This window comes from Apodemus sylvaticus, chromosome 4 (genome assembly GCF_947179515.1).
Source record: "Apodemus sylvaticus chromosome 4, mApoSyl1.1, whole genome shotgun sequence".
Lineage (NCBI taxonomy): Eukaryota > Metazoa > Chordata > Mammalia > Rodentia > Muridae > Apodemus > Apodemus sylvaticus.
The window spans coordinates 107373750-107445838 of record NC_067475.1 but is presented as its reverse complement, the minus strand read 5'-3'; the positions used below and the strand labels follow the sequence as shown (position 1 = coordinate 107445838).

At 38.7% G+C, this 72089-nt stretch overlaps 2 long non-coding RNA genes across 2 annotated transcripts; both read right to left on the bottom strand.

Moving 5' to 3' along the window:
• Window positions 1-24923: 24923 nt before the first annotated feature.
• On the bottom strand, window positions 24924-37493 carry LOC127683309 (uncharacterized). Its single transcript, XR_007977516.1, has 3 exons — window positions 36996-37493; window positions 36568-36613; window positions 24924-26019 (listed from the first exon to the last, which is right to left on the bottom strand). It is a non-coding gene; the product is annotated as an uncharacterized LOC127683309 (long non-coding RNA).
• Window positions 37494-37547: 54 nt separating this feature from the next.
• LOC127683308 (uncharacterized) lies at window positions 37548-43295 on the bottom strand. The gene is made up of 3 exons (XR_007977515.1): window positions 43216-43295; window positions 42299-42400; window positions 37548-38887 (listed from the first exon to the last, which is right to left on the bottom strand). It is a non-coding gene; the product is annotated as an uncharacterized LOC127683308 (long non-coding RNA).
• Between the last annotated feature and the right edge of the window lie 28794 nt (window positions 43296-72089).

Here is a 72089-nt window from a genome sequence, read left to right as displayed (position 1 = left end):
TATATAAAAGTTAAATCAAGAGCAGGTAAACTATCTGAATAAGCCCATATCGCACAAGGAAATAGAAAAGGTCATTTTTTTATTATATATTTTTATTTTCTATATTCTTTGCTTACAGTCTAAATGATTTCCCCTTTCCCAGTTCCCCCCTCCCTATATGTCCCATAAACCTTCTTCTCTCCACCCATTCTCCAATCACCTCTCTCCTTTTTCTCTGTCCTGATACTCCCCTCCAATGCTAGATCAAGCCTTTCCAGGATCAGGACCCTCTCCTTACTTCTTCATGGGAGTCATTTGTTATGCTAATTGTGCCTGGGGTATTCAGAGCTTCTGGGCTAATTAATATCCACTTATCAGAGAAAGCATTCCATGTGTATTCTTTTGTGATTGGGTTACCTCACTTAGGTCATTAAAAACCTCCCAACCAAAAAAAAGCCCAGGGCCAGATGAATTTAGTGCAGAATTCTACCAGACCCTCAAAGAAGACCTGATGCTAATTTCTCTCAAACTATTAAAAAAAATAGAAAGAGAAGGAATACTACCTAACTTGTTCTATGAAAGCACAATTACTCTGATAGCTAAACCACATAAGGACTCAACCAAAAAAGAAAACTTCAGACAAATCTCGCTTATGAGTAGCAATGCAAAAATACTTAATAAAATTCTTGCAAACCGAATCCAAGAACACATCAAAACCATGATTCACCATGATCAAGTAGGCTTCATCCCAGGGTTGCAAGCTTGGGTTAATATATAAAAATCCATTAAGGTAATCTACTATATAAACAAACTCAAAGAAAAAAAATCACATGATCATCTTCTTAGTTGCACAAAAAGCATTTGACAAAATACAACATCCCCTCATGTTAAAAGTATTGAAGAGATCAGGAATTCAAGGCCCATACCTATATACAATAAAAGCAACTTACTGCAAACCAGCAGCCAATATCAAATTAAATGGAGACATACTTGAAGCATTCCCACTGAAATCAGGGACAAGACAAGGATGCCCACTCTCTCTATATCCATTCAATAAGAAAAAAGGGGAGATACAAATTGAAATCAAGAAGAAATAAAGGTATCACTATTTGCAGATGATATGATAGTATACACAAGCAATCGCAAAAATTCTACCAGAAAACTTCTCCAGCTGATTTATAAATACCTTCAGCAAAGTGGTAGGATACAAAATTAATTCAAATAAATCAGTAGCCTTTATTTTTACAAATGAGAAACAGGTTGAGAAAGAAATTAGGGAAACAACTCTCTACCCAATAGCCACAAATAATACAAAATATCTTGGGGTAACTCTAACCAAACAAGTGAAAGACCTGTATGACAATAATTTCAAGTCTCTCAAGAAATAAATTGGAGACCTCAGAAAATGGAGAGATCACCCTTGCTCTGGATTGGTAGAATCCATATCTACCATAATTGGTAGAATTAACATAGAAAAATGGTCATCTTACCAAAGGCAATCAATAGATTTAGTGCTATTTCTATCAAAATCCAAACACAATTCTTTAAGGACGTAGAAAGAGCAATTCTCAAATTCATGTGGAAAGGCAAAAATCCCAGAATAGCAAAAACAATTCTTAACAATAAAATAGCATCAGGGGGAATCATCATCCCTAACCTCAAGCTTTAGTACAGAGCAATAGTGATAAAAACTGCATGGTATTGGTACAGAGACATGTTAATCAATCGAATAGAATTGAAGACCCAGAAATAAAAACACACACTTATGAACACTTGATCTTTGACAAAAAAGCCAAACATATAGAATGGAAAAAAGAAAGTATCTTCAATAAATGGTGCTGGTATAACTGGTTATCTGTATGTAGAAAAATGAAAATAGACTGATATTTGTCACCCTGCACAAAGCTCAAGTCTGGGTGGATCAAGCACCTCAACATAAAATATACTGAATCTAATATATGAGAAAGTGGGAAAGATCCTTGAACTCATTGGTACACGGGGAAACTTCCTAAATAGAACTTAAATGGCTCATGCTCTAAGATCAAGAACTGATAAATGGGGCCTCATGAAACTGGAAAGCTTTTGTAAGTCAAAGGACATAGTCAATAAGACAAATTGGCAACCTACAGATTGGGGAAAAATCTTCACTAACTCCACATATGATAAAGAGCTAATATCCAAAATATATAAAGTACTCAAGAACCTAACCACCAGAACTCAAGCTAACCACCAAAGCACCAAACAACCCAATCAAAACAGTGGGGTATAGAATTAAACAGATTTCACAATTAAAGAATCTTGAATGGCTGAGAAGCACCCAAAGAAATGTTCAAAGTCCTTAGTGATCAGAGAAATACAAATCAAAGTGATCCTCAGATTCCACCTTACATCAATCAGAAATGCTAAGATAAAAACTACAGGTGTCAATACATGTTGAAGAGAATGTGGAGAAATCACTCCATTGCTGGTGGGATAGCAAACTGGTACAACCACTCTGAAAATAAATCTGGAGGTTCCTCAGAAAATTGGAAATATATCTACCTGAAGATCCCACTATACTACTCTTGGGAATATACGCAAAAGATGCCCCACCATTACACAGGAGCAGGTAGGTGTTCCACTATGTTCATAGTGGACTTATTTGTGATAGCCAGAAACAACCTAGATGTTCCACAACAAAAGAATGGATACAGAAAATATGGTTCATTTACACTATGAACTACTACTCAGCTGTTAAGAATGAGGACATCCTGAGTTTTGCAGGCAAATGGATGGAACTAGAAAATATCATCTTGAGTGAGGGATCTCCAACCCTAAAGGACATGCATGGTATGTACTCACTAATAAGTGGATGTTAGCCTAAATAAATAAATAAATAAATAAAAATATATAGAGTACCCAAGATACAGTCCACAGAACTCAGAAATGTCAAAAAGGACAACAAACAGAAGTGCCTAAGTGAGGATGCTTCAGTCCCACTTGGGAGGGAGAACTAAGCAATAACAAGTAGAGAGGGAGGGAGGGACCTGGGGGCAATAGTGAATGGGGGGTTGGCGGGTAGTTGAGGAGAGAGGGGAACTTGATCTGGCATTGGGTGAGGGAAAAGGACTGAAGCACTGAGGGCCAGCAGAAAGAAGAGAAACAGGAAACCTGGGGAGATAGGAGATTGGGGGGACACTCCAGAATGCACCAGAGACCTTGGAGGTGATAGACTCTCAGGACTCAAAGGGAGGGACCATACTTGAAATGGCCAACAGTATGGAGAGGGAACTTATAGAGCCCACCTCCAGCAGGAAGACAGGGCATTAAATGAGGGAGAAGGGGGCCATCCTACAATCACAACTTTGACCCATTGTTCCTGTCTGAAAGAATTACAGGGATGGAAATGGAGAGGACCCTGAGGAAAAGAAGGTCCAGTGACAGGCCCAAAGTGGGATCCAGCTCAAGGGGAGGTCCCAAGTCCTGATACTATTACTGAGGCTATGGAACACTCACAAAAAGGGACCTATTATGACCACACTCCTACAGTCCAGAAGACACAAAAAGCATCAGAAAGAGTCAGATCCAGATATTTTACCGAACCAATGGACAGAAGTAGTTGACCACTGTTGTTGAATTAGGGAAGGATGAAAAAGGCTGAAGAGAAGTGTAATCCTGTAGAAGGACCAGCAGTCTCAATTAATCTGGACCCCTGAGATCTCTTAAACACTGGACCACTAACCATATACCAGCTGATATGAGGCCCTCAACACATATACAGCAGAGGACTGCTGAGTCTGTGTTCATTCAGGCATGATGCACCTATCCCTTAAGAGACTGGAGGCCCCAGGGAGTTTAGAGGTCAGGTGGGACGGGGTTTGGGGACATCCACTTGGAGACAGGGGTATGGGGAGGAGGTATGGGTTGTCTAACAATTGGAGGGTGGACAGGGCTGTGGTCAATGAAATATGGAGTGCAAAATAATTAATTAAGAAAAAGACTTCAGGTGTACAGAGTGCTGCCTGAGGGAACAGAATCAATTAAAATATGAACCAATCTCCCTTTACTTATGAAAGCCAGATCTTTGTCTCTAATCCAGTTAGAAGACAAGTTGAAATCCCAAGGATTTTACTCCAGGCTAATTCTTCTTTGCCACTGGTTCCTCAAGCCACCATCTCCTTAGTAGGGAGCAGGAGCATGACTTGAATTAGAAAGTCCTATTTAGAAATTTGTGTTTGTTAGTTTTTTAGTTCAAGTTCATGTAATATGTTTTTTTTTTAATATTGAAATGCTTACTAGGGGAAGGAATGTCAGAGCCGTGTGCTCTGGCAATTTCGATCCGTGGAACCCTGTGTGCACTATGTGCAGGATTTGTAAGCACAGGGAGAGGAATGATGAGCTCTTCTGTGGAAGGCAGCATGGCTGGACACACCCCTCTACATCTCTCTCAAAGTCATGTTCCTTAATTTTTGGTTTAAGTGAGGCTCAAAATATGCTTGAGACTATTATAAGGGACTTCTTATCCATATTCAAGGCATTTTTTCTTTTTAAACAATTTGTTATTGTTCTGATTCTCATTTTCATTGTGCTGAATAAACAAGGATTTTCAATCTGCCTCCACTGAAACCAGAAGAGAGAAATTTTTCCAATGCTGGAATAGCTTTATACTTTCAGAGTTTAGTGTTTAAATTTCAAAGGCCAATATGTGTATGTCTGTTTCCTTATATAACATAGCGATCCAAGAATGCTTTCTTTAACATGTTATATATTATCTCAACACATATATCATTTAAGAGCTTTCTAGAGAAGACAGAAAGAAGATGCATTGTTTTGTTCTTTAGTTGCAAGCTAAAATACTTCCTACAATGAACAGATCTGAGGGCATTTCAAGACAATTACAAACTTGGGCAGTCCACAACCACTAAGTTAGCACTAAAGGAGACATTTATATACAGGAGGAGGGACAGATTCATTCATTGAATCATTGTAAAAAAAACATTTATGAGAAGCATGGATGAATGGATGAGATCTAGGAAGAAGTATGTCATGCTTATCACAATAACAAATAAATCCCTAACCAAACTAGGATCCCACATTGGGCCTGTGGCTGGACCTTCTTTTCCTCAGGGTCCTCTCTATTTCCATCCCTGTAATTCTTTCAGACAGGAACAATTATGGGTCAAAGTTGTGATTGTGGGATGGCTCCCTTCTCCCCCATTTAATGCCCTGTCTTCCTGTTGGAAGTGGACTCGATAAGATCCCTCTCCCTACTGTTGGCCATTTCAACTACAGTCTCTCCCTTTGTGTCCTGAGAGTTATCACCTCCAAGGTCTCTGGTGCATTCTGGAGTGTCCCCTCCCCCACTATCTCCCAAGGTTGCCTGTTTCTCTTCTTTCTGCTGGCCCTCTGTGCTTCAGTTCTTTTCCCTCACCCAATACCAGATCAGGTTCCCTTCCCCCCTCAACTGCCTCCAAACCCCTATCCACTTTCATGAGGCAGGGAGGAGTGAAGCCCACTAAGAGGGTCAGGAAACACACACACACACACACACACACACACACATATATATATATATATATGTATATATATATATATACATATATATATATATATACATATATGTATTTATATACATACATATGAAATACCACAATGAAACAAATACTTTGTACCTTAACTTAAAAAAAACAATAATCTAAATAAGCAAAACACCATGTAATGAATGGGAAAAAAACAGTGTCAAAATAGATTAAAAAAACAAACCTACTGCAATATGTTCAAGACAAGAGATCCACTTTAGATTTTTAAAAAGTCAATGACAAAGCTAGCTAAGTAAATAGAATTGGGACACGATATGAATGTGAAGTTTATGTTGATAAGTATTTTCTATTTGTTCTTTATAAAGAGGAATCATATACATTATTCTCTACTTTATATATATCATATATGCAAGGGAAAATGGATATGTACAAAACAGCAATCTATAATCTCTGTTCCTAGAAGTAAACATATTATCTTAATAAATATGTGTAGCTCTTTCAAGAACTCACATTTCAAGTGAATATGCACTTCATAACAACTCTATAAGCAATGATCTGGCCTCTACCCAGGAAACTTAAGGCATTTTATTTGAGTGATTCTTCCACAGCCACTGGCATTTCATGAAGTGCTTTCCCCCAGAGTTCATCCCATGTATTGTTCAGACTTCCTGCTGAGGAGAAATACATCTGGCAGTTATACCTTGTCTCTAGCCATGGTGAGCTCTGATTTCTTTGCGAACCCTGGAGAGTACAGTCTATACATGGACTCTTCCTTTGAAAATCATGTGGAACCCTGAGAAAGGTCATTTCCAAGTCAACTTTCTGCCCTATTCCTATAATCTTGTCCTAAAGGCTATATTAAAACATTGCTTTAGCTAAGTCCGTCATTGCAGCTGGTACCCGATTAAAGAACTCTACTTCAGCTTTACTTCTTACCCTGGTGGCTGCAGAAACTAAGAAGGAGTCTGGAGAAGAAATTCTTGAAGTTCAGCACCCTGCAGGTGACTTGGCAGAGATGTCTGCTAAGAGCAGGAGATTATGTTATCTGCAGCCTTCCTTTCTTCCTTCTGCTTCCGACTGAGCAGACCCAGAAATATGAAACTGAAGGGAAAGAGTTCATTTTTCTTCGGGGAAAGTCTTCCTGTTCAGGGAGAAGGATGAAAAGTGGAAGGCAGGCCTCCCAGACTAACTTCAGTGTCTACCCGAGAAAATTCTAGGAATGCCTCTGCCCTTAAGGAAGTGAAAATGGAATAAAAGGAGGAAAAATCACATCAAGAAATAATTTCTTAGAAAGTACAGAAAACATAGGACTCGGAGACATCGGGTTCATCAAATGGGAGTTACATGTTTTTAGGAGGGAAGGAAGAAAGTGAGTTAGGAGAGAATTCATGACTACACTAGCGATGTTAGTAAACATGGCAGTTTGTGCTAAGGAATATGGAGGTGAGGCGACAGAAGGCAGGCAGGCTGTAGCCCTCTTCCTCCTGTTCCTGAGGTATGGCTGCCACCTGGTGGCCGGTATCAACTCCAATCTTGATCACTGTTTAAGAAAGTTCTTATTTGGGGGAGGATATTCAGGGAGAGTGAAGTTGCTGCTTCTCTGATGATCTCTAGTTTGCATTGCCATGCAAGGCAGTCTCTCTGGATTTGACGCAATAGAGAGAGAACAGAAATTTATGTTAAAAGAATTGCATTCCCTGTTTTAAAGGTCACAGGTCTTTAGAAAGATCACTTTTTTATAATATTTATTTGAATACTCAGATAATAGTTAGCTCTATGTGGAAAATTAAGCACTCAGATTTTTAAAAAATGTTTTCAATTGTCAGAATTTCACCCACTTCACCTGTGAATTATGATGATAAATGTTTTCTCAAAAGTACTGAATAGTAAAAGTGTCTGTAGTGATTTGACTGTCCCATTATCTGGAGAAACCATACATGGCAGGACAGACAAAGTGACAGACAGAAAAACAATAAAATGGAACTTCTTGTAACCTAAGGGGTTTTTTTGTCGTTTTATCAAAATGTTAATACAACTACAGATTTATAGACTTCATATGTATAGATTTTAATTGGCCATCTCCTTTTTCTCCTTTCCAATGTTTATCCTGTTGGAGAAAACTGGATTGTCATTATTAAATGATCCTTTTTGGAATATTAAACAACCCAAATATAACACTTTTGGAAAGTACATAAAATGTCTGCTAACAGTGGAATTGAGCTGCATAGAAGTGCGTCTTAAAACCACAAGTTTTAAGTTTCTGATAGTTTTCGTTTAAGTTTCTGCTAACAGGTTCTCAAGTGAGGACCTAATGACAAAGTATTCTTCCTGAACCCTGGTCACTGAATACAGCACAGAGCAAAAACAAGAAAAACTGACACATAGCTTCAATGTGACCCTTGTCATCTTTATGTCATAAATGTGCCCTTTCTTTTTTTATTTTATTTTTTAATTTATTTTCTATATTCTTTGTTTACATTCTAAAAGCCTTCCCCTTTCACAGTGCGCCTCCCCCCATATGTTCCATAAGTCCTCTTCTCTCAATCCATTCTCCTGTCTTTCCCCCTCCCTTTTCTCTGTCCTGGTACTCCCCTACAATGCTGGATCAAGCCTTTCCAGGATTAGGGCCCTCTTCTTCCTTCTTCATGGGAATCATTTGATATGCTAATTGTATCTTCAGAATTCAGAGCTTCAGGGCTAATTAATATCTACTTATCAATGATTGCATTCCATGTGTATTCTTTTGTGATTGTGTTACCCTGCTTAGGATGATATTTTCCAGTTCCATCCATTTGCCTAAAAATTCATGAATTCATTGTTTTTAATTGCGGAATAGTACTCCATTGTGTATATATACCACATTTTCTGTATCCATTCCTCCATTGAGGGATATCTGGGTTCTTTCCAGTTTCTGGCTATTATAAATAAGGCTGCTACAAACATAGTGGAGCATGTGTCCTTATTGCATGCTGGGGAATCCTCTGGGTATATGCCCAGGAGAAGTATAGCAGGGTCCTCCGGAAGTGGCATGCCCAGTTTTCTTAGGAACAGCCAGACTGATTTCCATAGTGGTTGTACCATCTTACAATCCCACCAGCAGTGAAGGAGTGTTCCTCCTTTCTTCACACATATCCTTGCCAATACCTGCTGTCTCCTGAGTTTTTAACCTTAGCCATTCTGACTGGTGTGAGGTGAAATCTCAGGGTTGTTTTGATCTGCATTTCCCTAATGGCTAATGATGTTGAACATTTCTTAAGGTGCTTCTCGGCCATCAGAATTTCTTCAGGCAAAAATTCTTTGTTTAGGTCTGTACCCCATTTTTAATAGGGTTATTTGTTTCCCTGGCTGTACCCCATTTTTAATAGGGTTATTTGGTTTCCTGGGGTCTAACTTCTTGAGTTCTTTGTATATATTGGATATTAGTCCTCTATCGGATGTATGGTTGGTGAAGATCTTTTCCCAATTTTTTGGTTGCCGTTTGTCCTTTTGACCTGTCCTTTGTCTTGCAGAAACTTTGTAATTTTATGAGATCCCATTTGTCAATTCTTGATCTTAGAACATAAGCTATTGGTGTTCTGTTCGGGAACTTTTCCCCTGTGCCTATGTCCTCAAGGGTCATCCCCAGTTTCTTTTCTATTACTTTCAGTGTGTCTGGTTTTATGTGGAGGTCCTTGATCCACTTGGAGTTGAGCTTAGTACAAGGAGATAAGAATGGATCAATTCGCATTCTCCTGCATGCTGACCTCCAGTCGAACCATCACCATTTGTTGAAAAGGCTATCGTTTTTTCCACTGGATGTTTTCTGCTCCTTTGTCGAAGATCAAGTGACCGTAGGTATGTGGATTCATTTCTGCGTCTTCAATTCTATTCCATTGGTCCACTTGCCTGTCCCTGTGCCAATACCATGCAGTTTTTAACACTATTGCTCTGTAGTATTGCTTGATGTCTGGGATACTAATTCCCCCAGGAGTTCTTTTACTGTGGAGAATAGTTTTAACTATCCTGGGTTTTTTGTTATTCCAGATAAATTTGAGAATTGCTTTTTCTAACTCTGTGAAGAACTGAGTTGGGATTTTGATGGGGATTGCATTGAATCTGTAGATTGTTTTTGGCAAGATGGCCATTTTAACTATATTAACCCTGCCAATCCATGAGCATGGAAGATTTTTCCATTTTCTGAGGTTTTCTTCAATTTCCTTCTTCAGTGACCTGAAGTTCTTGTTGTATAGATCTTTCACTTGTTTGGTTAGAGTCACACCAAGATACTTCATATTGTTTGTGGCTATTGTGAAGGGTGTTATTTCCCTAACTTCTTTCTCAGCCTGCTTATCCTTTGAGTATAGGAAGGCAACTGATTTGCTTGAGTTGATTTTATAACCTGCCACTTTGCTGAAGTTGTATATCAGCTGTAGTTCTCTGGTGGAGTTTTTTGGGTCACTTAAGTATACTATCATGTCATCTGCAAATAGTGATAATTTTACTTCTTCCTTTCCAATTTGTATTCCTTTGACCTCCTTATTTCATTTCACATTCTGTTTTACATCTCAGCTGAAGAGGTCATTATAGTCACTCTCCCCCAGATAAATGAAGGACATTTGTAATTGTCAAAAGGAAAAGAGAACACTGTTAAATATCAACAAAGAACCCATCTCCAGATATCCACATCATAACCACTCTAACTATTTCTTGAGTACTAGACAGATCATATAAGATAGAATGCTGGGACATAGGGAAAGAGCTAACAAGTACTTGTGCACAGAATATTGCTAGAATGCATGATTCAGAGCACTTGGAGACATTTGGCATAGACTTTAAAGGAACATATCTTCATGAAATTATCTCTGAGTGAGATCCTCAGCGGTATTGTATCAAAGCTTGAAATCAGGACTCCAAGATCCTAAATGATCAAAGTAGTCTGAAACTTAACCATGTGACAATATGTTCTTTATAAGAAGGCAAGAAAATCCAAATACTCAAGAATGAAACACAAAATGCTCAATATGCACTCAAAAATAACTGGACATGTCAAGGAACAGGCAATGTGATCCATATACAACTAAGTGGAAGTGAATCTAAGGGTTTGGGGTGTGGTTTTTGGTGTAGGACACTTACCCAGCATGAACAAGGCCTTGAGATTTATCCTCGGTACTGAAAAATAATTCCAAAAAACAGTTACAGTAAGAATAAAATAATACAGAAAAGGAATCAAAACAATTTCACATACATACTTCATTTTAGTATATAAAGCAATAGATTTGTGACCCTGTATCACTCAACCAGTCATAATAGTTAAGAAAAGTGAGACACAAAGTAGGTGAGCTGCCAAAATATTTCACCTTAATAGTTTCTAATGCTCAAACTTCCACATGATTCTCTTACATTTTTAATGTTTTTAACAAGATGTAGCATGAACATTAACCATAATTCAAGGAGGCATCTATGGGAGATAGGTGGTTTATGACTCTGTTTTAGCTCATTCATCAGGCACGTGTTCAAGTATAAGATTATACATCTATGTATGTGTGTCTATGTCTACATAGCCACATAGATTGCATAGATTGTACAATCAGATGGAAGTTGCTTTTGTTATCATAAAGCACAGTTTATAATCATGTGCTCAAATACATCCTTAGCTATTGCAAAATTTACTTTGGACAAGCATAAGTGTGGAGGTATCTGCCTGTTATCCTAACATTCAGAGGCAGAGGAAAGAAAAGCACAAGCTAGAGACCAGTCTAGGCCACAAAGCAAGACTCTTTGAAAAACATACAAACAAACAAAAACAAACTCAGTAGACTTTCCTGATCTACTTCTCACTAGTTGCAGCAATCAACTCACAATAAATTAAAGGCTTAAATTCAAACACTGGAAGAAATTGGAAATATCCAAAAATATTAAAACGAGCAGACTTTTTAGATAAGAACCAAAAAGCACAGGAAAGAAAACAAACAAACAAAAAAATTGACAACTGGAATTATATCAAAGCACAAAGCCTGGAGGGAAAAGGAACCAAGCAATAGGGGGCAGAAGCAACCAACAGAATGGAAAGACTATCTGTAATGTCTACAATATGAGTGTTGACATCCAGAACACAAAGTCAGCTCCAAAATCCAAGTAGCAAACATCCCAACAAACAAGCCTCAAACCAAACCAAACAAAAAGCACAACCACCCAAGGCATGGTCATTAATCTTCAAAGGAAGTATACATTTCTCTAAAGAAGATATATAACAGGTACATGAGAAATATCCAACCTCACTAGTTATCAGAGAAGAGCAAGGAAAGACATTCTCACCCCAGTAAGAACAGCAATTGTCTAGGAAACTAAAGACAGGAAGAGCTACTGGAGTGTGAGTGAAGGGGATGCCTGACCATCATTGATTGGGATGATAAAAAGGCATCCACTACAGAAAGTATAAAGAATATGGCTCAAAAATTAATAATTGAACTGCTCTGTGATCCAGCCATTGTATCACTGAACACACAGACACACATACAGAGATAAGCACATACTGACACACACAGACACACACACAAACACACAGAGACACAGGCACAGACACACACACATAGACACACACACAAGCATACACAGACACACTGAGAGACACAGATGCACACACATACAGATGTAGACACACACACATAATCAGACACACAGACATACAGGTATGTATAGAGAGAAGGAAGTAGTTAGTGGATTAACTAAAACAGTCAAGCATATCTAAAAATACCTACGAAAATCCTTTCATCAGTAAGCTAATTTCAACATGCAACTAAAACAATCGGGAGTTCAGAATTATTCTACATGGGTGGATAGTGCTTTTTGTCAAAAGTCTTATTTAATAAAAGTCATAGTGCAAGGAATGGGATAGCTCCCTAGTAATTTGTGGTCCCACATTCAGCCTTGCCACTGGGGTATAGGAACTCTATGGGGAAGACTAAATGACATTCCACTGGTGTGTGGGAATGCTGCTTGGTGGGTAAAATGGGAGATGCTAGATTGCATTTACTCTATGTCCACTGTCCCCACTGTGGGTGATGGGCTCCTGAGAAGTGCCAATGAACCGCTCAATGGGTGGAAGAATGCAGCCTTAGGTGGGGCCCTCAGCCCAAGTGAGAAAGGGCATAGGCTAAGGATGAAACTTGAATTCCCTAAATTCTGGACAGTTATTGATGGAAACTACATGGAGGAGCTGAGAACTGGGGGGCTGCCCCCAGGACTGCGAAGATGGGGAACTCTGGCTTAGTGGTGATTGTCTTGGAGCACAGAGGGGCCTTCTAGAGGAAAGCCACTTAGACTGTGTGGCTCTGTAGATGAAGCTTCCTCCATGCTTCCCACAGAGGATGGTTCATCATGGAAAATGGGTGCATACTACCTCCTCAGCATAGACCAGAAATTAAATTCCTTTTGCAGGAAGGAATGTCTGGGAAGGGAAGCTTTTGGCTAAAATGTTAAGGCCTATCTAGATATCTCATTAACATGGCAAACTCTGTTCTGGGATATGTCACCATTGGTCACATCCCTATGTGGAGTGTGGCCACATGTTCTGACTCTCTCCTTACAACCAGGTGGGATTTCAATAAAAGTCCCTCCTCCCTAACAACACTAACTTGTGAAGCAATCCAAGCTCTATATTCTGTCAGTTTTGCCATAGAAGATATGTCTCTTGCTAGGTATGACCCAATACAGCTCCTTATCTTTAATTTCTCCACTGTTATGCCTTCACATGCTGAATTTTAAATGAGGTGGATGCACTCGCCAGTATGATTAAAAATGGCAGAGTCAGAGCCCAACAAATCCCAGGGAAAGAACCTGATATTCTTGTCCCCTGCGTTTTCCTCTCTGATATTAATGGCTACTGAAAAATTGCTCTTATTTTGCTATCAGCTTAATAGAATTCCCAGGACTAAGTGACAACCATTATCCTGACCAAAAAAAAAAAAAAAAAAAAAAAAAGAAGAAAAAGAAAAGAAAAAGAAAAAGAAAAGGGCCTCCGCCCTCCCTCTGTTACGATGGCTGCTTACAAACTATTTTCAAAAAAGATCATAGTTGGAGCCTCTCAATATTTACCAATGGAAGAAAGAGGGAAGCTGCTGCAATAATATACCCCTGAGGAAGAGCCCTCTATTCTCCTATTTAGAAAGCTGTCCCACAGTAGTTATTGGTCAGGGCAGCTGATAGAACTGAGTAAGCTATAAATAAAAGGGACATATGTTCTGGGGGCAATTGGAGGAGAGCAGGGTTAGATATGATCAGACTTTGTATTATACATGTACGAAATCCTCAAGGATAAAGAAAATATAAAAAAGTTTATATGCCCCAATGAAACCTATTTATAAAATCCATCACTGACTTTTTTTTTATTCGATATAATTTATTTACATTTCAAATGACTTCACCTTTTCTAGCCCCCCACTCCCCGAAAGTCCCGTAAGCCCCCTTCTCTTCCCCTGTCCTCCCACCCACCCCTTCCCACTTCCCTGTTCTGGTTTTGCTGAGTACTGTTTCACTGAGTCTTTCCAGAACTAGGGGCCACTCCTCCTTTCTTCTTGTACCTCATTTGATGTGTGGATTATGTTTTGGGTATTCCAGTTTTCTAGGTTAATATCCACTTAATAGTGAGTGCATGCCATGATTCACCTTTTGAGTCTGGGTTACCTCACTTAGTATGATATTCTCTAGCTCCATCCATTTGCCTAAGAATTTCATGAATTCATTGTTTCTAATGGCTGAATAGTACTCCATTGTGTAGATATACCACATTTTTTGCATCCACTCTTCTGTTGAGGGATACCTGGGTTCTTTCCAGCATCTGGCAATTATAAATAGGGCTGCTATGAACATAGTAGAACATGTATCCTTATTACATGGTGGGGAGTCTTCTGGGTATATGCCCAGGAGTGGTATAGCAGGATCTTCTGGAAGTGAGGTGCCCAGTTTTCAGAGGAACCGCCAGACTGCTTTCCAGAGTGGTTGTACCAATTTGCAACCCCACCAGCAGTGGAGGAGTGTTCCTCTTTCTCCACACCCTCTCCAACACCTGCTGTCTCCTGAATTTTTAATCTTAGCCATTCTGACTGGTGTAAGATGAAATCATAGGGTTGTTTTGATTTGCATTTCCCTAATGACTAATGAAGTTGAGCATTTTTTAAGATGCTTCTCTGCCATCCGAAGTTCTTCAGGTGAGAATTCTTTGTTTAACTCTGTACCCCATTTTTTAATAGGGTTGTTTGGTTTTCTGGAGTCTAACTTCTTGAGTTCTTTATATATATATTGGATATTAGCCCTCTATCTGATGTAGGATTGGTGAAGATCTTTTCCCAATTTGTTGGTTGCCGATTTGTCCTCTTGATGGTGTCCTTTGCCTTACAGAAACTTTGTAATTTTATGAGGTCCCATTTGTCAATTCTTGCTCTAAGAGCATATGCTATTGGTGTTCTGTTCAGAAACTTTCTCCCTGTACCGATGTCCTCAAGGGTCTTCCCCAGTTTCTTTTCTATTAGCTTCAGAGTGTCTGGCTTTATGTGGAGGTCCTTGATCCATTTGTATTTGAGCTTAGTACAAGGAGACAAGGATGGATCAATTCGCATTCTTCTGCATGCTGACCTCCAGTTGAACCAGCACCATTTGTTGAAAAGGCTATCTTTTTTCCATTGGATGTTTTCAGCCTCTTTGACTGACTTTTTTTTAATTGAAAAAGGAAGTAAAAACATTTTATGATAAAATTTAAGATTTACATGGAAAATATTTCTGACAAAATTGAAAATAATATACGGAAAACGATGTCAAAACTGACAATTTTCGATCTTTGCCCCTGTGGCTGTGTAGACAGGTGCAGACAGGTATGCAGGGATCACCCGCATATAAGAGCTCTTGGGACAAGACCTGCCAGGGCGCCATCTGCAGTCAGGAACTGGTTGGCTCCACCACAGCCTTCTGTGCACCTAGACTGCTAGGGGATATCTGCTCTGCATTGAGTCCTGTGATTAGATGTGATGCCAACGTCTTTTCTCCTGCGACTGAATGGGCTGTTATAGCCAGGAACACAGAAAAATCCCAAGTGTAAGATCACTTGGGACTTCGTCTGCCAGGGCCCGACCTGCATCCAGGAGCTGGGCAGCCCCACAGCAATCTGTGCCAGGGGAAAGCCGGTCACACAGGGGTGCTGAGATAGGCTTACAGGCACATAGCAGGGACAAGCACCGGCCAGTGACAGCAAGACCAATTAACACCAGAGATAACCAGATGGGAAAAGGCAAATGTAGGAACATTACTAACAGAAATCAAGGCACTATGGCACCATCTGAACCCAATTCTCCCACAACAGCAAGTTCTGTATACCCCAACACACCAGAAAAGCAAGATTTGGTTTTAAAATCACAGCTCATGATGCTGATGGAGGGCTTCAAGAAGGACATAAATAACTCCCTCAAAGAAATACAGGAGAACACAAGTAAACAGGGAGAAGCCCTTGAACAACTAAGGGAAAACACAACAAAACAGGTGAAGGAATTGATCAAAGCCATCCAGGATCTAGCCATCCATGGAGGAAGAAACAATAAAGAAAGTTGTTTCCACAAAGGGAAACAACTCGGGACATAGAAAACCTAGGAAAGAAGTCAGGAGTCAAGGATCCAACCATCAACAACAGAATACAAGAGATAGAAGAGAGAATCTCAGATTCAGAAGATACCATAGAAAGCATTGATACAACAGTCAAAGAAAATGAAAAATGCAAAAAGCTCCTGACCCAAAACATTCGGGCAATCCAGGAAAAAAAAAAATGAGAAGACCAAACCAAAGGATTATAGGTATAGAAGAGAGTGAAGATTTCCAACTTAAAGGGCCAGTAAATGTCTTCAACAAAATTATAGAAGAAAACTATAGAACTAAAGAAAGAGATGCCCATGAATGTACAAGAAGCCTATAAAACTCCAAATAGATTGGACCAGAAAAGAAATTCCTCCTGTTACATAATAAGTAAAACACCAAGTATACTAAACAAAGAGAAAATATTAAAAGCAGTTATGGGAAAAGGTCAAGTAGTATATAAAGTTAGACCTATCAGAATTACACCAGACTGCTCACCAGAGACTATGAAAGCCAGAAGAGCCTGGGTAGATGTCAAACAGACCCTAAGGGAACACAAATGCCAACTCAGACTGCTATACCCAGCAAATCTCTCAATTACCATAGATGGAGAAACCAAGGTATTCCACGATAAAAACAAATTTACACAGTATCTTTCCACAAATCCAGCCCTTCAAAGGATAATGAATGGAAAACACCAACAAAAAGAGGGAAACTACACACTAGAAAAAGCAAGAAATTAATCTTCTTTCAACAAACTCAATAGAAGATACACACACAAACATAAATTTTACATCAAAAATAGCAGGAAGCAACAATCACTATTCATTAATATCTCTTAATATTAATAGACTCAATTCCCCAATAAAAAGACAGAGACAAACAGACTGGATACATAAACAGGACTCAACATTTTGCTGCATACAGAAAACACATCTCATTGTCAATGACAAATACTACCTCAGAGTAAAAGACTGGAAAACAGTTTTCCAAACAAATGGCCCCAGGAAACAAGCTGGAGTAGCCATTCTAATCCAATAAAATAGACTTTCAACCAAAAGTCATCAAAAAGAAACAGAAGGACACTTTATACTCATCAAATGAAAAATCTACCAGGAAGAACTCTCAATTCTGATCATCTATTCTCCAAATACAAGGACACCCTCATTCATAAAAGAAACTTTATTACAGCTTAAAGCACACATCACACCCCACACATTAATTGTGGGTGACTTCAACACCCCACTCTCCTCAATGGACTGGTCATGGAAACACAAACTAAACAGAGACACAGTAAAACTAACAGAAGTTTTGGACCAAATGGATTAAAAGATGTCTATAGAACATTTCATCCTAAATCAAAACAATACACCTTCTTCTCAGCACCTCATGGTACCTTCTCCAAAATTGACTATATAATTGGTCAAAAAACAGACTTCAACAGATATAAGAAGGTTGAACTAATCCAATGCCTCCTTTCAGATCATGGAGTAAGGGTGGTCTTCAATAGCAACAAAAACAACAGAAAGCCCACATACACATGGAAGCTGAACAATGCTCTACTCAATGATAACTTGGTCAAGGAAAAAATAAGGAAAGAAATCAAAACCTTTTTAGAATTTAATGAAAATGAAGGCAAAACATACCCAAATTTATGGGATGCAATGAAAGCAGTGTTAAGAGGAAAACCCCCAGATCTTAGTGTCTCAAAAAAAGCTGGAGAGAGCATACACAAGCAGCTTAATAGCATACCTGAAAGCTTTAGAACAGAAAAAAGCTAATATACTCAAGAGGAGTAGAAGGCAGGAAATCACAAACTCACGGTTGAAATCAACCAAGTTGAAACAAAAAGAACTATACAAAGAATCAACAAAACCAGGAGCTGGTTCTTTGAAAAAATCAACAAGATAGATAAACCTTTATCAAGACTAACCAGAAGGCACAGAGACAGTATCCAAATTAACAAAATCAGAAATGAAAAGGGAAATAACAACGGAAACTGAGGAAATTCATAAAGTCATCAGATCGTACTACAAAAGCCACACAACTGGATAATCTGGATGAAAGGGACAATATTTTTGACAGATACCAACTACCAAAGTTTAATTAGGATCAAAGAGATCATCTAAACAGTCCCATAACCCCTAAAAAAATAGAAGTGGTTATTGACAGTCTCCCAAACAACAACAACAACAACAACAAAGCACAGGACCAGATGGTTTTATTGCAGAATTCTCTCAGACCTTCAAAGAAGACCTAACACCAATACTCTTCAAACTATTCCACAAAATAGAAACAGAAGGAACCCCATCCAATTCATTCTATGAAGCCACAATTTCGCTGATACCAAAACCACACGAAGATCCAACAAAAAAGAGAACTTTAGACCAATTTCCCTTATGAATATCAATGCAAAAATACACAATAAAATTCTTGCCAACGGAATCCAAGAACACAGCTAAATGATCATTCACCATGATAAAGAAGGCTTTGTCCCAGGGATGGTTCAATATGCCCCAATCCATCAATGCAATCCAGCTTCGGTGTGAATGCAGAGTCCTGGCAGGTTGTGTCCCAAGTGATCCTTTACTCTGGTGATCCCTGCCTACCTATCTGTTACACAGTCACAGGAGCAAAGATGGCAGCCGAGACCTAATCTCTTGTAGTTGTATTTGGGTATGTAGCTCTGTGGTCCCATCAACTCTGGGTGCAGGCTGTGCTGACTGTCTCCTCCATGCCAATGGGTGTATAACTGGCTTCCTGCTCCACTTGGAGATGGTGCGCTGTGGCAGGGGATGTTCCAGATTGGGAGGCAGAAACCGAATGGCTCCTGCCAGAGGCCTCCTCCAGAAAGGATCCTTAGATCTGCAGGGCAGGTCACACCTGTGTTGGCTGCCTCCACCATGCTGGCTGCTCTGTTCATTTTATTAGATGCTGAAAAAGCTTTTGACAAAATTTAGCATCCTTTCATGTTAAAAGTCTTGGAAAGAACACGAATTCAAGGCCCATACCTAAACATAGTAAAAGCAATATACAGCAAACCAGTAGCCAGCCTCAAACTAAATGTAGAGAAACTTGAAGCAATCCCATTAAAATCAAAGACTAGACAAGGCTTCCCTCTCCATATTTATTCAACATAGTACTTGAAGTTCTAGCTAGAGCAATTAGACAACAAAAGGAGGTCAAAGGGATACAAATTGGAAATGAAGAAGCCAAATTATCACTATTTGCAGATGATATGATAGTATACTTAAGCGACCCAAAAAACTCCACCAGAGAACTACAGCTGATAAACAAGTTCAGCAAAGTGGCTGGTTATAAAATTAACGCTAGCAGATCAGTAGCCTTCCTATACTCAAAGGATAAACAGGCTAAGAAAGAAATTAAAGAAATGACACCCTTCACAAGAGCCACACAAAAAATATAAAGTATCTTGGCGTGACTCTAACCAAATAAGTGAAAGATCTGTATGACAGGAACTTCAAGTCACTGAAGGAAGAAATCAAAGAAGATATCAGAAGATGGAAAAATCTTCCATGCTCTTGGATTGGGAGGGTTAATATAGTAAAAAATGGCCATCTTGCCAAAAGCAATATACAATTTAATGCAATCCCCATCAAAATCCCAACTCAATTCTTCATAGAGTTAGAAAGAGCAAATCTCAAATTAATCTGGAACAACAAAAAACCCAGGTGAGTGAAAACTATTCTCAACAGTAAAAGAACTTCTTGGGGATTCAGTATCCCCAATCTCAAGCAGTACTACAGAGCAATAGTGTTAAAAACTGCATGGTATTGGTACAGTGACAGACAGGTAGATCAATGGAATAGAATTGAAGACCCAGAAATGAACTGACACACCTATGGTAACTTGATCTTTGACAAAGGAGCTGCAACCATTCAGTGGAAAACAGAGTGTTCAACAAATGGTATTGGTTCGACTGGAGGTCAGCATGCAGAGGAATGCAAATTGATCCATTCTTATTTCCTTGTACTAAGTTCAAGTCCAAGTGGATCAAGGACCTCCATATAAAACCAGACACACTGAAACTAATAGAAAAGAAACTGGGGAAGAGCCTTTAGTACATAGGCACAGGGGAAAAATTTCCTGAACAGAACACCAATAGCTTATGCTCTAAGATCAACAATTGACAAATGGGACCTCATAAAATTACAAAGTTTCTGTAAGGCACAGGGCACCAACAAATTGAGAAAAGATTTTTTACCAACCCTATATCTGACAGAAGGCTAATATCCAAGATATACAAAGAATTCAAGAAGGTAGACTCCAGAGAGCCAAATATCCCTATTAAAAATGGGGTACAGAGCTAAACAAAGAATTTTCACCTGAGGGATATTGAATGGCTGAGAAGTACCTAAAAAAATGTTCAACATCCTTAGTCATCAAGAAAATGCAAATCAAAACAACCCTGAGATTTCACCTCACACCAGTCAGAATGGCTAAGATCAAAAACTCAGGAGACAGCAGGTGCTAGTGACGATGCGAAGAAAGAGGAACACTCCTCCACTGCTGGTGGGATTGCAAGCTGGTACAACCACTCCGGAAATCAGTTTAGCAGTTCTTCAGAAAATTGGGCATGATCCTACTGGAGGACCTTGTTATACCACTCCTGGGCATATACCCAGAGGATTCCCCAGCATGCAATATGGACACATGATTCACTATGTTCATAGCAGCCCTATATGTAATAGTCAGAAGCTGGAAAAAAGCCCAGATGTCCCTCACTGGAGGAATGGATACAGAAAATGTGGTATATTTACACAATGGAATACTACTCAGCTCTCAAAAACAATGAATTCATGAAAATCTTAAGCAAATAGGTGAACCAGGTGAATATCATCCTATGTGAGGTAATCCAATCACAAAAGAACACACATGGTATGCACTCACTGATAAGCGGATATTAGCCCAGAAGCTTGGAATACCCAAGAAACAATTCACATATCAACTAATGCCCAAGAAGAAGGAACGAGAGTTCCCTGGTCCTGGAAAGGCTCAATGCAGCAGTGTAGGGGAATACCAAGACATGGAACCAGGAAGGGGTTGATTGGGGAACAGGAGGAAGGAAGAGGGCTTATGGGACTTTTTGGGGAGGGGGCATCCAGGACAGGAGAAATCATTTTAAATATAAATAAAGAATATATCTAATTAAAAAATTAAAAAAAGAAAAGAAAAAATTGTCAATTTTCGTAGAAAATTAAAGAGTAAAATCATAGACATAAAGAACATTGCTAAATTAATTGAAAATGGAAGTAGAAATATTTTATGATAGAACTGAAAATTTACATGGTAAATATTTCTGATAAAACTGTAGAAAAATATTGAATAACATGTTAAAATGGAAGATTATCACGGAAAATTGCTCATATAAAATGGTAGGCATAAAAATATTTCTAAGTTGATTGAAAGTGGAATTAAAAATATTTTCTGATAAAAGAAAGATCGACACGGAAAATATTTCTGATAAAATTGAAGAAATATATAGAAAAATATGTTAAAATTGAAGATTATCATAGAAAAAATACAGATAAAATGGTAGACATAAAAATATTACTAAGCTAATTGGAAGAGGAATTACAAACATTTTCTGATAAAAATGAAGATCTACATGGAAAATATTTCTGATAAAATTGAAGAAATATATAGAAAAACATGTTAAAATTGAAGATTATCATGGAAAAGAATACAGACAAGATGGTAGACATAAAAACATTACTAAATTAATTGGAAGAGGAATTACAAACATTTTTTGATAAAATTGAAGATTTACATGAAAATACTTCTGTTAGTCTATGCCTTTATTGGGGAATTGAGTCTGTTGATGTTAACAGATATTAAGAAATAGTGATTGGTGCATCCTGTTATTTTTGGTGTTATTTTTATGTTTGTGTGGTTACTGTCTTTTGGGTTCGTTGGAAGAAGATTGCTGCTTTTTCTAGGGTGTAGTTTCCCTCCTTGTGTTGGTGTTTTCCATCTATTATCCTTTATAGGGCTAGATTTGTGGGAAGATATTGTGTAAAATTGGTTTTATCATGGAATATCTTGCTTTCTTCATCTAGGGTGATTGAGAGTTTTGCTGGGTATAGTATTCTGGACTCGCATTTGTGTTCTCTTTGGGTCTGTATGAGATCAGTCCAGGATCTTAGTTTTCATTGTCTCCAGTGAGACTTGTGGTGAATTCTGATAGGTCTGCCTTTATAAGTTACTTGACCCTTTTCCCTTACTGTTTTTAATATTCTTTCTTTGCTTAGTGCATTTGGTATTTTGATTATTATGTGACAGGAGGAATTTCTGTTCTGGTCCAGTCTGTTTGGAGTTCTGTAGGCTTCTTGTATGTTCATGGGCATCTCTTTCTTTAGGTCAGGGAAGTTTTCTTCTTTAATTTTGTTGAAGATATTTACTGGCTCTTTGAGTTGGAAATCTTTGCACTTTTCTATACCTATAATCCTTAGGTTTGGTCTTCTCATTGTGTCCTGGATTTCCTGGATGTTTTGGGTTACAAACCTTTTGCATTTTGCATTTTTTTAGACTGTAGAGTCAATGCGTTCTATGGTATCTTCAGCATGATAGATTCTTCTGTCTTGTATTCTGTTGTTGATGCTTATTGCATCTATGACTCCTGATTTCTTTCCAAGGTTTTCTACCCACAGAGTTGTCTCTATTTGTGATTTCTTCATTGTTTCTGTTTCCATTTTTAGATCCTGGATGGTTTTGTTCAGTTCCTTCACTTGTTTGTTTGTGTTTTCCTGTAATTCTTAAGGGATTTTTTTTGTGTTTCCTCTTTAAGGGATTCCACCTATTGACCCATATTCTCCTGTATTTCTTTGAGCGAGTTATTTGTGTCCTTAAAGTCCTCTATCAGCATCATGAGATACAATTTTAAATACAACTCTTTTTTTATTTATTTGATATATTTTTTATTTACATTTCAAATGAGTTCCCCCCTTCTGGCTCCCTACTCACCAAAAGTCCCATAAGCCCTCTTCCCTCCCCCTATTCCCCCATCCACCCCTTCCCACTTCCCTGTTCTGGTATTCCCCTATACTGCTGCACTGAGTATTTCCAGAACCAGGGGCCACTCCTCATTCTTCTTGGACATCATTTAATATGTGGATTATGTCTTGGGTATTCCAAGTTTCTAGGCTAATATCCACTTATCAGTGAGTGCATACTATGATTGATCTTTTGAGACTGGGTTGCCTCACTTAGAATGATGTTCTCCAGCTCCATCCATTTGTCTAAGAATTTCATGAATTCATTGTTTCTAATGTCTGAATAGTACTCCATTGTGTAAATATACCACATTTTTTTGTATTAATTCCTCCTTTGAGGGACACACAGGTTCTTTCCAACTTCTGGCTATTGCAAATAGGGCTGCTATGAACATAGTGGAGCATGTGTCCTTATCGCATGCTGGGGAATCCTCTGGGTATATGCCCAGGAGTGGTATAGCAGGATCTTCTGGAAGTGTCATGCCCAGATTTCTGAGAACCGCCAGACTGATTTCCGAAGTGGTTGTATCATCTTGCAATCCCACCAGCAGTGGAGGAGTGTTCCTCTTTCTCCATATCCTTTCCAGCACCTGGTGTCTCCTGAGTTTTTAATCTTAGCCATTCTGACTGCTATGAGGTGAAATCTCAGGGTTGTTTTGATTTACATTTCCCTAATAACTAATGATGTAGAACATTTCTTAAGATGCTTCTCAGCCATTCGAACGTCTTCATGTGAAAATTCTTTGTTTAGCTCTGTTCCCTCACTTTTTAATAGGGTTATTTGGTTCTCTGGGGTCTACCTTCATGAGTTCTTTGTATATATTAGATATTAGCCCTCTGTCGGATTTAGGGTTGGTGAAGATCCTTTCTGTTGGTTGACGTTTTGTCCTTTTGAAAGTGTCCTTTGCATTAAAGGAACTAGATACCAAATATCAAAATTAAATCAGGAACAAATAGATCATCTAAACAGACCCATAAATCCAACTCTTACTTTTCTGGTGTGATGGGTTATCCATGATTTGCTGTGGTGGGAGAACTGTATTGTGATGTTTCTGCAGCCTTGCTTTCTGTTGGTAGGGTTCTTGTGCTTGCCTTTCACCATTTGATTATCTCTGGTATTAGTTGGTCTTGCTGTCTTTGTCTGGAGCTTGTTTCTCCTGTGGACCTATAAGCCTGTGTCTGTATTCCTGGGAGACCAACTCTCTTCTGGCAGGGTCTGTGCAGAAAAGTTTGTGGAGGCACCTGGCTCCCTGATGCAAATGGTGACAAGAAGTCTCCTGTCCCAGCAACTAGTTGACCTCTTTGACATTTTATTAGTCATTTAGTTATCCTGAATCTTGATTCCTTTCCCTTATAAAGTAAATAGAATAGTGAGAATATATTACAAAGAATATTTTATTTTATTTTTAATTTTCTATATTCTTTGTTTATATTCCAAATGATTTTCCCTTTCCCGGTTCCCCCCTCCCCATAAGTCCCATAAGCCCTCTTCCCTCCACCCATTCTCCAATCAACCACCTCCTTCTTCTCTGTCCTGGTACTCCCCTACAATGTCGGATCAAGCCTTTCCAGGACCAGGGACCTCTCCTTCCTTCTTCATGGGAATCATTTGATATGTGAATTGTGTCTTGGGTATTCAGAGCTTCTGGGCTAATATCCACTTATCAGTGAGTGCATTGCACGTGTCTTCTTTTGTGATTGGGTTACCTCACTTAGGATGATATTTTATAGTTCCAACCATTGCCTAAGAATTTCATGAATTCATTGTTTTTAATTGCTGAGTAGTATTCCATTGTATAAATATACCACATTTTCTGTATCCATTCCTCCACTGAGAGACATCTGGGTTCTTTCCAGTTTCTGGCTATTACAAATAAGGCTGCTATGAACATAGTGGAGCGTGTGTCTTTATTACATGCTGGGGAATCCTCTGGATATATGCCCAGGAGTGGTATAGCAGGGTCCTCCGGATGTGTCATACCCAATTTTCTGAGGAACTGCCAGACTGATTTCCAGAGTGGTTGCAAAGAATCTTAAGAGAATTTAAATCACAAACTTTATTCAAAAAATACTTGACACAGAGTCAAAACTAAATATGTGAACACTGATTTAGTAGAATAGATACATTTCTTAATTAACTCTTTTTGTTGAAAACTGTGAGTTGTCAATGCCAGGAATCTTCGTCTATCTTTTTAATTTAAAAATTAACTTGTTTCCTCATATATTACATCCTGACCATATGTTCCCTCCCTTTGTCCCTCCACTCCTACATTCTTCATCCCCTCCAACCTCTACCCTCCCCCCATGCACTGCTCCTTTGTTTTTCCTTCAGAAAAAGGAAAGTCTCCCAGGATATCAACCAAACATGGCATATTACTTTGCAAAATATCAGGAACCTCCCCTTATCTTAAGGCTGCATGAGGCAACCCAGTGGGAAGAAAGGGTCTCAAAAGCAAGCAAAAGTGTCAGATACTGCACCTGGTCCAACTTTTAAGAGTCACACAAGAACATCATGACACAAAACTATAATATATATGCAGAGGGCCTATGAGAGTCTCGTGAAGGCTCCTTGATGGTTCAGTCTCAGCTCCTATGATTCTAAGTTTCTTGTTTTGGAGGGTTTTCTTGGGGTGTCCTTGACCACCTTGGCTCCTACAATCTGTCCTCTCCTTCTTCAGGGTATTCTTCAAACTCCTCCTAATGTTTGACTGTCAATCTCTGTAGCTATTCCATCAGTTTCTGGATGAAGCCTCACTGGTGACAATTGGGCCAGCCATCAATCTATCAGTAAAGCAGAATATCATTAGGTCTCCTTCATTGACTTTTTTGCCAGTCATTTTTGGTTTTCTCCTAGGTCTCTGGGACATCCAGCCTCTGTTTCTAGTCCTCCAGACAATGAGACAGAGAAAGGGACTCTGAAAAAAAGCACCATGATATTATCTTCATTAGAAGATACAATGTGCATCACAAATGACTCCATTCACTTTTAAGCTAAAAACATTAAATGTTCCCAAGGCAGTGGCTTTTCCAGTTTCAGGCAAGAGGAGAGTTATCCTTTTCATGAAAGAAAGAAGTGTCTGTTACTTTAAGTGGAGATCATAGGATACACCGACGCAGTACGTAGATAGAATGCATCTTGGCATTTCAGTTTCGTGTAAATTCTGAGGTTTTGAAAATATCCATGTTGTCACATAAATCCTCATGTTAAGTTCTTGTCAGTACAATCAGTACTGAATAGCAAGAATAATATATAAACAGTCTTGCACATTTATTGAACACTTAGAATTTCCCAATGGCTGTAGCTACTGCCTACAAAATAATGTTCAAGATATTTTAATAAGCTTAGTGGGGGGTACTCATTCACAATAGAGGGTGATTTTCAGACATTAATCTTTCAATAAAGAAAATGATCATAGAGGTTGACGGCATTCTTATCTACATAGCCACACTCTGACATAGACCATCAGTACATTACTTCCCCACAAACCTGTTTCTTCCACCCTAGGATTGAATCTGTTTTTAGGAAGAATCGGTCTTTGAATTGGACAGATTCCCTATACTCACACTGTGTGCAGTTGAGAAAGCATTTTAGCTAGTCTGTGACTTACTTTCTTGAAAGAGGGAAACATGCTACCTTCTGGGAAAGACTGCAGAAGATCCAGCAGTATGAGGAATAAGTAACGTGCCAGATGTTAAAGCTGCCCCTTCTTCCTAGTGACAGGGGGTGAAACATTTGGAAATCATGCCTCATGTAATGTTAAAGGTCCTGTATGATATTTTATTCACTCCTTGTCTTCACATAAATGAGAGGAAAGGACAAATTGGTCTTTGTTCATTCTTTCTCAAACAGACAAAAAATTCACACCTGAACACGTTTGAATATTCCTTCCTTTGTATCCTTCAACCCTCTATCTTGGTTGAGTTGATCATTGTATTTTTTGGACTTCAGTGGGCTTATATGTTCCAGTTGTTGGGGTTATTGGGTTTAAGTTTTACCAGCTCCGTTGTTGGTCTTGCCATGCCTGGGTGGTCCTGGTGAGCAGGTGCATCCAGGATAGTGTTTGGGAGAGATGTGTGAACCATAAAATATATATGGTCACTGAGACCATATTGCATGTAGGTGTCACTTTGGAAGCCCTGGGGTATGTTTTACACACACTGTAATATAAAATATCATACAAATGCTCTCTACACAGTCTAGATTACTGAAGTATTTTTTAATTGTAGATGTGAACTTAGAATGTTTACAGATGCTGGTGAACTCCAATGCATTCAGCATTCAGTCTATGTAACTTCTTTCTACTATGTTGAGCACAGAGTATTAGGCTGCCCGATAATACAGTAGCATTAAGAAAACATTGATTATGATAGGAAATTTACTTTGGACCATTAGAGACCTGGAAGATACATCAATGTGTGTACATGCAGAGACGTGTATACACACACTCAGAAGAAGAAATTTTAGAACAAGATGATTTTTCTTATGCTTGAGAGATCCTATTTTACTTATGTTTCATAGCATTTCCATTTTCTAATGCATGCACAGTATGCTAAATTATTCCTAACTATACACAGAGAATCAGCAAATGCTTAAGTACATAGGAAATATCATAGTATACATATTATTCTCCTATGCTTAATGTACAATTTCAGAACCATTACTGCCTTACTGTGGTAGAGCAAAATATCTGGATGTTACAAATGAATAAAGAAATAAATTGGGGACCTGGCAAGATGGCCAGAAGGACTGTGTTAACTTGAAGATCCCACATGGAGGAAGGAAGAAACTGATTCTTTCAGATTTCTCTTTATCTTCAAACCCACACACATGTACACACACACATACACACACACACACACACATACACACAGAAATGTGCACATACACAGACATATGTGTGTGCACACACATCCTGCAAATTATAATGAGTATATTTCTATAATACACATGTGTGTCTTGTTATATACTACACACACATACACAAAATATGTGAAATAGATGAAAAACTTTAAACTTCATCATATAAATAAAAATTAAATATCTAGCTAAGAAAATGTTCAATGGTAGATCACTTGCCTAGCGTGGTATTAGGCCATAGATTCAATTGTCAGAAGAGTTAAAAAAAATGTTGGAAGTAAATAGGATCAAAATGTACTAAATACTCATATGGAATTCTCAAAGAATAAATATAAATATATTTTAAAAATAAAATTTGGATGGAGAGATGGCTTAGCCATGAAGGGCACTTGGTAGTCTTGCAGAAGACCTAGATTTGGTTCCTAGAATCTATAAGGCAGCTCATAATTGTTTGTAACTCCAACTCTAGGTAATCAAAAACATTCTTCTGGGCTCTCCAGTTGTCAGTCACAAATGTGCTGCACATACTTAAATGCATGCAAAACACTCATATACATAAAATAAAAATGTAAGTATTAAAAATGTAAAAATAAATGAAAAAGGAAAAATATCTGAGCCTTTTCAATGGGAGAATGTTGCTATTTAAGGTCATATTTAGTTTTTAAATTTATGATTTTCCCTTGTAGTTTTATTTGTGTTCACCATCTTGATGGTTGCCAGAACTCAACCACACACATTGCACTCATTGTAAATCTGTTTTTACAATGAGTGGTCACTTCATAAACATGATGCATGCAAGACACACTTCCTGTGCTGTCCTCACTGGTCTGCTGGAAAGGAACAGTCTCAATCTTTATACAAAGTCTCCTTGTTGTCTATACATATGGCTTGCAGTTTCCAGACATGGTGTCACCAATGAAATTGGCAACAAGGTACAGAAAAATACCAGCTTTTACTACTAATCCAGGTCATGACCAGGAGAAGCAGTCTAGCTTCTAGGCATGTTTGCATGTGGGGTTCCTTAAGAAAAGACAAAAGTAAGTATCTCCCTGGTTTCAACCTTCAGGTAGGAAAAGACTGGATACTGTTTTATGTATAGTATCTATAGAAGGCATATAATGAATAAAAAGTGCTTCTATCTTTCACAGACCTGGGGGCCTCATATCTAGTATCATGCCTCTTCAGGACTACTATTTTAGGGAATACCACATACTTTAAACTGATGACATTTTTACTACACCAGTATTATTCCTTTTACTATGACTACAGTTTCTGGTACAGTTTCCAATGCTTATGGGTTATAGCTTATAGGATACACAATGAAGATTTTAAGTCCTTGACAATTCTAGGTCAATGTGAGTTGCTTCTCTCAAATTTAAAAAGCATACATGCTAGTTTAAGGGCATATAAGTCTTCATAGATCTGGGAATTGAGACCAGCGGGTGGCGTGACTACCAAAGCAGCAGATTGCAAGTTTATCTGGGTTGAGATAGCCTTCCCACACTGGATTACTGTAGAGTAAATGGAACTAACAGACAGTCTGCCCACATTTGATTATTCTAGGTTCACTGGAGAAGAAAATGTCATTTCTGAACATACAAATCTGAGACACCCTTACCCCAGTAGGATAGTCTCAAAGGCCTTAGCCTGAGTCACCAGGTGTTTATTCTGGGGTTAGAGAAACCAGAATCCAAACTCAGATGGATGACATCTGGAAATCTGTGTGAGTTGTCTAAGCTTCCATTTTCTAACAATTAAAATGAAGCCATTAATAACACAATTATACCTAACCTACAGAGATAATGCAATGACCAGTAAATAATAATAGCCACCTAGTAAATGCTATATCTTATTAAGCTGTGATTCTTTTCTCTCTTTCTCATATCCTTACAAATGTATCAGATCTGATTTATGTCCTTGGTTTTTTTTTTTTTGAGTCCATTTTTTGGATATACACAAGACTCAACTGTCTCTCTCCTTCAATGATTCCCAAGAAGTCCTCAGAGGATGCTGGCACCATCACGTGGAGCTTGCCAGAGATTCATATCCCCTTGTGCCTCATTCTCCTCCCTTAATCAGGGAAGTGGGGAATGGAGACTGAAAACCTATTTTTACAAAAGTCCTCTCAGGGACTTTTCTGATAATGCCCAAGCATCTTACCCTGGATTGGTAAATTGAGACTGGAGACAAGTGGAGAGGGACCCACTTGTCCCACTCTGATTGCTATATCAGAGCAAGGGAGCCAATGTGAGGCCAGATCCAGACCCAGGACAGATGACTGTGGCAGAGTGCCAGCGCAGATGTCCCGACTAAGCTGCAAAAGGGAGACACACTGTAAAAGAGTGTTTGCCAAACATGACAAGGTCAATATGCTCCTAAACTTCTAGCAGCTGTGGCTGCCTGCACAAAACCTGCACAAGATCAAGTCAACATCCCACCATGGATTCGGGAAAGGTTGACCAGGCCCCACATCTAGCTGAAGAACCCTTGACGGTGATGGCTGCTGCGGAGATTTGGTAAGGGAGGAAAGTCAGTGTTCTTTAGAACTCTGGCCTCTAGTAGGTTGCTCATGCTCCTGTGAATGGCTCTATATCTATGCACTAATTAGTTGGCTATAAACATAACAACAAAAGAAGAGATGAAGTTGGGAGGAGTATGTAGTAGAGAGTCTGGGAGTAGTTGGAAGGAATCAGGGAGAATATGATCAAAATATATCATATACATATATGGAATTTTCAAAAGATAGAGTAAATTTAGTTTTTAGTAAAGTTTTTTTTTAATTCCCATGCCTTCTAACATATTATCTTAGCAAGGTACTTTGAATTTCTTAGATCATAATGCTCCAGTTTCTGACCCTTGGTCAAAGGTGCTCCAACTACAATAATTTGGTTATGACTTAGTATGGGGCTAAAAGTTCTCAAAGAGAGTGCCTGTAAAATGAGTCTCAAAACCTGCCTATTAGTGGATAGACTGACTGGTCTCATTACTCTGCCATGCATAGCCAATTTCTAATAGGATATAAGACGTTTCTAGGCTTCTGGGGTGCAGGAGGTATGTCCTGTGTCCCTGAGTGTAATTTATATTCCTTAGCACACTTATGCTTCCCTCATATCTAGAGCCCAAATTGTGGAAATAGTGCAGTGAAACAAGATAAAAAAAAACAAAACAAAACTTAAAATCCCTCCTGTAATGGGCCTTTATTTTGCAAGACTAACAAATAAAATGGAATAATGAAACAAGACATGCCTTTTCTGAGATGTTTTGTATCACAGAACTTAGGTACAAAGTGGGTAAAAATGAGGGAGTACTTGTGGGCTGACTGAGGACAACCTCAAATGAGAGGCTCTCCTGCAGGATCAGGATTTCCCAGAAAGTAAGGCAGAGGACAGCTTTTTTACATAATCCATCTTGGGTTTGGAATGCCCAACATTTGACACAATAACTGGAGCCTTGGCCACACTTGCCAAAGGGAAATTTACCTAGCCTTACCACATGGCCAAAGATATTCAGTCCCATTTTGCCTCTTCTGTTACTGAAAACACTCCCACCCCTAACCTCCTCAGCACACGTGCAGTTTGATGTCTTGTGGTTTCATTTGCTACTCTGTTGGATAGGTCGTAATAAAATATAATTTATATTATAGTATATTAATGATTCTTTCTATGACTATGAAAATGAGAACAAAGACACTCCAACCTTAGAAAGCAATGACTCAAATAACATTAGATTGAAAGAGAAACAGACACTGCCTCACATACCCTTTGGTATGGGGTCAAATCCATTATCCCCATGATTCTTCTGATAAAGCACTTATTGGCAGGCTGCAAGAATGTGCTTGAGTCTGCTAAAGTCACTGCACTGTACTTAAAGTACACTGAAACCAATGAGAATGATGGCGGCACATGTATGATGGACTGTGGTGCTAATGCAAGTTATTTGGTCCATATAGAGTTTTTCAGAATGAATTTGGACACTCTTATTTTGGCAGACAGCAAAGATGATATTTATTCCATAAGGTAGTAGGCTCAAGCTTTGCAGGAAGCTGTAATAGTCATTTTCAGATTCAAGTAAAGATATCATTATACTCAGAAAGTTCTGAGTGAGAGTAGTGTGCAGTGTGGCTACAATATTAGAATATTTGCTAACAGGACATTGCTCAGATTTCCAAATTAATACTGAGCTCTTGATATGAGTATATCTTCTAAGAGGAAATTGAAAACTGAACAGTATAACCCTGGGTACACTTTGTTCCTGGCACTATATAGTTTCTGTTGAAGGAAAGTTAGTCATGGAGATATGGGAGGAAATAAAGAGAGTAGACATTAATCTGCTTTTAAAACACTAGTCTGGATTTATCCAACTCAGTCTTTTAAAAAATTACCTCTGTCTTTACAAAGATTTAACTAAATGTTACAGAGCACACTAGGCTGAGACTGGCTGGCACTACCCTGTTATGTGGCTATATGAAAATCAGAAAAGGCTTTGGAGTATCTCTAGCCAAGCAAGTGAAAGACTTGTATGATAAAAATTTCAAGGTTTCAAAGGAAACAATTGAATTATATACCAGAATATGGAGAGATCTACCACGTTCATGGATCAGTAGAATAGAAGAATTATATGTACATATATGTGAAATAATTAATAACAAAGCTACAATTGATAGAATCAGAGGGTATGTAAAGAACAATGGATTAGAGGGAAGAGACAGATTTGATTAAAAAGGGAAAACAGAACAGATAGTTATTGATTGGGGTTCTTGAGTAGGAGGACAAAATGGGAGGTGTGGAAGGGAATACAGGAGAGAAAGCTAGAATTAAGGGTCATCTGAGGGTTACTATAGAAACCAAGTACAGTAGAAATGTTCTAAAATATATGGATATGTGAAGATAATCTAAATGAATTCACCAAATAATGAGACAATTCCATCTGGCTATCTCTTGCGACCAAACCAACATCCCATTACTGAGATTTTTGTTATATATAATTTAATTGTTGACCAAGCAGGCCTCAGGGGAATCTCTCAAACAGCACAGGCTGTTGTAAGGCAGTTGGTTGATCTTCACAATTGGACACCAAGGCCTCATTGGCAACACCTATACAACTCATTGAATATAAAGAACTTGAACGGGCGCCTATACAGAAACCTCACCCTTATGTTTCAATATCTTTGGTAGAAAAACATCTCTCCTCTTTTCTCAAAAGAAGATGTAACACCAAGCCAGATACAAAACCTTTATCTACAATGCTGTACTACCTAAAAGATATGCTAGGGCAAAGGTGCCACAAAATTTAATGGCAGTAGCCAAGCAATAACTTATCTGATTTAAGGCCCACTCCATGAGAATTAACTCATACCCAATACCACTTGGGTGACCAAGAATTTGAGAAAAGATAGCTCAGGGTCCTAGGGTAAAACCAATAATTCTGCTCTAAAAATAGAAAAAAAAGATGTAGCTGTAAAATAACTCCTGGTGTGCCTTATTCAGCTATTATCAGAGACGCTGCCTCCTGTAGCAGAAGGGAACAAATATAGAGACCCATGGAAACACCCTATGCTGAATCCCTCCCCTCAAAGCCTCGGGAAACCTGAGAAACCGGAGGAAGAAAGATGGTAAGAAACAGAGGAGATTGAGTACACTGATAAAATGAGACCCTCTAAATAAACAGCAGCAGAGCTCATATGATCTCACAAATACTCAAGCAGGGTGCACAGGGCTCGTACAGGGCTGCACTAGGTCTTCTGCATATATATTGTAGCTTCTAGTTTAGTGTTATAAAATTCCCGATTGTCCAAATGAGTGGCTCTCTGACTCATTTGTGTCTTCTCTTGGGCTCTTTCCCTTCTGTTGGCTTGCCTTATCCAACTTCAATGTGTTAGTTTTATCTTATATTTTATTTTGTTATATTTTAAAACTGAATAAATGAATGAAAGAAACCCAGACATTAGGGTAAAGGTAAATAACTCAGCCGTCACTTATATGTGATAGGAGAGGCAAAATTAGTTTTCTTTAACAGAGTGTCACTGGGTATATCAACCACTCAAAGAAAGGCTGCGTGCTCAGGTGTAGTTAACAAACATAATGAATGCTGAGGGTATGTGTGTGTGTGTGTGTGTGTGTGTGTGTATGTGTGTGCATTTTTATTTTTAATGACTATTACAGTTTGATGTGTTTTATTTTCCTTTTGAATGTGATTTAATCTGTGTTTTGATTTGGAAAGATTTTGTATTTCTAATGGGTTTTGTTTGTTTATTGATAAAGAATTTAAAGTTGGAAAATAAGGATGGGGAGAGATTTTGGAAGAACTTGTAAGATGGGAAGAAAATGATCAAAATATATTTTAAATTTTTTGGTTTTTTTTTTTTTTTTTTTTTTTGGATTTGGTTTTTTCGAGACAGGGTTTCTCTGTATAGCCCTGGTTGTCCTGGAACTCACTCTGTAGACCAGGCTGGTCTCGAACTCAGAAATCCACCTGCCTCTGCCTCCCAGAGTGCTGGGATTACAGGCATGTGCCACCAACGCCCGACTAAAATTGCTTTTTTTAAAAAAATAAAATAAAAAAAATTAAAAAGGGAAAAGGCTCCTAAACCCAAGAAGGCTAAACCCAGGTTAGGGCTTTAATGCTGTGGGAGACATTGTGTGTTATCCACTGTTCCCTTGTGTGTGACTGCTTGTGCCTTTTCTCAAGCTGAGTATATGAAAGACTGGTTGAAGCCTGAATTACCTTGTGATGTTTCTCATTAACCTGACCCCAGAGTTGTAGTTTTCAGTAGGGCAATGTATGTGCTGCATTTAAGTAGTGAGCAGAGTAGAGGTTAGGAAGAGAATTAAAAAAGAAAACACTTCTGCAGAGAGAAATAAGATAAAATAGGAAGTTCTCTGCCTATGTGGCTCCCTCATGAAGAATTCTTCAGTCCTTGCTTTGCTGTAAGCACGCATTTTGCTTAAAAGCACATATAAAATGGCTACACTTGGTATGTGGTCATACGGATCAGAAGTGCAAAGTTTCTATGTTGTAGAATTGTGTAACAGGATAAAGATATAAATCAATATCTGTTATAGGCTTAGCCTGAGTCAGATGTTGTTTTTGGCACAATCTCTCAACTATCAAAGACCCTGAGGGAAATGACTGCTATTATTCCAAATCTATCCATAAAAGGAAAAGGTAAAATGACTATTTAAACCAAAACTGACTGATACCAGACTCTGTTTGCTGCTTTAAGAGCTATCAAAGATACACGCTTTACTCATATGTTTTATGTAACATTTACATCTATTTATCTGTTGAACTTTATGCTTTAATAATACTATAGAGTCATTGAGCATTTTACCATAAAGAAAAATATAAATATTTGAAGATAATTATATGTTTAATTTTGTTTAAACATAATTATATATAATATGTAATGTTAAAGCATCACATGGTACTAATTAACATGTAGCATTTTTATGATTTTATGAATCAGTTAAAATTAATTTAAAAATACTTTTTTAGGGCTGGAAAGATGGCTCAGTGGGATAAAACACATTTCTGCTGAGCTTAATGGTTTTAGTTCAATCCCTGAGATATAGGAGAAATCAAGTTCCATAGGTTGTTCTCTAACTTCTACAAGCATACTGTGACACACACACACACACACACAAACACTCAAATCATTCTCTTCTCTCACATTCCTGACACACCTGGAAAGTTAAACCTGTATCAATTACTTTGCCTGTCACTGTGACAGAAAACCTGACATATATCGTCTTGTTAATGTAGGGACTTCAGTCCATCAAGGCCTGCTCTTTTTCCTTGGATCTGTGGTGAGGCAGACAATCCTGAGGTGGCAATAGATGTGGAGGTCAGAGCAACTTGTGGTGGGAGTTAATTCTCTCCTTCCTCCATTCTGGTTGTAAAGATTCAGCTCCAGTTACCAGGCTCAGCACCAAGAATCCTTACCCACTATGAGTTTCTCTGGCCCATGATCACATATGTACTGCTTTATTAATATTTCCCTTTAATATGGACTTAAATCTTAATTATCATGTTACCCATAAGGGATAGAGGGATGGAAAAGACTTCTCTAAAGCCAAATGTACTTTATCATTCTAACTCTGTAGCCATGCATTAGCTACAACATAAAGCATATATCACAAAGGACCTTTGCTAGTTGCATTGGGGGGGGGGGGAGCAGGAACAGGGAGACTTCATTTCAATTGACTTTAAACCATAGCATTTTGACTCACAGTCTAAGCATAAAGTGGGAAACCACAGAGACTTCTAAATGATTCAGTAGAATTTTTATCTCTGGAAATATTAATATTGGCAGTTTGAGACATATATTATATATGTCTCGTATATATGATTTTTGTTAATGTTTTCATGAACCCAGATATTTCAAGACAAATGGAAAGGTCTTAATGAAACACAGACACCAAGGCAGTAGAAACACTGGGTTCTTTGTGTGAACTGATGAGAATATGAGCCTGAGCTTAGGAATAATATTTACTTTTTAAAAATACATATTTTCTCACTTATTCCACTAAAACCCTCGAAGCAATGAATACCAAAATACAACGAATACTCTTGCTTACCAGGCTGTGGTTTAAAAGAAATATATTACCTATTAAAAGGATCCAGGACTCCTTGGGAAACTGCTGATTTCAGGTCTGGAAGAAGAAAATGAGCAAGATTGATTTGGAACATATTGTTACCGAATGTGAAGAAATTATTAAAGGCAATGTGGTGCCATTAAAAAAAATACATAACAATAAACTTGACAGAGTCTTCATGGCCAAAGTTGAGAGAATCAAGGTTTGAAAAATAAAAAGAAATCCAAAAAATTCAAATGTATTTAAAAAACATTTTTAAATTAATAGACTTATAATGATACTTTAAAGTAAAAACTCTTATCCGTTGTTGTTTTATCATAGCAAAAAAATGTAACTTATGAACTTATCTTCTTATTTAAACAGACAAATTACAAAATTACATCTTCTAGATAATTATAGAAAGCCAAATGCTAAGCAGTCAAATGACAAGTCGTCTTACCTGACAGAGCTATGGAGATGGTTTCTCAAGTCTCCACTCAACTGCTTTCATGTTATCTTTTAGCTACACATGAACATGGTCCAATACAAATGCACAACTACCACAGCAATGGAAAATCAGAAATACGAGAGATATTTATACACTTCTTATTTCTGACTAGAATTTAGTATGTAGCCCATAATATGTTATCTCCAGACAACATATTAAGTCATTGTTTAAAAGACCTAATGTAACTGTCCTGGGACTGTTTAACACTGCTGAGGCACCCATAGGAATTCTGGGTACTTTAAACAATTTGATTTACATTGTGCAGTATTGGATAGGTGGGAAGTCTCAACATGTAACAGCATTTGTTACCAAGTTTAACCTCCTGAATTATATTCCTGGGATCTAGATGGTTAAAGAGAACCAGATTCATCAAGCTGTCCTGTAACTTGTACACACACACACACACACACACACACACACACACACACACTGAATTAAAAGTAGTTTTAAAATGTAATTGTCCTGTCTCTGTTTTTACAACTAAAAAAAAAAAAGAGTGGAATTTTGTTTCTGCCACTTTGTCATAAGAACACTAAAAATGACTAGAAATTAAGAGGCAAGATAATGAGGGAAAAGAGGAGTGGGAAGGGGGTGTTCAGCAGGAGGAGGGGGAACAAGAAGGATGAGAGAGGAGGGAGGACTGTAATACAGAGTGAAGGGGTCAGGGAAGAAAGGATAAAGGAAATGGTGAAGGAGCACTGGATGGGAGAGAGGAGTGGGTCAGGGAAGAAGCAAGGGGATAAGATGGAAGGGAGGAGAGCAGAGAGGAGGTAGGAGAGGGGAAAGGTGGTGAGAGAAGAAGGGAGTTTGAGAAAGAGAGTCACATCCGAGTTAAGGTTTCAGCCTAGTTTTGGTCGAGGTTTTCCTTGTAAACAGCATGGCGGACTTCTTTAAACAGATGAAGAATTTACTAAACGGGAGGCGTAAGCTAGCGTTCCAGTTCATTTTGTATGTCCAACTCAAGGCAAGCAGAAATGGTCCTTGGTCAAATGGTCCTTGATCACCATTACGGAGCTCAACTGCTGTGTGTGAAATTTATGCTGCTGAGGCAGAAGAAAACTCCTGTTACCATAACCTCATAGACCTTTCATCCTCAGCTCACAAATCAGCATAGTCTACATTAGCCTTCTACTAGCAAAACCCAAGATTGCTGCCTGTGGCCCGGCTTTGGAAACATTCAGAAATCAGCTTTTCTTCATGGAAGATGGTTTTTATTTCCTCAACACCCACAAAGTGGGAAATTTCTCACACATGGAGAATGAAGGATGGTGCAGGAGAAGAATGATGGCTGTTTATTATAATTTAAGACTAATAGCTCTGTTTTAGTGATGTAATTAGCTTGTGACAAAGGCATATTACTGTTAAAATAGTCATAATCACCTAGGGTTAGCTGAATGACATAATGTGTCTTGGTTTTGATAATTCAAGAGATATCTTATTATGGTATTGGGAAGAGATGGAAGCCAAAAATTACTTTCTGTTTTTCCCCCTATACTCAGACCAAATAAACCAAAGAATCCTTTGTCTCAAAAAATAGCTTTTACAAAAAGCAAGTCCTATGTCTCAAATTAGAAAGTGGAAGCTTCAGGCTTCTGGGGCTGGCTAAATGTTTAAGTTTCTTGTCTCTAGAGAGACATAGGAAGCACACTTCCTTATCAGCCAGAGCAAAGAACTTTCTTTCAGCACGCCCACTGACTGGGAACAAATGTTGCACTGCCCTCATATGCAAGGCTCCTATTTGTGCTGTAATTGAATGGTTTGCAGCAGCACAGCTGGTCCTCACAGATCTCGCTTCCTTGATATTCCACAGCCTGCAACTCATTCTTGCCAGGCCAATAGGTGACCTGTAGAAGAAAAAAAAAATATCCAAATTTAAGGGGAGATAGATACACAGCAAGCCTCTTTTCATTTTGCCCCATTAATTCTGTCATTGTTTTCCTCCTGCTCAGAACAGTTTCTCTGTCCCCTAAAACGCTGCTTCTTTCAAGATAATTTACAATCATGGAAACCACACAGATCGCTGAGGTCAGGAAGCCACAGAGACCACATCCTTTGTTTTCATTTCTCAGCTCCAAGTATCTTAAGCTGCCTGTTTCCAAGATGTGCACATCAGCCCTGAGGCCGAGTTGTGTAAGAATGTCTCCTTTGGCACCATGCTTCTCTGTCAACACAAATGACTTAACTGTTGTCTGATAAACCAAGTGGACACACTACAGAACTCTCTGGAAACCATGATCATCTCTGAGCTGGCAGAGGAAGACTTGAGAACATGATGTATTGAGAATTACCTGAAGATCAAAGCTGCTGAGAGAGAGAGAGAGAGAGAGAGAGAGAGAGAGAGAGAGAGAGAGAGCACAAGCTCGCACAGATGTTTCAAAATTGCGATCTGAAAACTATTCTGGTTTAGAGATGTCCTTATGCTCAAGTCCAAGTGGATCAAAGAGAGTGCTTGAAATGAAGGAAGAATTTATTGTTCACTAGGGTCAAGCCAAGCCTAAAGGAAGAAAGGTTTTCTACTTAATCTTTGAGTTTTTGTTTTCACACAGCTGGGCTAATTAGGTATACTCTAGGAAAATTTATTGTTTGGAATAGAAGATGGCAGTCCAGAGCTCTGAATGTAGTCTCCACTGGGTTTGGAACTCCTTGTTAAAAGGATCTTTTTATTTCCCAAGATGTCTAGCCTATCTCTTGAGAGCAGGAGACCAGGAATGCCTATGAACCGAAAGATCAAACTAGATGTGCAACATACATTTGGAACAGTTTTTTATTCTCTAATTTATTACCATAAAATAATAAAGTGATATATCTATGACATACAATGTTATGTTTTGATATATCTTCATATTATGAAATATTAAGCTAAGGGATTAACAAATTTCTTATTTTCTCATCTCTTATATTATCCATTTTTGTGTAATAAGAAAATTATGACTGCTCAGAAATATTCAAAACACACTCCATTAGGATCAATAATAACCATTATGCTATATAGTAGACCTCCAGAATGTACTCCTTCTGTGTAACAGTGTTTTAGTCCTCTTGACTACTGGTGCCCCTGCCCTTAGCCTTCCGGCCACAGTCCTCCTCATAACTACCATTCTATTCTCTTTTTCGGTGAGGTCAACATTTTTAAATTTCACATATGTATGAAATGCTTTTTTCTGTTCCAATATAATTTCTCTTAGCGTGGCATCCTCCACATTATTGGAAATATTTTGTACAGAGGAACAAATCACAGAGAGTGGCTAGAGAAGAATGATAAGGCCATATCTGGTTTGTTTCCTACTGCTGTAGCCAAAGATAAACACAGCTTGGAGATTTTTTTAAAAGGATATATTTCATCTTAATAGCTTACAGTCTATCACAAAGCAGACTCAGCAGAAACTTAAGGCAAGAACCTAGAGGCAGGAAGAATTGAAGAATACTACTTATTGGCTTGACCCATGGCTTGCTCCTCACTTTCTTATATACACAGGACCACCTGCCCAAGGGTAGCACTGCCCCCAGTCAGCTAGATTCTCCCATATCATGGTTTATGAAAATGTTACACAGATTTGTTTACATGCCAAGATGACTAAGGGACTTTCTCAAAGGAGCTTCCTCTTGTGATGAATTATGCCGGTGTCAAGTTGACAAAAACAAAAACCAAACAAAACAACAAAAACAAACAAACAAACAAACAAACAAAAACTAGCCTGGCATAGACTGTCTAAAAACTGGCATATTCCTATGTATTAAGTGCATCTTTTCCATTTTTTAAGAGCTCTATTGACAACTATTAATAATATAGACAGAATTCTTGACCCAACAGAGGACTATTACAGTCATTGTCATAGATTCATTGGTCTAGATGCTAATCAAGAACAAAAGCACGCAGGCAGAGATGGTTTTTAGCTACATCAGAGGCTCTCAAACTGTGGGTCATGATGCTTTTAGGGGTCTGAGAGCCTTTCACAGGAGTTGCCTAAGACCTTGAAAAGCACAGATATTTAGATTATGATTCATAACGGTGACAAAATTACAATTATAAATTAGCAACAAAAATAATTGTATGGTTGTGTGTCACCAAGACATGAGGAACTAACTGTACTAAAGAGTCAAAGCATCGGAAATGTGGAGAACCACTCCTTACAGATGCCGGTACCAGAAGAACCAGATCACTGGAGTGCGACTGAGGAACAAAGTCAGGTACTTTAAATCAGGTGAGTCAGGGCTTACTCTATATCACAGTTCAATTCTTCAACATGCCTCCTCACAACTGCTCCCTGATATCTATTTTAAGGTGGTGTGAGTTTCAAAAGCCTTGGAGTCTCTTTAATCCCACACATTGTTATATCCAGACGTCTCACAGGTAAGAAGGGTCTTTTTCTGACTCGTTCAGTATTGCTAATAAGGTAAAAAAAAATATGAGAGATTCTGAATCAACTGTACTTTTTTTTCTCCCCTTAAAAAACAGAAAGATGTTTTTTCTCCCCTTAAAAAACAGAAAGGTGGTATATCTACACAATGGAGTACTATTCAGCCATTAGAAACAATGAATTCATGAAATTCTTAGGCAAATGGATGGAGCTAGAGAACATCATACTAAGTGTGGTAACCCAGACTCAAAAGGTGAATCATGGTATGCACTCACTAATAAGTGGTTATTAACATAGAAAACTGGAATACCCAAAACATAATCCACACATCAAATGAGATACAAGAAGAAAGCAGGAGTGGTCCCTGGTTCTGGAAAGACTCAGTGAAACAGTATTTGGCAAAACCAGAACGGGGAACTGGGAAGGGGTGGGAGGGAGGACAGGGGAATAGAAGGGGGCTTACGGGACTTTCGGGGAGTGGGGGGGGGGCTAGAAAAGGGGAAATCATTTGAAATGTAAATAAATTATATCGAATAAAAAAAAAAAAAAAAAAAAAAAAAAAAAAGCAGAAAGATGGGGACGTAACACTGAAAGCCAGCTGCCAGGAACCAGCTAGGGCTGTGCAGGGTTCTGCAGACTCATTACGTCCTTTCCTTATCTGAATCGGAGACTGAGTAACAGACTCTAAACATCTCCCTCACAGCAGCACCATGTTATTTCTATTGTTTTCTGTGTGTTGACTGTTTCTCTGCAGTGCAGGTTTCAGTCAGTTGTGGGGTGTATAAAGCTGTGACAGAGCAACATAGTTACAGATTTCAAGAAGAGGACAAGCAGCCTTTCTAGAGAAATACACACAATTCCTCATGGTGAACAGGGGGAATACTGTGGATCACTCACCTTTATTTGTGGACTTTGGAGGCATTCTGTTTGAAACTGTGAGTAAGGGTTCATACTGTTGATTGTATTTTATCCTCAAATGCCCAGCACTTCTTAGAATTTCTACAATCAGATATGTTGTCAGAGAGTATAAAATGTCATCGTAGGCAGGCTACTCAGTGTTTGAAAAGGTTTTCAGTTTCTTCTTGTCCCTTGTATTCCAGTCACAAACCTGTGTACTGTTTTAACGAATTTGAGTTTTCTAAGTCCAAATAATTCAAGCTTCAAACAGTGAAAATTTCAACTGGTACTTAAAAGGTAAACTCACATTTCATTAACTCAGTTACTTTGTATCTGTGCTGTTAGCATCTGAACTGGGCAGTACATGAATTGTAACCGGCAAGAAAATAAACTGACCTGGGCTTTACTGCTTGTTCACCAAAGTTTGAGAAAATTCCAACTCTGCATTAACCAAGGTTTGGGTTCATTGTCAGAAGGAAAAGATTTGGTTAAAGTGATATCTCCCTCTTCAGCTTCTCTGATAACTTCTCACAAGTTTAATCTCTTATTGTAAACTGTATATTTTTAACAAGAGCTTGTGTCTGATGGAGGTGCAATTTTTTTTTACTATGTTGCAATAATTACAGCACATCAGTCTCAAGTTTACAGACTGGAACACCTTTCTACATAGTCGTTCCCATTAAAATGTAGCAGAAAGTAGACTCAAAGTCAGGTTCATGACTTTGCAAGTCAGACAGCTGGATTCGAGGAAGTTGAAAGGAACTTCTAGAGCTAGAGCAATAAAACCAACCAACCAACCAACCAACCAACCAACCAACTAACAAAACTAGAAATGCATGTACTTCTGCTTTCCTATTAGTTAAAATTGTGATGAATTGATAAATGAGTTATGAATAAACGACACATTTATGACTTACTGGTAGAACTGCTGTCATCCTGTTGAAGGGCTCTTGAGCACATTTTTTCGCTATTCTGACCACTGTGTTTTGTATTTCTGCTGTTCATGTCAAGATTTCCGTGTAGGATCACAGAATCTCCCCTATATGGACTTGCACACGCAGTGCCTTTGGTCTCCTGGCTGCCAGTCACGTTAATGCAATGCACTTCCATTTCCTGCATGTGTGAGGCCTCCCCGCTTTACTTGCTTGCCCACATGAGCTTATTTTCTTCCGAATTCTCTTGCTCTAGTCCAAATTAGAACAAACAACAACAAAAAAAGACTTGCTGTAGATTAAAGTGTGCAAGAGAATACTGTTGGCATTCCAAAAGCAATTAGTGCCAATCATATATCATATGAGGACTTATGCTTCCATAACAGATCAGCACTTTCAGGGACTTGGTAATCACTGAAATAAGAGTACACTCCATATAGAAATGTGGAGAATTAGAACCCAAGGCGATCCTGCTAGCTCAGTGCCCAGACGTTCAGTACAAGGACAGGAACCTTCTACCTTTGTACAAAGGGGTGTGTTAGGTTGCCTGGATTTTGCCTATTTATTGGCAGAGGGGTATGTTTTCTCATCCATCCCTTCTAGCTGAGAAAAAGCAAGCGATCATGCCCAGCTTCTTACACCATTAGGATACGTGTGGTCAAAACTAAATGCGGGGTTCATTGACAGTCTCACACCTGGCAAAGTTGTGCCCAAGAATGAATTCAAATCAAATGTGCAATGAGTCTGAGATGCTTCTGGCTGTGCTGGACCATGTCACATCCCCAAGTTCATTGCAGCCTTGATTCTAGACTCACAACAAGCAGTTCACACTGCACATGCTGCTGCTCTGCCTGATGTCACACTGCTAGGACACTGAGTCTGTTGTACTCTATGAACTACCCAAGTTTCACTGTGCGGCTGTCTTCTGCCCTTACAGAATCACGATGACGTAATTATGGAAACTGAAGTGTTGTAGTCCTGTCCTAATGTCATTACTTAGGACATAAGTCTCAAATAAGCATAATGTTGCATTGAATCAGGTTAAAACATTAGCTTTTAAAAATGCTATTTGAGTTGCAAATATAAGCCTCATAAAATAAGGAATAAAATAAATTTTGTTGAAATTAGGATAGAAATTTCAACCATATTTTTAGTAAGGTTCCATAAGGATATATGGTGTGTGTGTGTGTGTGTGTGTGTGTGTGTGTGTGTTTGTATGTGTGTGAGAGAGAGAGTGAGACAGAGAGGGAGACAGACACACACACACACACACACACACACACACACACAGAGAGAGAGAGAGAGAGGTGGGGGGAGGGAGAGAGAAAGAATTTAATAAATCAGCTCAAAATAATAACAACAGGATTACACAAGAGAGACTGTAGTTACTTGGTCTTAGAACAGCCTAATGGTTAAAATGGTTCCATATCTTTCCTTGTAGGTTGACAGTTGGTAGTTACTCAGTTACTTTAAGTCCAGGGGTCTCAGTAGTCCCATTATGATACTGAAATTGGAAGCTTTCTGGAGAGCTGCTGCTTCTAAGACAGCTCATCTCTGCAGCAAGAGGGAAGGCCAAGCATGCAAATTGCAAGATGCTCTTCCTTCCAATATACTAATTGTTTTTTTTGGCGGGGGGTACAATTTTTTTTATTCGATATAATTTATTTACATTTCAAATGATTTCCCCTTTTCTAGCCCCCCCACTCCCCGAAAGTCCCGTAAGCCCCCTTCTCTTCCCCTGTCCTCCCACCCACCCCTTCCTACTTCCCGGTTCTGGTTTTGCTGAATACTGTTTCACTGAGTCTTTCCAGAACCAGGGGCCACTCCTCCTTTCTTCTTGTACCTCATTTGATGTGTGGATTATGTTTTGGGTATTCCAGTTTTCTAGGTTAATAACCACTTGTTAGTGAGTGCATACCATGATTCACCTTTCTGACTGGTGTAAGATGAAATCTTAGGGTTGTTTTGATTTGCATTTCCCTAATGACTAATGAAGTTGAGCATTTTTTAAGATGCTTCTCCGCCATCCGAAGTTCTTCAGGTGAGAATTCTTTGTTTAACTCTGTACCCCATTTTTTAATAGGGTTCTTTGGGGGTATACACATCACACTTTGAAACCTGTGAGATAGGCAGTAGCAGAGACTAACATGAAGCTTTAAAATAGAAACAGTATATTTTGTGATTTAATTAACATCAAATAACACCCCTTGCCACATGAGAGAAAATAAGAAAATGCTTGCCCCTCCTCATCACAAATCTAGTTTTTGATTCTCCAGTGTGACAGTTTTTGGGTTCAGGAGTGTGCTCATACGCTTTAGAAATGCACGCATGCACAAGGCTGTGTGTCTGTGCCAGAATGTTCTATGTGTTTAGTATTCTGCTTTCATAAACATCATCAATGTCTGGCAATATGAAAGCAAGCTAGTTGAGTCTGTGGGGTGCTCTAAAGCTGAGGTTAGGACTGGGGGTGGTTCCAGAAGGCCAGGAGTGAAATGAGACCAGGGCTTTCTGAGGACACTTGTTCATCTTCTGGTTATCTGTGCCAGGACTAGTGAGAGCTGTTCATCCTTCCTGTGTGCTTCCCTGAGTACGAATCTGAGCCAAATCCGAAGGAAGTTTTCTTCTGAATTGTACAAGTGCTTCTTTGACAGTCATTAAAATAGCCGGAACAGCCCAAGTCCCAAGCATGGGTCTGCAACAGAAAAGAACTTTCTGGAACAGTGCGTTCAGAGATGTTTTCAATTATGAGACTCAGCACCTGCATCTGTTATGCTGCCATGGCAAGGCTGAGAAAAACTGGGGCTGAGGAGAAACTGTCAGCAGATTAAGATAGTAGGGTCACAGCTACATCATGTCATTGTATTTTATAGCCTACTTGTAAACAAGCCCTTACAGTCAGTCTATCAGGAGGCTGATGTGTGTGTGTGTGTGTGTGTTTGTGTGTGTGTATGGGAGGCTGTGTGGGCGTATTAGTGTGTGTGCATGCACATACATGTATATGCATGTTGGTATGTGAGTGCATGTGCCTATGTGTATGTCTATGCATGAATGTATAACAGAAAATATGTTTGTGGCTGAGAATTTAACATGTGTGTTAAACACTGCTTGATTGTTAAAAGTATTTTGCTGTCAAATGGGCATATTTGTATATTACTTTTATATTAGCTTAGCTAATACTGGAGGAATATTGCTGTATTTCTTAGTGTCACATTATTTTGAACATGTTGAAAGAGTATTTTTAAAGATATTTTTAAAGTGTTTTTAAAGTACTTTGTTGAAAAGTACCTCTCTTTTTAAAAGTGTTTTCTTTTTAAAATTTAGGTATGTTTGGTGGTGGGTTTCATATCTGAACTATATCTTAAAGTATTGGAAAAGAGAAGCACTAATCAATACTGAAGTTAAAAAAGAAAGGGAGCTTAATAAATTCTAGTCTTTAAAATTTAAATTCATATAACATAGCTAGGTGTTATAACACTGTTAAAACACAAATATTAATTAATAATGACAACTTCAGGAATGTGAGTTATAGTTTGAACAAGAGAAATTACAGTAGAGAACACAGTTGGCTGAAGGGGCTGCCAGCTTATCTTTAGGACAAAGCTGGTGTCTGAGCAAGTTCTACCCCACAAACCCTGCTCAAAACTGGCAAATATTTCTGTATGATGGATGAAGCAATTCAATCTTGCTCTTGCCCTTAGCCTCTGAGCTGTGGTGTAGAAGACTTTTGATATGTCCTCTCCATCTTCCTCTAATGTGAAGATTGTGAGTGAAGCTTCAAAATGTTTCCCTACCTTATACTAAGTCAGAGAGAACATTTTTCTCACAGTATGTGCCTGCGCAGTAGGATTCTATGGGACTGGATAGTAACCAACAAGAGCCTTTTCCTGTTTCGTGTTTTTTTTTTTCTTCTTCTTGTGAACTTCTGGAAAGCATTTATAGCACTGATGCTGTCTGTTGATAGTCAGCATTCTTAGCCTGTTGTGATAACAGAGTTTGTGACACAGGGTTTCACTATCTTGCCTAGGCTAGCTTCAAACTCCTGTGTTCAAATGATCTTCCTGTTTCTGTCCTTACTGCCTTACATTAGATTCAGTATCTGAATTAGGACCCAAAGCAGAATGATTTGTTTTTGACTTGTAGGAAAATATTGGAAGATGGATTTTAGCTGAACAGCTCCTATCCTTCCGTCATCCTGCAGACATTTTAGACCTCTATATTCGCTCACTCCATAAATATTTACTGAGAAGCTACTTAGTGTTTTTTAAAACTAAAGGGCAAATGGCAAGGGACATGCGCTGCTTCCTTAGAACTTAATGTCTTCTAAGTGACTAAGCGACATGGCCAGCAAATGCGAGGAGTGATTCGTATCGTTTATTTCCGACCCCTCACCTGACCTCCACATTGTGTTTGACATAATCTCATACTTTTGAAAGCTGGAATTATTTTTCCTGACTCTGCTTCTTCCTTCCATTTCCAGGTACTTGTATGGCAGAGTGCAGGAACTAAAGTCTCACAGGATGGACTATTGCTGTTTGCTGGAATCTGATGGAAGTGGATGATAGTGAGAAGCCCCAGGCATTCATCTTCCTATCCCTAGTAGACAAGAGCCCATGACTTTATACCCCCTCAAGGAACACTCCTCCACTGCTGGTGGAGTTGCAAATTGGTACAACCACTCTGGAAATCAGTCTGGCAGTTCCTCAGAAAACTGGGCATGTCATTTCCGGAGGATCCTTCTATACCACTCCTGGGCATATACCCAGAGGATTCCTTAGCAGGTAATAACATGTTCCACTATGTTCATAGCAGCCCTATTTAAAATATCCAGAACTTGGACAGAACCCAGGTATCCCTCAACGGAAGAATGGATGCAAAAAATGTGGTATATCTACACAATGGAGTACTAACTATTCAGCCATTAGAAACAATGAATTCATGAAATTCTTAGACAAATGGATGGAGCTGGAGAACATCATACTAAGTGAGGTAACCCAGTCTCAAAAGATTAATCATGGTATGCAATCACTAATAAGTAGATATTAGCCTAGAAAACTGGAATACCCAAAACATAATCCACACATCAAATGAGGTACAAGAAGAACGCAGGAGTGGCCCCTTGTTCTGGAAAGACTCAGTGGAGCAGTATAGGGCAAAACCAGAACAGGGATGTGGGAAGGGGTGGGTGGGAGAACAGGGGGAGGGAAGGGGGCTTATGTGACTTTTGGGAAGTGGAGGGCCAGAAAATGGGAAATCATTTGAAATGTAAATAAAAAATATATCGAATAAAAAAAAAGAATGCCAGTATAGAGATCAATTGCTAAAATCTTACATTTCTTTGTTATTATTTAAGAAAGCATAAACTTTCCTTGAATGACAATTCTTATCATTACCTTTAGAGGAGAAAGCATGTCGCATTTTAAAGACTGGAATCATTTTGTGACATTGTACTATTAACAATATTGTACTATATGTACTATTAACAATATCTTATTTCTTCTTTTAGCAATTACATTTTTAAAATATAATGTCATGAACATATATAATTCACTCCAATTACTCTAATTCCATAATTGATTTCATCTGCCTTGACCCAAGCTAGGTTTTATGTATACTTTACACAAGCTAAAGTCATCTGAGAGGAGGGAACCTCAATTATGAAAATACTTCCATCAGATAGGCAAGGCATTTAGGGGATTTTCTTATTGACTGATATGGAATGGGGGATTCCTAGTTTTTTTATGAGAAAGCAGTCTGGGCAAGCCTTGAGAAGCAAGCCAGTAAGCAGAACTCCTATGGCTCGTGCGTTAGCTCCTGCCTCCAGGTTCCTGTTCACTTTGAGTGCATGCCTTGACTTCCTTCAGTGGGCTGTGATTCAGGATATGTGAGCCACACAAACTGTTTCCTCCCCCAAATTGCTTTTGTTAATGATGTCTCATCACAGCAATGGTAACCCTAGCTAAGACACCATTATACTCCTGTCAACTGCCTTCTTCTCTGCATAGCCACTCCCTACATTCGCATCTTTTTGTTTCATTTCATGAGGGACTGAATTTAAGTAGAGGTATCTGTGCAACCAAGAGTTTGGAACTACTTGTTGGAGATTGGCCATCTGAGTCCAGTCCCTGAGACTCATGATGGTAGTAGAGACCTGTCTCTTGTTGTCCTCTGACCTCTACATACTTGCCATGGCATGTATATGGGGACACACACACACACACACACACACACACACACACACATACATATACATACACACTTCCTGGAATAAGCATGTCATTGGGTTGGGGCTGGGCCTAGAGGGTTGGATGTCACCCTGCTTCTACGAGAGCTGTCCACTTACTGGCAGGCACCATGCTACATGAAGCTACTGTACTCTTCTGCTACAGTGGGCACAGTCACATTAGCCATCCCAGGCACCAAGCCAGTTCCACCTAATGGACTGTCCTTCTTCAAACTGAGCCAGAAGAAAGATTCTGTCTTTCAGGTATTCAAATAAATGAAAAAAGTCACTGATGCGTTGCTGGGACCTCTTCTATTCAGTTTACAGGAAGACTCTAAATACTATTGGAGGGAGACTGAGGATTTGTGTTCTCTACACCCTTCAGTGCATTTGCTGTGGCTGAACCGATTAGCAATGGAATGCTAACTGATACTCAGTTTACTCATTAATATTTATCTCTGCCCTGCAATGCTATTCAGTGTTCACTCCTGTGGATAATTGCTTATCTTTGCTGAGAGTAGTCTTTAGGTGGTTCTTCAGTCAGTGCAGCATTGCAACTAACCAGTTAAATGAAGTTCAAACCCACAAAAAAAGCAGTCTTTTCAGAAATTGTCCCCTCCTTCTCCCCAGAGGGGTGCCTGGAGCCTGGAGCTAGAAGGGCTAGCTCTGCCTCTTCTCCTTGCACCCTCTCTGGGTACTGCTGCATTCCTACTACTATAACTCTCAACCATGACCTTGCTTCCGATGCCCCTGTTTCTGACGTGCAAGCCTTTATCCCCTGTCCCTTGTTCAGTAGGAGAGACACAGATCAAAATGAATAGATTGAAAAAGGGATGGGGGGGCACACAATTTTTAAATTAAATTATAATATACTCATTCAGGTTTAGTTTATTTTCTCCCTCAAAAAAATGTCTTTACAGAAAACAGGCAACTTCTATATTGAAAGACTAACAGCAATATGACCATATTGCTGGTTGTACTGGCAAACACTAACAGGATATACTCCAGTGCTGAAGACTGGAGGATCATGGGAAATTAGACCTTATTGCTTTTAAATCAACCACCACACTAAAGTTAGTGTTTTTGTCTATGACTAAACCAAAAGTACACTTTATTTCCTAACAAAAAGCTATATAAAACACTTAAAACTGTTTATAATTTATGCTTGCCCTTACATACAAAATATAAAAATCATTCATTGTTTTTTCAGTTATATTTATTTAGGCTTTCTGTTCCTGGTTACTCAAAAAGATTGTGTTTAGTTAGTCCCTCATAGAGTTTACAGTGTATTGGCAGAAAAAAAATTTAAAAAGCTGTTAGAACAAAATACAATGATTGGTAGGTGAGTAGGAATTTGTGTCGCATAGGATCCGTGAGAGTAAAGTTCTCTACACTGAAGACGCATACTGACGTCCTTGTGACTGAAAGGACCACACTTTAGAGATGCCCATGAAGTCTTACTACAGGCAATGATAGCGAGGCCACTGATAAACCTGAAGAGAGAACAATATTGGAGCCTAAACTGAGAGGAAGTGGGGATTTCCAGGTTAATCACACAGAAGTTTAGGGAGAGGCACCTGTGAAAGCTTAATTGTCCTTTTAAAAACATGATAAAATCCAGCCAGAAAATGTATCAGTAAGTTGGGAGATTTACAGTTTAAGTGACATCCAGTGACAAAGGAGAGACAAACAGATTGCGGAGCGATTAAGAAAATAAAATTTATAAACATACGCATGGTTTGAGTAAGAGAAAAGATGGGGGAATAAAGAATCAAAGATGACCCCAATTAAGGACACACAGGACAATAGAAAGGGGCAGGCAGCCGCGGCTGGGGTAGGAAGTAGAATTTGCCAGGATTCATGCAGTTGGAGATGTCCATTAGGCATGCATGTGGTTATTACCAGAGACAGTGGTGTGTGTGGGCACTGAGCCCAGGAGAGAGGGCTGAACTGCAAGGGCTCGCCGAAACCATCACATGCACTTGGCAGGGACAGCGCCGAGGAGGGTTGCGATGGCCTTAGCTGAGAACAGAAAATTGCAAGCAAATGCCAGGGAAGAGGCACGGAAACACGAGACCCAAGAAGAGAACGAGGCAGTTAGGATGGAAAAGAGGAAGGGGCCCATTGAATAGAGCACAGCGTCACACACACTTAGGAGAGAGGGAGCTTGGAGGAAACCTTCCTGGCGCTGCTGAGAAACCAGGTAGTGCATTTGTCTGAAATGAGGGAGTTCAAGGGTCAGAAGACTGCTTAGAATAAAGTGAAAGAACAGGTTGAAGAGGAGCAGATAACTCTCACCAAAAACAGCTACTCGCTCACTCCTGTGAGTGACCTGTATTGATGTCGGTTGGATTGCCTGACACAGATGGAAGAACCCAAACTTTTGTGAGAGACTGCTTTCAAGACAACTGGATGAGGCCCGTGGCAGGGTGCTGCCGTGGAATGAGTTTGCAGACCACTTTTCTGAGTATAACCAGAGAAAACTTTGGGACAACGTGTTATAAATATTAAAATATTTATAATAACGAAATACATAAAAATTCCCGAACCCAAAGAGAGAGATGTTTATCGAGATACAAGAATTTATACAGAATAACAAAGAGAAGGAACAACAAAAGACGTTTCCCATGTCATTTAATAAAACAGTAAATTTATAAAACAACATTGGTTTGTCTCTGTCTTTTCCTGCTTGAGCAATCAGAGTCCTGTGAGGGAGTTGATTCAGCCCCAGCTGTACTATTGTTATTCAGACTCTCTGCCAAGAGTCTGTGCAGCCTGCTTTAGAGCTGGCAGTGGCATGGTAGGACTGTCCTTCCAGTTGGGGTGTCTGGTAAGTCCCAGTCTCTTCCAGGCTGTTTGTACAATTGTCAACTTTAGCAAGTGGACTAAAATTTTAAATAGAATAGGGCTCCTTCTCATTACTGTGCTCACTTCGTATTTCTTGTTACAATGGTCTTCTTGCTAGTAACTCGGTCAATTAAAATAGCTTTTGAAACAAGTTGGTGTAGAGTATGTGTATCCTTCAATATAACAGTCCAGATTGGCTTGGCTAGGGGATGATACATCATAGGACTGAACAAAGAAAGACTCCTAATACTTTACCAGATAGCTTAGAATACTGGTGCCCACATAAAAAAATATCAAATCTAAATTAATTTGAGTTTCATGAGAACTTTTGACAAGTGACCTTTTGTACATGTGAAATGCCTGCTTTCTTTCACTTTTTGACAGCATGGCTGAATGGGGTTATTAACTCATGCTATTTCCTGAGACCAGCACCCTGTCAGGATGACTCTGAGGCGTTCCAGTATTTCAGCCAGACACCCACACATCTCAGAGTTGTTCTCCTCTGAAAAACAATGAGACCATTCACTGCCCAAGTGCTGTCTAGGACACAGAAAGTATCAATCTGAAGCTGAAATCGACAGATTTGGGTAAAACTTAATTCATCTGCAAGAAAGCAGAGAGGCTATGTCATGACTTGGAAGATAGTACAGGGCAAAGGAGCAGAGGCAGGGCAATCAGAAAACTGAAATGTGTTCACTCAAGTTTCCATGTAAACCAAAGCTACTGTGAGTCTCAGGCAGAAGAGCCCCTTGTATAGGCAGCACATTTGCTGACTGGCTGTGGGCCACTAGGCTTCATTTGACTGGAACTGAGGGAAGTTGCTGAGTGTCAACATCTTCATGCCATATCATGTTCAAAGAGGATTAGTGTCACTAGGCAATGATTTCTTTCTGTAACAAGTTACAACGGCTAACTGTACTCTGTCTGTACAACACAAATGAGTGCAGTACTGCCAGGAAACCCGAAGCTTTGATGACTAAGTGGGCTGAGCAAAAAATTCAGCATCCAGCTTGTTGCTATTGTGGATTGCACAAAATGGATTATGTACATATTGTAATTTCTCTTTAGTCCTAGAGCCTAGCTTATGCTATAAGCAACTAGCTTTTTATTTGTTTCCTTTATAATTGTCTTTCCTATCAGTTTTTCAAGCACAAGATCTTATCCTGTGTGATCTGCAACTATGTTCTTAGCATCAACTACTTCAGTGCTGGGCATTTCATGGGTGTTTAGGGTCTCCTGCTGTCAAATCTAAGGGGAGAGTTAGTCTCCAAAGATGTTGATAGATCTATAAGCTTTACTTGATTTTCCCATGAAAAAACTGACACACACCTAGATAAAATAACTAGTCCTCCAAGAGCTTGTAGCTATGACATCCCTAGAATCCTGGACTCCTCTTCCAGTCACTGAGACACCAGAGTCACATTCTTTCATTCACTATCTATTCACTGTTTCATAAGTGCATCACAAGTATGGATGAATTGTATCCAGCACTTAATCCTTACACTGCAGGTCAGGACAGAACCCAGTGTGGGAAAACACCAAAGATTAAAAATTCAGGAGACAGCAGGTGTTGGAGAGGGTGCAGAGAAAGAGGAACACTCCTCCACTGCTGGTGGGGTTGCAAATTGGTACAACCACTCTGGAAAGCAGTCTGGCGGTTCCTCCGAAAACTGGGCACCTCACTTCCAGAAGATCCTGCTATACCACTCCTGGGCATATACCCAGAGGATTCCCCACCATGTAATAAGGATACATGCTCTACTATGTTCATAGAAGCCCTATTTATAATTGCCAGATGCTGGAAAGAACCCAGGTATCCCTCAACAGAAGAGTGGATACAAAAAATGTGGTATATCTACACAATGGAGTACTATTCAGCCATTAGAAACAATGAATTCATGAAATTCTTAGGCAAATGGATGGAGCTAGAGAACATCATACTAAGTGAGGTAACCCAGACTCAAAAGGTGAATCATGGTATGCACTCACTAATAAGTGGTTATTAACCTAGAAAACTGGAATACCCAAAACATAATCCACACATCAAATGAGATACAAGAAGAAAGCAGGAGTGGTCCCTGGTTCTGGAAAGACTCAGTGAAACAGTATTTGGCAAAACCAGAACGGGGAACTGGGAAGGGGTGGGAGGGAGGACAGGGGAAGAGAAGGGGGCTTACGGGACTTTCGGGGAGTGGGGGGCTAGAAAAGGGGAAATCATTTGAAATGTAAATAAATTATATCGAATAAAAAAAATCATAGTAAATAACAGGGCATCCAGCTTTGTAGTAACTTCTCACATGGTTTCTAGGATGGGTTCTGCGTGGGTGCTTTGCATCTGATGCTTGGCCCATAATGGAGTAGAGAATCTATATATCTCAGGTTTGGAGGTATCCCACATGACCATAGCTCCTTTTGGTCTTGCCTATTGTATTCTCTGTACATCTGTACTAGGAATACCTATTGTTATTAGTCCACATTGAACAAATGTTGTTATTAGAAATTTCATTATTTCCAGGAAACATTGTCTCATTGTCTTACTTTCTATCAGTTATGATTAAGGAGAAGAGACCTCAGCTCTCTTGAATATGCCAAGGCACAGTTCAATGAATGATTTTCCAAGCTTTTCTGAGTTTCACTCTCAGGGTGAATATCTGTCCACTACTCTCTTACTATCACAGGAACTGCCTGAATAAATTGTAGGGCCTTTCAACTACATGGAAAATACCCAGAAACAAAGATGTGTATATGAATGGAAAACATAGTCATAAATTAAGTAAATGGGAGGTTCAAGGGTGATTTAAAGACTTCAATTTATGTTTATAAACATATATACTGGCAAGAACAGAAGCTTAGGTGTCTAGATAGATGCCACAACAGTTAACAGCACTGATGCTTTTTCAATGGACCAGGGAGGGTTTCCTTCTCAGCACCAAAATGGCGGTTCACAACCATCTTCAATGACTTCCATACAAGGGGACTAGGCACCCTCTTCTGGCACTCTGCAAGCACATGGTGCATATACATTCATTCTGGCAGAACACTTATTCATATGAAATAAGAAGAAAGGACCAGGAACTTAAATAAAAGCAAAATTGTAGAGAGACTAGGGGCAATGATAAATCTCAGTAGGTCTTATTTAACTGAAGCCTTGATGTCACTCTTCTGTAGTGCTACTTAGCCCATTTTCATTATCTTTGGCATCTTGGACTAATAAAGACAAGCTGTTGTTCAAAACTAAATCGTATTGGTATTTTCAGGTTTACCTGAAGCCATCATATATATGTGGCAGGCTCCAGTCACATTGGTTATTTCAGGAAATAATGATTGTTTTAAAAGTTTGGATGACTGAAAGAGGTAAAAATAATCAAATATGGACCGAATTTATGTGTGAGCTCCGGCAACTGAATGGTCTGCAGCGACTCTTGTTTCTTGTGGTTTTGGGGAGACCCAGTAAACCTCAAAATTCATTTTTTGTTAACCACCTACTTATTTTGTTAAGGTTATGAATGTGTATTTGAACTTGAGTTAGAACAAGAGAGCAGAAAACGTTCACTCCACTTCTGCTGAAGTAGAAGTTGAAGGTCAGGCCAGAAGCAACAGAACAAATTATAAGGAAGAGTAAAACATTAGGGAAATTAGGCTTCAGGAGAGCAAAGCACAAAGAGAGCTACAGAATTACAGCTGTGCTCTTCCTGGGATTGTGAGCCTCTCTAGCTGTGCATATAACTCTTACATGTGTTATTCCATCAATGCAGTCCCTCAACTTCAAATGAAAGTCCAAGTATTCTTTTCCCTTCCCCCCTATTTTGCTCCCTCACTTCCTCCATGCTCTTTCCTACCCCATCCTCTCTTTCTTTCTGTTCTTCCTTCCTCTCTTACTCCTTTCCCCATCTCTTTATCCTTCCCTCCCTCCCTTTCTTTCTTCCTTCACTTGTCAGTTTGAATTTTGAACCTACTCTCTTTATCATCCTAGCCAAGTACTCTATCACTGAGCTGCAACCTCAGTTCCCAACAATGGTATTGCTCCAATGGTATGGTGTTTTTTATATTCAGTTTATATAACCAGAAGAAAGAACTTGCTTACAGAAGGATAATGATGGATTTGCTTCATGCCCTCACTAAGAATTTTCTTTAAAATGAAGACTGAAGACTATCATTTCCAAGGTATATTAGCTACCTCTCTCTCTCTCTTTTTTTTTTTTTGAAAAACTGCCTAACAGTTTTGTAACTCCCAGGACTTACAAAAGAAAGGTCTATTCTAGCTCACAAGTTGGGTCCATTATGGTAGGGAAGGTGTGATGAAGTAGCTTTGTCCTGGGAGTTGGTAGATGTAGATCATCGTGCCATAGCTCATTAGGAAGCAGAGAGCTAGTTGGGAACTGGAGATTACACACTTCAAAGCCTGTACATCTGCATCTGTCAGTGAGGCTCCAAGACCCAAAGGCACCAGAACCTGCCCCAAACAATGCCATCAGGCAAAAACAAAAATGTTCAAAGGCTGAGATACCGGGAACAGTTTAAGCTCAAAGCATAATGAAGAATATGGATATAATTTTCCAGGGCAGGTCCTTAAGAACGACAATGAATAAACAAACAAACAGCAAACAAACACCTTCTGTGTCCTTCCTTTCTCCTAAGTGTTTTATAGTTTCTTAATAATATAGTTTCTTAATAAATGTTTTATAGTTTCTTAATAACTTCCCGTGTGTGTATGAGTGTTTGCCAGGCCATGCATTAACACTGACATGTACTAGACAAGCACGATCCTGCTGAGTTGCACCTTCACCCTTTAACTCTACTTTAGTTTCAAAGATTGGGAAGCACTAACTTAAGTCTCAAACTAAGGAGGATAACTTTCATCTCCCAAAGTAATCCTGTAAAAACGGTTGCAGCCGAGAGCTCACACAGACAACTCCAATACCTCAGAGGCATGTACATTCCGTTGTTATGTTCCCCTTTGTAAGGAATTGACAAATATTCCCACATCCTCACATCTCAATGACTTGTAGATGATAATATTTTCATGTTATACATGCCTATTTTATAAATGGCAAGGCAGTACTCTATACTGTAATTCCCTCTTTATTTTCAGTAGGCTTAATTCCTTTACCATAGTTTAGCTTTATAGCAAAACTGAACAGATTATAGAGATTTTGAAGTTATCTAGCTATATACAGGCAAAATGTCCTCCATGATTAATATTCTGATGAAATTATACTTACCTAATATTTTCTTCTTTACTTTTAAAGCATGGTGCAGTGAGATTTCAATTAGACTATGAGTTTATACTTTAGCAGCGAAGTCTGGTTACCTTAGAAGCATGTGCATCCCATTGCTTTCAGTTACTGCTTACCATTGTTAAAATCAAATTGAGGAATTACAGCAAACATCTAGTAGTGTTGAGGTTTGATACTCATTTGATCCTGAGTTTTCAATTTCTTAACAGGTATCAGTCAGTGAAGCATGTGAAAGGCCAACTCACATTGAGACCCATAGAAGTAGAGTGTCAAGTTTTATACTACTGTGAAAAATAATAGCGCATGACTGCTCTCACGGGATCATGACTTCATCATATTCTTGGCAGTCCTTAGCACAAGGATTCTAGCACAAAGATCATAATATCTTTCTTTCAAGAAATATCCAGTACCACAGCCTTTTAAACATAAACAAGCTGTTCAGCATCCTGTTGTTTTATAGACAAAGTGCAAATGTCATCTTTTTAAGTTGATGATTCAACTTTAGCCAAGTGTGAATAGTGATCACTATTTTATCAAGCTTTGCATTTATCAGATAATGAGGCATGCTGAAGAATGCAAGGAACATTGTTTCCCAATGAAACTAAACCTCAGTTTATATATTGTTTGCTGCAGGAGGTTGGGCAAATAACTTAGCTCTGGTGAACTTTGCATGCCACTGTGCACTGTATAGCTAGATATATCTATTTTGTAATGCCAGCACCAGGGTGAGAATTAATAATGGAAAAAATGCAAGCCCACAGCACTACAGCATGGTGATTGAGGACACAGAACAGAATATGGACTTTGGAGCCAGATCAACTATTTAATCTCATGCGGGTTGTTTAATTTCTACAAACATCTTTGCTTGTCTACCTCATAAGCTCTTTGGAAAATTAAACATGAAGGCGAGAGTCAATTTATGCAAATTGTAATATTAAAATGGAATGTAATTACAATTATTTGTCAGGACTGACATGGCTTTGTCTATTAAAAACACCCTGGGGAAGCAACTATGTCTTTGAGGACTAGACAGACATCATTGTTATCAACTGATATTCTAATGCTGGACCTCATTTATTATGGCTTTTTATTTTTTCTTTAGAATATATTATCTGTCTTTAAGCAGTTTAGATTTGTTTCTTAGTTTAGCGCTACGCAAAGAAAATATTCTTTGTAATTCTTGGCTTAGATTCCAGGGAAGTATGGATAAGGTTGTTCAATGGTATAGGGTTATAGTTACACAGCAAGCAGTAGGAGGCTCTGCTGGGATTTTGTACTATAGGGTAACTGTAGATGACAATATTTCAAGAACTCAAAAAAATGGATTTTTAAAATTTTACCATATAAAAATGATGCATATTTTCTAAGGTAAATATGTTGTTATTTAAAATAATATATATAGTAATATTTATATTATATATAAATATATTATATATATAGTATATATAGTATATAAATAATATATATATAGAAACCTCACATTGGGACCATATAAATATAATTCTTTTGTTTTTAAGTACATGTGTAAAAATATGCTTTCCCTGAATGTTGTCTTCGCAGGTTTTAACACTACTTGTGATGAGCCAGGGCCTTGGCACACCTCCAGTGAGACAGGAGACTTGGAAGGTGCACCTAAGTTGGTCATGCTTTCCTGGCAGTTGTTGGTAGAGCCAAATGATCTCTAGGCCCATTTTAAACACACCCCAGCTGAATCTCAGCTCTATCTTGTGATGAGGGGATTGGCAACTGTTTACTGTGAGTCTAATTTCATCACATGCAAAAGGCAAGACTGTGCAAAGCTATTTTAGATACCCTGCAGTAACTCAAAGGCATATCTGATCCCAACCTTGGATGAAATGATTGATATCTGTTGTCCCAGAAACAATCATACTCTGTTCACATTCTGGCTGTACATGTCATTGGCTTCATGACATGAGCAAATTCCTTAATCTCATTACAACTCTACTTATCTATGAAATGGAGATAGCAAAAGCACCCTCTTTGGGGACTTGATGTGGAGATTAATAAAATCCATTTATATGAAAGGCTGAGGAAAAACTTGACAAACGAGTTTGTAGTTAATGTTAATAACTACTTTAATCTTCACACTGTAAGATTAAAACACACACACACACACACACACACACACACATGGATAACAAACATTTAGAATTAGAGAGTGGAGAAACTTGGGACAAAAATAAAAAATGCCAAAGAAAGCATCATATTCTATTGCAGATTAAATCCTAGCTCAAAAGTTGATACCCTGATCAACCAAATGTTACACGAAAAACTTCACAATCTCTTATGCTTTGAGAACTGTTCATGAGTATGGCAGAGTTTTATAACTTTGCCATCTGAGTTCATCAGAGACCACAAATCAGATGTCTTTGAAAAAATGAATTACAGAGAGACAAAAACTCAGCTTTCTTTGGGTAGTAATATGATAGCTAAGTTTCTAAAATCAGAATTGTGTAACCAAGCTAATTAAGAAGCTACTTTATAACCATATTAGGTTGCAATCATATTATTCATCAAATATTTTAAGACACTCCTGAAAACTGCTTAAAGTACACTGGCAATGTGATTCGTAACAGTGGCACTCACCATTAAAACAGTGGCTCTTTAAGAATAGTGATTCTGCTTTGTCCCATATGCTACATAAACAAGAGGCATGAACAAAGTACGTGGGAAAAATTGTTGTTAATATGCTTGATACTTTCTAATATTCTTAAATTTTCACCTAGGTCTTTAAAGTGGGTCAGTACTTACTCTTAACATTTATGTCCTAATGTTAGAGCATTTACTGTCTTCTATTATTACTTGAATTTGTACTTAATGCTTCTGTTAATACAGTGTTTGAACATCTCATTACAGGGTCTAGTTTCTTCCCTTGAGACCAAAAGGCTACTCTAGGCAGTTATAAAAGCTAGCAGCTGCCAAATAAAGAGAAAATTAGAGACCCTGAGATGATTGTGGCTAAAAAGAAATGGAGTTACTTAGTCCTATTAAATAGAGCTATTCCTAACGGAATCCATGTATTTGAAATAAACAAGATGTTTAGTATCAACATACTGAATATGCCCTGCAAGATAATATGATAAAGTTGCTGTGATATTAAATGTTTAAATTTGCAGAAATCAAATACTCTTGCTTGTAGTATTTAGACTCTATTAAAGGCACACATAGATTCCAGGGATATTTTTACATTGTAAAGCCAGTAAAATTAATGTAAAGGTATGAATAATAGTATAGCAGTCATTCATATCCCTACCAGTTAGATTAATGTAAATCTTGCCAGTCTGCTAAAGGCCCTCAACCATATCTGCCCACGGTCTCCATTCTGTCTTTTTCGCTCACGTTGAGCTTGCTTGTCCTGCACACTTACCTGCCACAGAGCAAACTAAACTGCTCCAGTCCAGCCCTGTGAACTGCACATTTTTCTTAAGTATTTTATATAGTGAGAGATGGCTTCTAGGTTGTTCACATTCTAGTCATTGCTGCATTGTCTTATGTCATTGCTTTAGCCTTTTCTTTCCAACTCTCCATGTTTTATTTCACTTGTCTCTGTCATGAAGACCATAACTTACTACTATGTTTAAGTTCAGTTTTCAAGGTTTGACAGAGTATGATTTCTTTTCTTGATGATAATAACTGTTTAATATAATTTCCAACTCATGTCTCTTTTATGCTTTGAGTTCTAAGTGTTAGGACTATCGATTTTTTTCATATTTTTTTTTGTTTTATGTTTTTTTGTTTTTGTTTTTTTTTCTCTTTCTTTTTTTTATTCGGCGAATTTTTATTTACATTTCAAATGATTTCCCCTTTTCTAGCCCCCCACTCCCCGAAAGTCCCATAAGCCCCCTTCTCTCCCCCTGTCCTCCCACCCACCCCTTCCCACTTCCCTGTTCTGGTATTGCTGAATACTGCTTCACTGAGTCTTTCCAGAACCAGGGGCCACTCCTCCTTTCTTCTTGTACCTCATTTGAAGTATGGATTATGTTTGAGGTATTCCAGTTTTCTAGGTTAATATCCACTTATAAGTGAGTGCATACCATGAGTCACCTTTTGAGTCTGGGTTACCTCACTTAGTATGATGTTTTCTAGCTCCAACCATTTGCCTAAGAATTTCATGAATTCATTGTTTCTAATGGCTGAATAGTACTCCATTGTGTAGATATACCACATTTTTTTGCATCCACTCTTCTGTTGAGGAATACCTGGGTTCTTTCCAGCATCTGGCAATTATAAATAGGGCTGCTATGAACATAGTAGAGCATGTATCCTTATTACATGGTGGGGAATCCTCTGGGTATATGCCCAGGAGTGGTGTAGCAGGATCTTCTGGAAGTGAGGTGCCCAGTTTTCGGAGGAACCGCCAGACTGCTTTCCAGAGTGGTTGTACCAATTTGCAACCCCACCAGCAGTGGAGGAGTGTTCCTTTTTCTCCACACCCTCTCCAACACCTGCTGTCTCCTGAATTTTTAATCTTAGCCATTCTGACTGGTGTAAGGTGAAATCTCAGGATTGTTTTGATTTGCATTTCCCTAATGACTAATGAAGTTGAGCATTTTTTAAGTTCTTCAGGTGAGAATTCTTTGTTTAACTCTGTACCCCATTTTTTAATAGGGTTGTTTGGTTTTCTGGAGTCTAACTTCTTGAGTTCTTTATATATATTGGATATTAGCCCTCTATCTGATGTAGGATTGGTGAAGATCTTTTCCCAATTTGTTGGTTGCCGATTTGTCCTTTTGATGGTGTCCTTTGCCATACAGAAACTTTGTAATTTTATGAGGTCCCATTTGTCAATTCTTGATCTTAGAGCATACGCTATTGGTGTTCTGTTCAGAAATTTTCTCCCTGTACAGATGTCCTCAAGGGTCTTCCCCAGTTTCTTTTCTATTAGCTTCAGAGTGTCTGACTTTATGTGGAGGTCCTTGATCCATTTGGATTTGAGCTTAGTACAAGGAGACAAGGATGGATCAATTCGCATTCTTCTGCATGCTGACCTCCAGTTGAACCAGCACCATTTGTTGAAAAGGCTATCTTTTTTCCATTGGATGTTTTCAGCCCCTTTGTCGAGGATCAAGTGGCCATAGGTGTGTGGGTTCATTTCTGGATCTTCAATCCTGTTCCATTGATCCGCCTGCCTGTCACTGTACCAATACCATGCAGTTTTTAACACTATTGCTCTGTAGTATTGCTTGAGGTCAGGGATACTGATTCCCCCAGAATTTCTTTTGTTGCTGAGAATAGTTTTAGCTATCCTGGGTTTTTTGTTATTCCAGATGAATTTGTTAATTGCTCTTTCTAACTCTGTGAAGAATTGAGTTGGGATTTTGATGGGTATTGCATTGAATCTGTATAGTGCTTTTGGCAAAATGGCCATTTTAACTATATTGATTCTGTCGATCCATGAGCATGGGAGGTTTTCCCATTTTTTGAGGTCTTCTTCCATTTCCTTCTTCAGAGTCTTGAAGTTCTTGTCATAAAGATCTTTCACATGTTTGGTAAGAGTCACCCCAAGATACTTTATATTGTTTGTGGCTATTGTGAAGGGGGTCATTTCCCAAATTTCTTTCTCAGTCTGCTTATTCTTTGAGTATAGGAAGACCACTGATTTACTTCTGTTGATTTTATAACCTGCCACTTTGCTGAAGTTGTTTATCAGCTGTAGGAGTTCTCTAGTGGAGTTTTTTGGGTCACGTAGGTAGACTATCATATTTTTATTTATTTATTTATTTATTTATTTATTTATTGCTCACTTTAAACCCAGATCATAATCCTCCTTCCTCCTCTCTTCCCAGTACCGCCTTTACAATCCCTCCCTCTATTGTCCCCTCTCTTTAGGGGAGTCCCCTTGGTCTACCACACCACCCTGGAGTATCTATTCCCAACAGGACTAGGCACATCTTCTCCCACTGAGGCTAGATTAGGTAGTCCAGGTAAGAGGAAGATGATCCAACCTCAGACGCTAGAGACTGAGACAGCCCCAACTCTAATTGTTAGGGGACCCACATGAGACCAAGCTGCACACTGGAGCATGCAGGATCTGGACCAGGACCGTGGATTTTGTTCATCTTTTAAGAGCAAACATCTTTGTTTTTCTTTCCCTTTTCTTTATTTTTGAGATTATAATATAATTACATAATATCTTCCTTCAAATTTTCCCCTTCATATACACCACTTTGGTCACTTTCATGGTCCCTGTATTCATAATTGCTGTTACATGTACATACATATATATTCCTAAATATAACCTATTTAGTCTGTTCAATTGTGTTTACATTTTCAGAGCAGACCATTTGGCTTTGAATAACCAATTATTAGAAATAGAGGAGAAGACCATTTCTCTCAGCATTCTCCAGTTTCCTGTAGATTTTTATGTAGAGTTCAGGCCTTGGGCTTTCTCCATCTACTCTGGCATGTCCACAGCGGTCTTCCTTGTCCAGCTCCTGCTTAGGCAGTCATGTTAGTGGCATGCTATCTATGTAGCTTCTGATGTTACCAGGAGACATAATCTCCCAGAAAAGTATCTGATCCTCTGGCTGCTACAGTCCTTCTGCCCCCTCTTCTGCAACATTCCCCAAGTCTTAGGCGCACAAATTGTTTTGTAGATGTATCCATCAGGGCAAGAACAAACTTCTTGGTAAGCCCAGACAGTGCAAACCTCCATGACACTGAGCTGCATCTATCTACCCTTAGAGTCTTGACTTAGAAGTAACTGATCCTTTCACTTCTCCTTTTGTCTTTTTCTTTCGGATGCTAGCAAGAACCTAAGTATGTGTTTTGGCTGGGACTGTGAACATCCTTACTCTTTCTCCTAATTCCCTGCTCCTTCCCCCAGCCTCTGCCTCTGCCTCTGTGGCTGACCTGTATGTAGGCTTAATGCAGGTAGCATGACATTTAGGCTCTTTCTCTTCTCTATAAGCACACTCTTTTGTATGTGTCTATCTCAGAGATTCTATGTAAACATATTCCCTCCTATTGTTTATTATAAGAAATTATTGTAAACATCTGTGACTGTAGTACTTATTAGAAATTGTAATTGTTTTAACTTATTGGAATAAGAACACAATATGAGATTAAGCATCTTAAATTTTCGAGTATATGTTATAGTTGCATATAGTTACATTTTGCACACAGGCCTTAAAGACCATTTGTTAGAGACTTCTCATTTTCTCTTCTTCCTACCATTATGATCTTTGGAACCGTGAACTTGACCATTTTAGATAGAGCTTCCCCTCTCCTCTCTCTTTGCCTCATTACATAGACCTCTCTGGATCTCTCCAGTTCCATTCATTGTTCTTAAGTGTGTCCCCCTAGAATTCTAAGCACATTCATCTTCGGTAAGTTTTTCTCCTTGATTTTTTTCTTATTATTTCCTACATCTTTCCTTCCTGAGGTTCTACCCCAATAGCCACCCCATTAAAGGACAAAGAAGCATCGACTCATGGATCTATGATAAATCTGTGTCACACGTTCCTGTCTCACTCAAAGGTCTGTGCAGTCTGTATGCACAGTGTAGGCCATGGACACAAAAAAGCCATCTGGTCACCATCATTTGTCAACACCTCACAAAAGCCTGACTTTTTTTCTTCCATTTTCTCTTTCTGAAAGAGCCACAGAGATTCCTTTAAAGGTTTGCTGGAAGCCAGTGAGTCACCACATTCTGCAGTTTTTCACTTCTGTTTCTTTAAAAAAAAAAAGGCAGAATAACCACATGCAGATGTTACAAACCATTCCCACAGTCAAAAAACCATATCCATAACCATACTGAAAAATGCTGCTCACTTGTAAAAACACTTGTGGCATCATGTTTCCAGACCAATAAAGACAGGAACCACATGGTGAGAGCAATTTCCAAGTAGCTTTACTTCAGGCATCAGAACACAATAGCATCACAGTAACTGTAATTTTAATTCAGACACTGTTACTCTATTATTCTTTGAAATACTCTTATATTAAGAATCAACAGAAATTTATTTCAATCCTAAAGATTAAAAAAATGTTGACCTTATAGATGAAATAGGAGTGACTGTTTAAAAGCACCCCATGAATCTAAATTGGAAACTAATTTCACATTTCCTTGAAGAACATGTGATATGAGAAATGTTGCAGTATACAGTTATAAAACTTTACTATAGGCTATGTGATGACCAGGATAATGTTTCTTCATTCATTACTTATTCTAATTGACATTTAAAATTGCTAAATATTAAAAATAACAGACTATTAAGAATAACTTTGTAACTAAAGCCAGGCTTTGAGAATGTTCAGAATATATTCATTACACATTTCAAATTCTGGTCTTTAAAATCTATTTTTAAATTTTTTTTTCAGAGGAAAGAGATATATAGCCTCATATACAAATAAATAGCCATAACAGGAGAGAGATACACACCATTTGCCTCTAACCTAAGCTCAGTTCAAAGGATGAACTATAAACTCAAGACAACAAAGCTACCCAGTCCAGTCTTCAGGAAGGTCTTTCTCCTTTACCTGTTGGCCATTATAGAGATCCCATTACTCCCTCTGGATCAGCAAAAAATATCAGGCTAGGAAGCTTTCATTCCCAGAAATTCTCAAAGTTATATTTTGTTGGTATGTATAAATGAGAATCCAAATTCCTATTTAGTAGAATGAATGTTTTTGAAGGAATTCACTGTAAGAGTTTAAGTAGACAAAAGTCAAAGTTTGGATTTATTACATGTGGTAAATAGGGTTAAAGCAGAACCTTGAAACAAGATTTTCTAAGAGAAAATTAATTAATAATTAATTAATCAATAATACAAAATTATTAATCTAGTTAATAATACAGAATTATTTAGGCTATTGTAGAATTTTTTAATTTAGGCTCAGGCATCTGATGCCTTCCAAACAGGTATCAAGAAACAAATTCCAACATTAGGAACCAAGCTGTCATAAAGCAGACAGAGTCAAGATTTCTCTGAAACGGTTTATAATGCTAATTTCTCATCATTTGTATCTCATTGCGATAACTGCTACATTGCAAATAAAATGATCAAAACCTTGAAGACCTGCAAACAGTCAACAGCCTCAGAGGACAGGAGCGAAGCCTCTATTAGATGGCTAATTAGCCTGTTCCACTTATCTCAGCTTTGACATTTCAAGAAAGTCCCGCATTCTGGCATTTGGAACTGGGGAATTCCTATGTAACCAGAGTCACATGACTAGGATTCACTGGGCAGAGCTGTGAAACCAGAAAGAAATGCTGTGACATTAACATGATAATTACCAGGAAATTAGTTCCCTATTAGCTTCTTGGGTCATCCTTGAAAGTTCAGATGGGCAGGTATCTGATGGTAATTTAACTGTGTATGTGTTTGTAGGATTGCCTTAGCATGAGAGGGGATTACCCTCAAGCTGGATGTTCCGCCCTGGACAGCCCCAGTGGGCAACTGTTTCAGAGTATGATGTGTTTGCCAGCATTCCCCAATGCATCCTTCCAGTCAGAATGCATTTAGTGACCAAAAAAGATACAGAGGAAGAAAGCTCAGACATTTCAGCCTATGCACTCCAATGACTGTATCCACTAAATCTCCCTAAATACTAGTTTCTCTGTCCCATCCTGCTCCCTGCTCTTTTCTTCCCCAAATTTTAATTTCCAGTGAACTTTCAGAGTCCATTGCAGTGATTATTTTACAGAAACAGACCTTCAGCAGAAGGTAAAGTGACATTTTGAGAGCTATCCTGTGTTGTAGTACTGAAAAGCACTCACATGCAATTATGAATTTGTCAGCAAACACGGGCAGATATTTTTCATTACAAATATACCAAGAGTCTAATGTAGGTTGTTTAATGCTTCCTAGATCTTTATTCACAATACACAGTCAAATTCAACACCATGGCCACCTTTCTCCCTTTGTGGTGACACCTTACTGTGTCTTGTAAATATTGCCAATCTCAGTAACTTTTCTGTTGTTTGTTTTCAGAACTAGATAAAATGAATTGAAAAATAGCTGGGAAAAATCATAGAAGCCTTGGGGAAAAAGTACAGAATCACTGGAGAACTACAAAAGGACTGCAGACAACAGCTGTGATCTAGCAAAATATAAGCCATTTTGACAGAAATGACCTATTGAAGTTCCTTCATCTTTGGGGGAAGCATTCAATGAAGTCATTAATTAATACCTATCATATGTGAAGCTAGCTGCAAAGCAAGAGGGAGAGAAAAAGGGAAGGGAGTTTATCCTACAGGCACAGAAGGAAATATGCAACTATATCAATTACAGCTCAAAAATGTTAAGGTGAGATAAGAGAAAATAATAACATAACGAAGGAGGAAAGCTCTGAGGAGTGGGTGTGTCTGAGAAGTGTGAAATTTTTGGTGCTCTGCTGGGTGGCTGGGTGTATCTGAGGGACTGAGGAGGATCAGGGTTCCAAGAACTAGAGTGTCAAACTGAGTTTCTGAAGTGCACTGAAAACATGACATCACTTTCTACATGAAATTTCTGGAAGAAATCCTTTCATCTCTTAGTAAATATGAATTGATAAGGAAGTTCATTTGTTGGTTCTTGGTTTGTTGGTTCTCTCCTTCCGTCTCTCCCTCCTTGCCTCCCTCCCTCCCCTGTTCACCCCCACTTCTTCCCCTTCCCCTCTTCCCTCAACCCCCCTCCCTTCCTTCTTCCTTTCCCTTCTACTTCTCTATTTTTTGTTTTTACTTCTTTCTAACTTCAGGCCCCTCCTTGTTCTTTGCTACAACATTGTGGTTATGCTGTGAAGGGGATCAAATGCCAAGACAACCACCAGGACTGCCACACCATTGTTCTGTGCACGCAATTGTTGCTGCTTTTAGCAGTTGTACAGTCTCAGCTGGATGGGTAGAATATGAGGTTGGGATCGCATCATTACAGGTTGAATCTAAGCTCTGTGAGCTTCTTGCCTGACTTTCATTTTTGTGAAAGAGAATTAGGAAAGGTGGTTGTATCTCATTTCTCAGCTTCTGTATTACATTAAAATATGCCGTTTTATTTCTTCATGAAATATGCAACTTTGGCAAATTACACAAGTGATCAAGTTCAAATTGATATCATTTTTAAAGACTTACATGTTGCTCTAATTTCTAACTTATTTTGTTCATCAAAGCTGGCTTAATTATTCTATTTCAGGATATTGGAGTTTTAAAAACTTTTAAATTTGTTATATGTATTTTCTTTGTACTGGCAAAAGAATAAGTCTAGTTGTTGTATTTGTTTTCTTTTTCTTTTTTGTTTGTTTTTAAAACAAAACTTCTTGTCCCACATATAATTTTACTTGGATAAATTACTGATTATAAAGCTTAGAAACTTCCACAAAAATTCTTTCAAAGAAATAATTTAATGATGAATTTGTTTATTGTTGTATATTCACTGTAGATAATAAAAAATTTCATGATGTTTCTTACAAGTATATCATTTACTTGTACTTTGACAAGTATATACTATACCACTATTTGATTGCATTTTCCCTCCCCACTCTGCCTCTTTTCTTCTTCTTCCATTGTTCCTTAGGCAGTTTCACTTACACATTCATGTCATGTAGGCATGCATGGTTTGAAATGTCTATTCATAATCTGTGATACGCAAATGAGAGACAATGTGCTTTTAGTCTTCCCCGGTTTGACTTCATCTACTTACTATGAGGATCTCCAGTTGTGGGTGGCTAGTGGACCAAGATGGACTGGTAGGAAATGACTAGAAACCCATGAAGTAACTTTTAGGGCTAAGTGTCCTCCTCTGAGATTAATACTTCGAAACTTGTGGATTTGGGGGGATGGCTGTTATTATTTAGTTGGTTTGTAGTTTTTGTTACTGTGGGATGAGATAGTCACCTTATTGTTTTTTGATTAGTTTTCCAAGAGTATTAAGGTTTTTACAGCATGTTTTAATCATATTCAGATACAATTCCTCCCAAATTGCTGCTTCCACATCCATAATATGTTGTGTCTCCCTGCACTCTTATTTTTTATTTTTGTCAGTGAAGACAAATTTGTGCTGTCTAATATTCTTGGACTTTTCATCTTTACCTAGAACACACTTGACTTTCTAGGACTTTCACTCTTGAAGAAAACTGACCTTTCCTTTCTCAGCTGCTAAGAATTGCCAAGCACTTCATGGCCACGAGTGGGACTGTACGCTCCACTCCCTCTCAGTGCTTGGATTTAACCTGGCTTGTGCATGCTGACATGACTACTACGAGTTCGTATGCACAGCTGCCCCGAAGTGTCCAGAGATATTTCTCTATATCTCTGGATATGTTTCAGTTACCAGTTCTGGGTCTTACACTATTCCTGCCCTCTCTTCCACAATGATCCTTGAACCTTGAGAGCAGAGCAGTGGTTAATGGGCATCTGGGATCTTGTGGAAGAAGTCCTTGGTATTATCCACTCTATTTGAGTAGTACTTGTCACTGTCATTTCAGGAATCTCCTGTAGATTCACCCATTGTGTACTGCTAACTAGGAATTGGTCTTAGCCTGTCATGAAAACATCTGATGTGTCAGTCTCCCATGTTCTCTATGTGCAAAGAAAGGAAGAACAGATAAGTGCCCTTGACTATTGTTTCTTCTCTCTCTCTCTCTCTCTCTCTCTCTCTCTCTCTCTCTCTCTCTCTCTCTCTCTCCCTCTCCCCCCCTCCCTCCTCTCTCCCTCTCTCTAGATGAAGGTTAATGGGTTAATGGCTCTTCTTACTCTCTAAACCTATGATTTATCAACCCTTTCCTTAAGTAGACAGAGGCATTTCATGAAGCCTCTTACTAAGAATGCTTAAAATCATGAGATTTATTTATAGAAAACATGTTAGTCATTCTTTCAAATTAATGTTAATATCTCAGGTGCTAAATAATATTTATACTATTCCTAACATTTTGTGGACAAATAAGCAAAAGGAAGAAAAATATTTGGAATAGATCTGCATTCATTCTCAAATTTATAATTTGAAAGTCCCAATCCTGAAGCTTTATGATATCAATGTTTTAGATATTAAATCCATAATGAAGTAGATATGATTTAAAATCAATCATCATGGGATTTCATGTACAATGATTCATGTTTTAATTTAGAAGAAGAAGGAGGAGAAGGAGGAGAAGGAGAAGAAGAGGAAGAAGGAAAAGGAGAAGCAGAAGAAACAGGGGACATTTGAGACATCATTAGACACAGACAAATGGCCTGACAAAGCTATAACCAGAAGTCAAGTGTTTGAAGGCCTGAAGAGAAGTCTGTTGAGAATTGGTTCTAATGCTTTTATTTAATCAGGAAGCTGCATGTCCAAATGCTGATTGTCCTTGTCCCCAACTGTTTTTTTTTTCAAGCAATAAAGATGCCAGAGGCCAATGGCTGGGCAAACAGGAAGGGGGGCGGGACTCTTACATTTTCAGCGACTAGAGTGCAGGAGAGAGGAAGAGAGAGGAGAAGAGTCATATTTCAGAGGGAGACAGGGCAGATTTAGAGCTGCAGAAGAAAACTCTTCTGAAATGTAGGTGAGAAAGAATGTGGCCACCACAAAGGGCTGCCAAGAAGTCTCTTGGGCAGCAAAAACTAGGGGACTGCTCATAAGGAACAGGACAGCAAAGACAGATCATAGATTTATAGGATGTTGAGTCAGGAGTACTGGTGGGAAATCTGTAATAGGTGGGCAGGGGATTGGAAGTGCCCAACCTTTGAGCTAGCCAAGGCATTTCGAAAATAAGCTAATGTGTCTTTCATTGGTGGATCCAAAGAGTTCCTGGGCAGGTGACTGGAAGAGTGTGACCTACCAGAAGTACAAAGCAGTGTGTAGCTAAACTCCATGCTACAGAAGTCAACCCTGTATGCACCTTCATTGTCAACATCCAGGCTACAGAACTGAGTAGTGTGCTGATAGCCACCCAGAGATGCTATGTGCCTATGCGGCTGAGAAAAACAACATAAAGGTTCATGGCATAACATTATAGCTTAGCCACAGTGAAACTAAACTCTAACCCACATCTAAGAATATGCTGTTCAGTCTATTCGGACAAATATGCTGTTGAGTCTATGTGGCCAGTCTATGTGACTGAGTCAAACACAAAGCAGCAAATGATGTCACATATGTTATAGGAATCTGAGAAAGCATTCTAAATAGTATGTTAGCAAACTATGTAATTGACTGGTGTCATTCTTTTGAGACTGAGTTCAAGATAACCACATGTAGATTTGCTTTCAGGTTCCCAGTTCATATGACTTCAACAAGCTCTAGCAAATTTAGTTGGAGGTTTGTTCTTCAAATTCACATTTCAATTATGGTTCAGTAGGTCTTAAGAAAAGAGAGCACACTGTGACTTTAGAAATAAACTACACTCCATGATTTTCAACTTTAATCCTTCTACAAAGTCTACAATGAAACTTTTCCTTAAGTCACTCTGTCATTCAACTCTACTGCATTACCAATGCTAATTGTAGAGCTACAAAAAGGAAGGACAATATAGCCTCTCTTTAATCCAGTGGCTAAAGGAGGTGAGTAAAAGCTGCTCTGGGAAATGAATTGATGCAATTAGCTGTTTTTGTTACATGAATCCCATTAGAACACCAAACACTA